Source organism: Oncorhynchus mykiss, chromosome 30 (assembly GCF_013265735.2).
Source record: "Oncorhynchus mykiss isolate Arlee chromosome 30, USDA_OmykA_1.1, whole genome shotgun sequence".
In the NCBI taxonomy this organism is placed as follows: Eukaryota; Metazoa; Chordata; class Actinopteri; order Salmoniformes; family Salmonidae; genus Oncorhynchus; species Oncorhynchus mykiss.
This window is the reverse complement of record NC_050570.1, coordinates 44,710,966-44,775,453: the sequence shown is the minus strand read 5'-3', so window position 1 is coordinate 44,775,453 and position 64,488 is coordinate 44,710,966. Positions and strand designations below refer to the sequence as shown.

Sequence of the window (64,488 nt, the reverse complement as noted above, 5' to 3'; positions counted from 1 at the left end):
TAGGCCTGGGGACATTTGACCCCTCAGAATGTCCTGAGACTGTCCAGATAAACCCAGGGTGAGTCTCTCTGGGTAGCAGCTGCCCTTAGGCACAGAACTAAGATCAGTCTACGTTCCCCAACTCCTAATATTAACCAGAGAAAAGTGGAAGAAAAGTCAAGACTGACTTTAGATCATGGTTACCTTAGTCTAGAAGCAACTTAATCCTATCCCTGTTTGGGGTTTGTGTGTGTGTTTGGGTGACACTTACTACAGGCCCCGCAGTGAAATAGTCACTTATGTTAACGCTCTTACAGAAAAAAACACATGAATTTCAGGTGATCACGAGTTAAACATGTTTAACGTGATCTTATGAGAAGTTAATGAGATAACGTGACAATATGTAAAAGAAACGTGGTAACATGAAACTACACGTGAAAACATGATCTCGTGAAATAAATGAGACAACATGGGGATACAACAATTCAACATGTGATACCATGAAACTGCGCGTGACATTTGAAAGTTTTTCACGTGAAAATACAATTCCAAATGTAAGAGTTCGATTTTCACAGGTCAAAGTTCTCTTTCAGTTGGTCAATCGATATAACAGCTGAAGAGTTCCATCAGTCACTCCTGGGCTACAATCACCTATCCAGACCCGTTTTACTGCCAACGCGGAGCCCCACCGGGCCTTCACAACTGGACTACCGACGTTATCTGCCCGAGGGAGTTATCCGGCTGGCTCCTCCGTCACGACGTTACCTGAACTGCTGTCTTAGCTGTCTTATCGGCTGCTATCTGAATAGACCTATCGGACAATTTTTTTATTTTATTTTTATTTCTTTTTTATTTTCTTGGGCCTCCATAACTATATCTATTGTTTGTTTTTTTGCGAATTGGATTGATCCCCTCTACCACACGGAACCCCACTAATCCTACCGACGGAAACGCACAAGGTGGCTAATAACAGACCTCCATCCTATGCTAGCTTGCTACCGATGGCCCGGCTAGCTGTCTGAATCGCCGTGACCCCAACCAACCTCACTACTCACTGGACCCTTTTGATCACTCCACTAAGCATGCCTCTCCTTAATGTCAATATGCCTTGTCCATTGCTGTTATGGTTAGAGTTTATTGGCTTATTTCACTGTAGAGCCTCTAGTCCTGCTCTCTAATACCTTATCCAACCTATCAGTTCCACCACCCACACATGCGATGACATCTCCTGGTTTCAATTATGTTTCTAGAGACAATATCTCTCTCATCATCACTCAACCTAGGTTTACCTCCACTGTATTCACATCCTACCATACCTTTGTCTGTACATTATACCTTGAAGCTATTTTATTGTCCCCAGAAACCTCATTTTACTCTCTGTTCCAGACGTTCTAGACGACCAATTCTTATTGCTTTTAGCCGTACCCTTATCCTACTCCTCCTCTGTTCTTCTGGCGATGTAGAGGTGAATCCAGGCCCTGCAGTGCCTAGCTCCACTCCTATTCCCCAGGCGCTCTCTTTTGATGACTTCTGTAACCATAATAGCCTTGGTTTCATGCATGTTAACATTATAAGCCTCCTCCCTAAGTTTGTTTTATTCACTGCTTTAGCACACTCTGCCAACTCGGATGTTCTAGCTGTGTCTGAATCCTGGCTTAAGAAGACCACCAAAAATTCTGAAATTTTCATCCCAAACTACAACATTTTCAGACAAAATAGAACTGCCAAAGGGGGCGGTGTTGCAATCTACTGCAAAGATAGCCTGCAGAGTTCTGTCCTACTATCCAGGTCTGTACCCAAACAATTTGAACTTCTACTTTTAAAAATCCACCTCTCAAAAAACAAGTCTCTCACCGTTGCCGCCTGCTAGACCACCCTCTGCCCCCAGCTGTGCTATGGACACCATATGTGAACGGATTGCCCCCCATCTATCTTCAGAGCTCGTGCTGCTAGGCGACCTAAACTGGAACATGCTTAACACCCCAGCCATCCTACAATCTAAGCTTGATGCCCTCAATCTCACACAAATTATCAATGAACCTACCAGGTACCTCCCCAATGCCTTAAACACGGGCACACTCATAGATATCATCCTAACCAACTTGCCCTCTGAATACACCTCTGCTGTCTTCAACCAAGATCTCAGCGATCACTGCCTCATTGCCTGCATCCGTAATGGGTCAGCGGTCAAACGACCTCCACTCATCACTGTCAAACGCTCCCTGAAACACTTCAGCGAGCAGGCCTTTCTAATCGACCTGGCCGGGGTATCCTGGAAGGATATTGATCTCATCCCGTCAGTAGAGGATGCCTGATTATTTTTTTTAAATGCCTTCCTATCCATCCTAAATAAGCATGCCCCATTCAAGAAATGTAGAACCAGGAACAGATATAGCCCTTGGTTAACCAACACAAAAACATCCTATGGCGTTCTGCATTAGCATCGAACAGCCCCCGTGATATGCAGCTGTTCAGGGAAGCTAGAAACTATTATACACAGGCAGTTAGAAAAGCCAAGGCTAGCATTTTCCAGCAGAAATTTGCTTCCTGCAACACTAACTCTAAAAAGTTCTGGGACACTGTAAAGTCCATGGAGAATAAGAACACCTCCTCCCAGCAGCCCACTGCACTGAAGATAGGAAACAGTGTCACCACTGATGAATCAACTATAATTGAGAATTTCAATAAGCATTTTTCTACGGCTGGCCATGCTTTCCACCTGGCTACCCCTACCACGGTCAACAGCACTGCATCCCCCACAGAAACTCGCCCAAGCCTTCCCCATTTCTCCTTCTCCCAAATCCAGTCAGCTGATGTTCTGAAATAGCTGCAAAATCTGGACCCCTACAAATCAGCCGGGCTAGACAATCTGGACCCTTTCTAAAATTATCTGCCGAAATTGTTGCCACCCCTATTTCTAGCCTGTTCAACCTCTCTTTCGTGTCGTCTGAGATTCCCAAAGATTGGAAAGCAGCTGCGGTCATCCCCCTCTTCAAAGGGGGGGACACTCTTGACCTAAACTGCTACAGACCTATATCTATCCTACCCTGCCTTTCTAAGGTCTTCGAAAGCCAAGACAACAAACAGATTAAAGATAATTTCGAAACTCACCACACCTTCTCTGCTATGCAATCTGGTTTCAGAGCTGGTCATGGGTGCACCGCAGCCACGCTCAAGGTCCTAAACGATATCTTAACCGCCATCGATAAGAAACATTACTGTGCAGCCGTATTCATTGATCTGGCCAAGGCTTTCGACTCTGTCAATCACCACATCCTCATCGGCAGACTCGACAGCCTTGGTTTCTCAAATGATTGCCTCGCCTGGTTCACCAACTACTTCTCTGATAGAGTTCAGTATGTCAAATCGGAGGGTCTGCTGTCCGGACCTCTGGCAGTCTCTATGGGGGTGCCACAGGGTTCAATTCTTGGACCGACTCTCTTCTCTGTATACATCAATGATGTCGCTCTTGCCGGTGGTGAGTCTCTGATCCACCTCTACGCAGACAACACCATTCTGTATACTCCTGGCCCTTCTTTGGACACTGTGTTAACAACCCTCCAGGCAAGCTTCAATGCCATACAACTCTCCTTCCGTGGCCTCCAATTGCTCTTAAATACAAGTAAAACTGAATGCATGCTCTTCAACCGATCGCTGCTTGCACCTGCCCGCCTGTCCAACATCACTACTCTGGACGGCTCTGACTTAGAATACGTGGACAACTACAAATACCTAGGTGTCTGGTTAGACTGTAAACTCTCCTTCCAGACCCACATCAAACATCTCCAATCCAAAGTGAAATCTAGAATTGGCTTCCTATTTTGCAACAAAGCATCCTTCACTCATGCTGCCAAACATGCCCTTGTAAAACTGACCATCCTACCAATCCTCGACTTCGGCGATGTCATTTACAAAATAGCCTCCAATACCCTACTCAACAAATTGGATGCAGTCTATCACAGTGCAATCCGTTTTGTCACCAAGGCCCCATATACTACCCACCATTGCGACCTGTACGCTCTCGTTGGCTGGCCCTCGCTTCATACTCATCGGCAAACCCACTGACGCCATGTCATCTACAAGACCCTGCTAGGTAAAGTCCCCCCTTATCTCAGCTCGCTGGTCACCATAGCATCACCCACCTGTAGCACGCGCTCCAGCAGGTATATCTCTCTGGTCACCCCCAAAACCAATTATTTCTTTGGCCGCCTCTCCTTCCAGTTCTCTGCTGCCAATGACTGGAACGAACTACAAAAATCTCTGAAACTGGAAACACTTATCTCCCTCACTAGCTTTAAGCACCAACTGTCAAGAGCAGCTCACAGATTACTGCACCTGTACATAGCCCACCTATAATTTAGCCCAAACAACTACCTCTTTCCCTACTGTATTTATTTATTTTGCTCCTTTGCACTCCATTATTTGTATTTCTACTTTGCACATTCTTCCACTGCAAATCTATCATTCCAGTGTTTTACTTGCTATATTGTATTTACTTTGTCACCATGGCCTTTTTTGCCTTTACCTCCCTTATCTCACCTCATTTGCTCACATCGTATATAGACTTGTTTATGCTGTATTATTGACTGTATGTTTGTTTTACTCCATGTGTAACTCTGTGTCGTTGTATGTGTCGAACTGCTTTGCTTTATCTTGGCCAGGTCGCAATTGTAAATGAGAACTTGTTCTCAACTTGCCTACCTGGTTAAATAAAGGTGAAATAAAAATAAATAAATACAAATTTGAGTGGGGGAGGCTGTGAAACTCTCCTGCCAATGTTGGGCTCAAGGGCTTTGAAACCTCACTTCCCACCTGTGCTAATTGATCTGATCTGTCCTAGCAAGCTTGGTAACCTTAACTTAGCATTCAGTCCTTATGAAGTGAAATATATAATTGTAATTATTTTTTTTTCTTGGCTTTAAAAGTAACTTCAGTCTAAACATTACTCACTCAGTTCCAGGTTGGATGGCGTTTTCAGGTTTCTTGTGCTTCATTCGCTGGTCGTTGGTTTGCTAGAGCATTTGCTGTATATACAGTGCCTTGCGAAAGTATTCGGCCCCCTTGAACTTTGCGACCTTTTGCCACATTTCAGGCTTCAAACATAAAGATATAAAACTGTATTTTTTTGTGAAGAATCAACAACAAGTGGGACACAATCATGAAGTGGAACGACATTTATTGGATATTTCAAACTTTTTTAACAAATCAAAAACTGGGCGTGCAAAATTATTCAGCCCCCTTAAATTAATACTTTGTAGCGCCACCTTTTGCTGCGATTACAGCTGTAAGTCGCTTGGGGTATGTCTCTATCAGTTTTGCACATCGAGAGACTGACATTTTTTCCCATTCCTCCTTGCAAAACAGCTCGAGCTCAGTGAGGTTGGATGGAGAGCATTTGTGAACAGCAGTTTTCAGTTCTTTCCACAGATTCTCGATTGGATTCAGGTCTGGACTTTGACTTGGCCATTCTAACACCTGGATATTTTTTTAACCATTCCATTGTAGATTTTGCTTTATGTTTTGGATCATTGTCTTGTTGGAAGACAAATCTCCGTCCCAGTCTCAGGTCTTTTGCAGACTCCATCAGGTTTTCTTCCAGAATGGTCCTGTATTTGGCTCCATCCATCTTCCCATCAATTTTAACCATCTTCCCTGTCCCTGCTGAAGAAAAGCAGGCCCAAACCATGATGCTGCCACCACCATGTTTGACAGTGGGGATGGTGTGTTCAGCTGTGTTGCTTTTACGCCAAACATAACGTTTTGCATTGTTGCCAAAAAGGTCCATTTTGGTTTCATCTGACCAGAGCACCTTCTTCCACATGTTTGGTGTGTCTCCCAGGTGGCTTGTGGCAAACTTTAAACGACACTTTTTATGGATATCTTTAAGAAATGGCTTTCTTCTTGCCACTCTTCCATAAAGGCCAGATTTGTGCAATATACGACTGATTGTTGTCCTATGGACAGAGTCTCCCACCTCAGCTGTAGATCTCTGCAGTTCATCCAGAGTGAGCATGGGCCTCTTGGCTGCATCTCTGATCAGTCTTCTCCTTGTATGAGCTGAAAGTTTATAGAGGGACGGCCAGGTCTTGGTAGATTTGCAGTGGTCTGATACTCCTTCCATTTCAATATTATCGCTTGCACAGTGCTCCTTGGGATGTTTAAAGCTTGGGAAATATTTTTGTATCCAAATCCGGCTTTAAACTTCTTCACAACAGTATCTCGGACCTGCCTGGTGTGTTCCTTGTTCTTCATGATGTTCTCTGCGCTTTTAACTGAGACTATCACAGTGCAGGTGCATTTATACGGAGACTTGATTACACACAGGTGGATTGTATTTATCATCATTAGTCATTTAGGTCAACATTGGATCATTCAGAGATCCTCACTGAACTTCTGGAGAGAGTTTGCTGCACTGAAAGTAAAGGGGCCGAATAATTTTGCACGCCCAATTTTTCAGTTTTTGATTTGTTAAAAAAGTTTGAAATATCCAATAAATGTCGTTCCACTTCATGATTTCGTCCCACTTGTTGATTCTTCACAAAAAAATACAGTTTTATCTTTATGTTTGAAGCCTGAAATGTGGCAAAAGGTCGCAAAGTTCAAGGGGGCCGAATACTTTCGCAAGGCACTGTACCTTGGAATTAAGAATATTTAGTAATAGGAATCCTTCCAGGTAATTTTGTCCAAAATTAGGTTGTAGGTTTGGATTTTTAATTTGGTTTGAAGGTTATGTAGTGGAGGGTAGAATCCTGTATATGTCCTTGCAGAAAAATCTAAATCTTTTTTTTGAAAAAACATGCTGAAAAATGCAGGAGCCCATCTGCTCATGATCTCACTCTCTCTCCAAAAGTATTGATTGCTCTGTGAATGTCCACATTATATATATATATATATATATATATATATAAAACAGTCACGCTGGACAAGTGTGCCTGCTAAATTACTAAGATGTTATCTAAAATCACCACACTTAATCATTTCATGCCTCTTGTAATATTGCAATTAGGACTTTGGTTGGGAACAACACTCAACAGTATATCATGTCTGGATATATAATTGAAGGTTAGTTCAAAAACATTGTATTTTTTTCCACTCCATGCTTCAACTGGCTAAATAAACAGAACTTGAAATGTCCAAACTATAGCCACTCCAGCAGATAAAGGAGATTGATACAAAAAGATTTTATTTTCACAATATCAAAAGTCAACAGTGAACCCTACAGAGATTTGTGGATCAATAGGCATCAACAAGGTACAGAAAGAAACAAAATGTGTGTAGTGATCCCATTTAACCAGTTACTTTATTTTTGTTTGAGTGTAGGTGCTGTTTAGGCTGAGTAGCAATCGAGAACAATGTTTTTGAAAACTGAGTTATAGAAAACAAGCAAACAGGACACTGAAATAGCAAACTGAAGAAAAATAAGTTTTGCAGTTCATCCTTTACACAACAGTTATACAAAAATCAAAGAAAAATGTGTAAGAAATTATGCATATGGAAAATTCAACCCAGAAATGGGTTAATTTCCTATATCTTCAGATTAAAATATTCTTTCATCTCCTTTCAAGTATCCTTCCATCTGTAGGACAATGTTCACATTTTCAAATGTAAAAATACTACAAGATTAGGGGGAAGGGCAAATACCAAACAACTCAATGGCGGCGAGAGGGGATAAGAGAAGTTAATAGGAGAGGAGGAAGAAAAAGAACTATGGCCATTGTAAAGAGTTGAAATGGGCACAGATTCATTCAGACCCAAAGCAGTCACAACTAGATACTTCATGATCTTCCAACCAAGGCCTGGACAGTATCAGCAGTATGGTAATAGCGCCACCTCATCCTCTGATAGGGTAGGTGGATAGAGGGCTAGGTGGAGTTTCTGCCATATTGCTCACACTGACACAGCTCTTTCATCTCTACAGTGGGGAATCAAGAAGTGTCTAGGGCAGGGGTAGGCAACCCTGGTCTTGGTGTGCAGAAGGCACTTCCTGTTTTTGATTAAACCAACCTGGAAGAATATTTTTTTTGAATTTAGGCAATCACTGAACTGATAAATAAGCTTAGTAGCTCAATGTGGTGCCTTGAGACAATTGTACAGTACCTGCAGCACTCCAGGAACAGGGTTGTATACCCCTGGTCTAGGGGTCAGTTTGAAACAGAACCAAAGAGGTTCAAGACACAAGAAACCATCCTAACATAAAGGGCGCGTTCCTCTGCCCAGGCATTGCTGACGCATGCCAGATCTTACAACCCCTGGATAGACATTTTAAGTATCAGCTAACCACATCAAGTTATAGCAATATAGCAGTCGACGACAGTCAATGATGTGGCACGCAACCATTGGTTGATGCATGCAACGTCTGAGCAGGGGAACACAGCCAAAGGCTCCATATTCCCTCCAGGGTGAGAGGTCACAGGAAGTAGTCTGCCACTGGCTTTTTGGAGGGAATGCCCCTGGTTTCCTGCGGGGCAGCTTCAAATATGATGAACTCCCTCTGCAGGTGCTCATCCAGCTCCAAGATGGCTGCCACATTACCACATCTGTGTTACAGGGGAGGGAGAGAGGGAGCAGAAGAGTTAGATGGTTGCTATGGCGACCTAAACATTGCTATAAGCTAACAATGCATACACAGCAGAGTTTGGCCATAAACTCAGCAGTCCAAATGCAGAATATATAGAAAAAAAATAAACGACAAGCAAGCAAGAAAAAGATGGAGACAGGACACAGACCTGTAGCAGTAGTTGGGTGCGGACCACACAGTTAGCACTGTCTCATTGAAGTGCCACTTGTAGCCCTCCATGACCAGCTGGTGGGCCCTGCAGATCATGTGGATGTCATTGGCCGCATTGAACTGGGCCACCACGTCACTGCCAAACAGGTAGCCCGCCCCCCTCGGGCTCACCCCCCACCCTGTGGTGTCTGTGAGAGAGAAAGTTAAATTGTCTCATTCCTTTTTGTTGGGGCATAAATGCTAAAATGTGTGAGACAGACTTGGTGTAATCTTCACCATCCTGCTTATAGCTACACGTTTTTGGGGTGGAAGGGTTATTTACCAGTATCTTACCTTCTGGGTCAGACCACAGCAGGTCACACATGGGGCCATCGTGAGGCACTTCCTGCTTCCTGTCGATAGTTCTGATCTGGTCCAGAGTTTGAATAGAGGGAGAAAGGCCACCATGCACACAGAATATCTACACAATGAGAGAAAGAGAGAGAGAAAAAATCTACATTGGACAAAAATATTAACACGTTTCATGAGCTAAAATATAAGAGCCCTGATATTTTTCATACGCACAAAAAGCTTATTTCTCTCAAATGTAGTACACACATTGTTTACATCCTTTTAGTGAGCATTTCTCCTTTGCCAAGATAATGCATCCACCTGACAGGTGTGGCATATCAAGAAGCTGATTAAACATCATGACCATTACACAGATGCACCTTGTGCTGGGGACAATAAAAGGCCACTATAATGTGCAGTTTTGTTACACACCACAATCCCACAGAAGTCTCAAGTTATGTGAGCGTGCAATTGACATGCTGACTGCAGGAACATCCACCAGAGCTGTTGCCAGAGGAATGAATGTTAATTTCTCTACCATAAGCCGCCTCCAACATCTAGAGAATTTGGCAGTAGGTCCAACCGGCCTCACAACCGCAGACCACGTGTAAGGCGTTGTGTGGTGCGCAGTTTGCTGATGTCAACGTTTTGAGTGCCCCATGGTGGCGGTAAGGTTATGGTATGGGCAGGCATAAGCTATGGATAACAAACACAATAGCATTTTTTATCGATGGCAATTTGAACGCACAGATATGCCGTGATGAGACCCTGAGGCCCATTGTCGTGCCATTCATCCGCAGCCATCACCTCATGTTTCAGCATGATAATCCACAGCTCCATGTCGCAAGGATCTGTACACAATTCCTGGAAGCTGAAAATATCCTAGTTCTTCCATGACCTGCATACACAGACATGTCACCCATTAAGCATGTTTGGGATGCTCTTGTAACAGTACAAATTTAAACCGTCCCCTCGCCCATACCCGGGCGCGAACCAGGGACCTTCTGCACACATCAACAGTCACCCTCGAAGCATACCCATCGCTCCACAAAAGCCGCGGCCCTTGCAGAGCAAGGGGAACTACTACTTCAAGGTCTCAGAGCAAGTGACGTCACTGATTGAAACGCTATTTAGCGCCCACGCTAACTAAGCTAGCCGTTTCACATCCGTTACACTCTGGATTGACGTGTACAACAGCGTGTTCTAGTTCCTGCCAATATCCAGCAACTCTGCAAAGCCATTTAAGAGTGGGACAACATTTCACAGGCCACAATCAACAGCCTGATCAACTCTATGCGAATTAGATGTTTCTCGTTGAATGAGGCAAATGGCGGTTACAGCAGACACTGACTGGTTCTGATCCACAGCCCCAAATATTTTTAAAGGTATCAGTGACCAACAGATCTGTATTCCCAGTCATGTGAAATCCATAGATTAAGGCCTAATGAATTTATTTCAATTGACTGATTTTCTTATATGAACTGGAACTCAGTAAAACCTTTCAAATCGTTGCATGTTGTGTTTATATTTTTGTTCAGTATAGTTAAGGCCTTACACAATCCAACTCAAGAAACAGGTTTCTTTAAAAACATTCTTCTCAATAAAGCAACAAAACATGTTTGAACCGATGGGTGCGATTGCGATCCAGAGTTACTTGCATTAATTACCAGAGGAACACCTGAGAAAGATATAAAGAGGGGAGATTGTCACGAGTCATGCTGTTTCAGTGAGACCTAGCTATTTCGCGAGACTAGCCATCTAACCATAACAATCTAGCCTGGTCCCAGATCTATTTGTGCTGTATTATCAACTCCTATGTTCATTGTCACGTCCCTCCTTGGTATGACCATAGGAGTTGGTAAGACGGCACAAATAACAATCAGAGAGAAGCAGAGAAATGTGACTGAAGGGGCCGGGGAGCGCACCTTGCCGTCGATGATGGCAGAGAGGGACAGGTAATCAAAGATCTCGGTGCAGTATCTCCACACGGTGACCGAGCCGTACTTGCGGAGGCACTCGTCATAGAAGCCGTAGACCTGTGTGATCTGCCGTGACTCGTGGTTCCCTCGGATCAGAGTGATCCTGTCTGGATACCGCACCTGTGGGGGGGGGGGAAGGGGTAAGTTACTTGTTAGAATGGGTCCTTCAATGGGATCCTACTGGCCAAAAAGCAAATGAGGGGTAGTAGGTCTGACTTTGTCCCATAGAGAGGTTAGTAGTGGGGCTAGACACAAAGCGCACACTTCGCACAGTACAATGAGAAAGTATAAAAAATGTCCAATCATTGCATTTCATGAATTTACATAAGTTTAAATTTAACTAACTCCAACCCTGCATAGCATTAGAAACACTACAACAGAGGGAGTGAAAGAGGGTCTGAAGAATGAAAACATCTAGAGAATCTACAGAATAATTGAATAGCTCCGATTTGGCTTCTCTCGAGTACCTTGAGTGCTAGGAGCAGCAGGAACGTCTCCACGCTGTAGAAGCCTCGGTCCACAAAGTCACCCATGAAGAGATAGTTTGTCTCCGGAACATCGCCCCCTACCTTGCACACACGCAATTGAAGTGTTAAATAATGACACGTCAAATATGGCACAGCAGAATATGATATGCATGTAAAATGACATGGAGTTTATGGCATAATGAAGCAAAATGGTGCATATGTTGAGTTTGGAACTGTGCGGACAAAGAGGCACTGAGAAATCATACAGATGAAATGCAGGAAATACAGACAGGAGACTGAACTTACTCTAAACAACTCCTTTAGGTCATAAAACTGTCCATGAATATCCCCACACACCTGTGATAGAAAATAAGAATTGTAGGGAATTAAAGGGCAACAATTCAGGAAGTAAGCTGAGCAAACATGTATTCAACCCACTAATACTAAACATGTGCTTCTAAAATAGAAAATCAATATTTTTTGTATTTTGACCTTGAACAACGTTTATTAGGAGGTATGGGTAGCGGCATCTTGAATTGCCATTGTAACAACTGACGCCAATGTGTCTTTGGTAGGAGTGAGCAAATTGTGAGTTTTGGCATTGAGACAAAGTGAATGCGGCCACTGGGAGGTGCCGTGCCTCTACTGGACCTAAAAGGTTTCTCAACTTTGACAGCTCTGTCATTGAGATCAGGACAACAATATTAAGGTATGAAACTGTACACAATTCGCTTTAATGTTGATAATTATATGTACATTTTAGAGTATTTTTTCCAATTGATGAGTCAGTGAAATTAAATGTTGACAAGCCGAGTAGACAATCAGCCAAAATGAGGCAACGTATCTAACTAGCCTGCCTACTTGATTTAGCTCGTCTCGTCTTTTTTATGTAAATGGTTTCATTGATAACTACAAGCTAAAATACTCCTATCGACAATTTGAAGAGCATGTCATTTTAGGTATGAGCGAGACCTAGCTAACACAAACTGGAAAATGATTAAGTTAGATATGAAGAAGTGTTGCATGGTATACCAGTACCACAGTAATGTCACGCTACCAAAACATCATGATACTTATGATACCAACAATAGTACCGTTTCATATGATACTATGACATTTTTCAGCCCTACTGATCTGAAGTACCCGCTGGCACCTGTTATAATTTTAAAAATAAATTCTGTAAAAAAAATGTAAGCAACAGCAACTAGTCTCTTGTTAGCACCGGTCCAATAATGTCCCCTTCACTTTCATGCGCATTTCACATTTCCGCCAGCCGCATCCCATTCCTGCTATCAATCACCAGCTTCTCTCCATCCGCATCTATTCCTCAGTTTTTTAAATATAATTTAGCCGTGATGGCGAGGGGGGATGCAGACACTGATCAGACTTCTGTTACATTTGTACATTTGATACATTGGAGCAGCGTGCAGAACGAGCAAAATTGATAGGTCTACATTCTATATAATTTCATCCCTGGTATATCCAAGAGCACAGGCCAGTCTGATAGGCTTTGCAAGTTCGCTGTCACACAGCAGTGCCAGAAGAAAAACAGCTCTGCGACAGTCATGCTTGCAGATTTACAGCAAAGAAAATGACTTGCCTCCAGCTCAAAGGGTTAAAAAAACATGACTCACATTACTGGAGCAACCTTATATTCTTCCTGCACAATTTCGCACGCATTTGATATAATTTCACAAAACATGTCGCTGGCTGGGCTGTTTTAAACTAATCCCGGGCCATTGTTCAGTCAAGTTACCTAGGTAGCTAACAACCTGGTAACTTGACAGGTCTAGGCATATTTGATTGGCATAGGAAGAAAGGAAAAGGGTCTACTACTCATGAGATCATGCTCATGATCATACTCATGCTTCAAAAGGTAGGATTCATATAGGCTTAATGTAAGACTAAACTAACAAAAATCTCTCTTTCTGGTGCTCCTTACATTCTGTTTGGTGCCTAACGTTTTTAAAGTTGGGAGCAGTGAGTGTGTGTTTATGGGGGAGACAGAGTGTGTGAGGGAGACAGTATGTGTGAGTCTTAACTGAAGAGTAAAAGTTTAATTAAGTGTTTTCCCCTTCCTGCCACAATGACATGCAGACCATTATGCATGAATATTCCATCATCCCATTCCTCCAGCCAAATCACAGGCAGGCCTTCGCAAATATGAGCAAATTAGTCATTCTATGCAGTATTCGATTATACAGTGAACAGTGTGAAGTTATATTAAATATGTTGTATTGCGTAGAAGTGTGAATATCAGTGACAGATTTTTTTGTATAGCGCATAGCGTTTAGAAAACGGGAAAAGGTGGGAGGAATGGGGTGAACAGGATGCTAATTCACTGACACCCCCCCGGCAGGGATGTGTTTTTTTGCTTGACGTATCATTTCAAAGGGCTGTTTCTCAGCTTCCAAAATATGTATCATGTTTTCATAAATGGTTTGACACCAGCAAAGTATGGCTCATTAATATATGCAGGGGTCATGATTAGGAGTGTGGCGGTCGCGAAATTTCGTCAGCCGGTGATTGCCAAGCAAATAACCGTCGGTCTCAAGGTAATTGACTGTTAATTAACAAACACAATTAGCATCTCCTGGTTCCCACACATAGCCTACAAGTCATTTTAAAAAGTCTAATAAATCCATGCAATATAGCCTACACCTTCACAATAAATCCATGATTTATTTTATACAGGTCTAAAGAAGCATGATATGAAGAAAATTGTCAATTTCAGAAGAATAGCATATTCTAAGTTGTCCTTATGTTAGGTCCTGATGTGGCTATGTCAAATGGATGTGGGCAACAATAGTTAATTTGCTTATAATTACGTGGCATTAATTTATATTATTTTATAGTATGAAGAATACAATTGAACAAAGCTGAATAAAATACAGTGCCTTGCGAAAGTATTCGGCACCCTTGAACTTTGCGACCTTTTGCCACATTTCAGGCTTCAAACAAAGATATAAAACTGTATTTTTTTGTGAAGAATCAACAACAAGTGGGACACAATCATGAAGTGGGACGACATTTATTGGATATTTCAAACTTTTTTTAAAAATCAAAAAATGAAAAATTGGGCGTGCAAAATTATTCAGCCCCTTTACTTTCAGTGCAGCAAACTCTCTCCAGAAGTTCAGTGAGGATCTCTGAATGACCCAATGTTGACCTAAATGACTAATGATGACAAATACAATCCACCTGTGTGTAATCAAGTCTCCGTATAAATGCACCTGCACTGTGATAGTCTCAGAGGTCCGTTAAAAGCGCAGAGAGCATCATGAAGAACAAGGAACACACCAGGCAGGTCCGAGATACTGTTGTGAAGAAGTTTAAAGCCGGATTTGGATACAAAAATATTTCCCAAGCTTTAAAACATCCCAAGGAGCACTGTGCAAGCGATAATATTGAAATGGAAGGAGTATCAGACCACTGCAAATCTACCAAGACCTGGCCGTCCCTCTAAACTTTCAGCTCATACAAGGAGAAGACTGATCAGAGATGCAGCCAAGAGGCCCATGATCACTCTGGATGAACTGCAGAGATCTACAGCTGAGGTGGGAGACTCTGTCCATAGGACAACAATCAGTCGTATATTGCACAAATCTGGCCTTTATGGAAGAGTGGCAAGAAGAAAGCCATTTCTTAAAGATATCCATAAAAAGTGTTGTTTAAAGTTTGCCACAAGCCACCTGGGAGACACACCAAACATGTGGAAGAAGGTGCTCTGGTCAGATGAAACCAAAATTGAACTTTTTGGCAACAATGCAAAACATTATGTTTGGTGTAAAAGCAACACACCATCCCCACTGTCAAACATGGTGGTGGCAGCATCATGGTTTGGGCCTGCTTTTCTTCAGCAGGGACAGGGAAGATGGTTAAAATTGATGGGAAGATGGATGGAGCCAAATACAGGACCATTCTGGAAGAAAACCTGATGGAGTCTGCAAAAGACCTGAGACTGAGACGGAGATTTGTCTTCCAACAAGACAATGATCCAAAACATAAAGCAAAATCTACAATGGAATGGTTCAAAAATAAACATATCCAGGTGTTAGAATGGCCAAGTCAAAGTCCAGACCTGAATCCAATCGAGAATCTGTGGAAAGAACTGATCTGTTCACAAATGCTCTCCATCCAACCTCACTGAGCTCGAGCTGTTTTGCAAGGAGGAATGGGAAAAAATGTCAGTCTCTCGATGTGCAAAACTGATAGAGACATACCCCAAGCGACTTACAGCTGTAATCGCAGCAAAAGGTGGCGCTACAAAGTATTAACTTAAGGGGCTGAATAATTTTGCACGCCCAATTTTTCAGTTTTTGATTTGTTAAAAAAGTTTGAAATATCCAATAAATGTCGTTCCACTTCATGATTGTGTCCCGCTTGTTGTTGATTCTTCACAAAAAAACTGTTTTATATCTTTATGTTTGAAGCCTGAAATGTGGCAAAAGGTCGCAAAGTTCAAGGGGGCCGAATACTTTCGCAAGGCACTGTAAATATTTTCTCCAAACGATTTGAGGGAGTGTGCACATGCGGCTATTCTGTGTTGAGCGGCTAACAAAGAAATAGTTACTCCTATATCCTTAATTTAGAGTTATTAATGTAACTTTAGTTGTTCTACAAACTTTGGGCTATATGTTTTGATGTTTAATACATTGTAAGGCTGCATGATGAGACACTAATGATGATTTGGAAAAAAAGTCGCTTGAAAAGGCATGAGGTCTACTTTGTTTTTTGAGCAGGCTGTACACACTCCAATAGTCTCTCACTCACAATTTGACAAGCACTAGAAAATAAATCCATGGGTTTTGCGGCCCGGAGTGCTGCATTTTGCCATTCTCCCTGAGGGTGCAGCGCAATCCGTCTCTCATTCACATGGCTCTCCTTCACGTGATCGGGTCTTTCTCACCTGCTACAAGTAAAGACGGACAAATCGGTGACGCAACTATGTGCGTCCTTATCCCATTTCGACATGCATATTGAAGATATTGGATGAACTGCGCACATTTACTCTGTCAGCCAACAAGATGAGTAGGCCTAACAAACAGCAAAGGCCTGTCAATCTACTATCCCCCATAGTACAAAAGTCAACCTATCAACCTAAATTAATACAACCAACTAGCATAAAAAACGTATGTAATGTGACGCAACAGATCATAACGTTTAGCTTACACTATTTCTTCACATTATAAGCTAAGAAATTAGCACATAAGCGCAATTGTTCCATTAGCAGAAAACACCATTATGAAAAGTGACCGCAAAGGCAATTATGCATGTAATGGTGAAATCTTGAAACTCACTCGCAGCTTATATATGCCAGTTAGGCTCTACACCCCTTGTAAAGCAGTTGCAAAAAAAAGTATTTGTTTCTTATGCTGGGCATCATTCACAAGTGATGGGCTAATATTATCACCCATCAAACTATTCTTGATTTAATATTGTCTTTACATATACTAAATAATATGTGTGACAATTTCTTTGATTTAAAATGGACCATTATCATGCACCTGTCTCGAAACAGGGGCACTGGGGAAAAATACATGTCATCTATGCACTTAAATGGAGGACGTTTTTCCCGGTGGTTTATTTCATGCCAGGTAGGCTGTACTCCTGTTGTAAATATAAGCAATGTGCTTAACCCTCCTGTTATGTTGCAGGTCAATTTGACCCATTTCCACTTTTGAGTTGTCTAAAATGCTAGTTAACCTCCCGTTTTCTCCATGGAATTAAAGGACTTTTCCTCATTTATGGTCATGAACCTAACTTCAAAATTTGGACACACTGATGTGTTGTGGAATGTCTGTGTAGATTTTGTATACAAACATGATGTTGTGGGTCCTTTTGACACAGAGGCTTTCATGTGTATAGATATTGGCACAGGTCGAAAATAAACAAGTGTCTTTGTATTTTGTTTTGACTGGTTCTGGTTGCACTTTTATAACTATGTTTGGGTGAAAAGGAGTTTCCCAATGTTATCCTTCTCAGTGTGAGAGCAGCAGATCTCTGACACAGACACTCAAAACTTATCTCCAAAAAATTTTCAGTCAATGAAGCCTTATCACAAATTCTGGACTGTGACAGTGAAATACAATAAGAGGTTTCAGAGACAGAGGACATTTCAGAGATAGAGGACAATGCTGTTGATGATCCAGATTGTGAATTTTTCTTTGGTGAAGAGGAGGAGTCTGCTATACCATCCCCTCCATCAGATGAGAGAGAGAGCACGCAACAACCATCATCCAGAGAAGAGAGGACATGGGAGGTCTAAAAAATGGTAATATAGAATGGTCACTGTCCCCACAACGAAGTCAAGGTAGGACTGTCAGCTTCCAATGTAATCAAAATTGTTCCAGGGCCCCCCTCACAAAGACAGTAAAACCAGCAGTGTAGAATGCAATAAATACATCTGCAGGAAGCACACGTACATTGTGTTCAACATTTAGAGAGAAAGACTGAAGGGATCATTTTGACCAATAGGGTCAAATCACACCTAATTGTTACTGGAAAATACAACAAAAAATGTACACTTGGGGAAACAGAAAATGCTTGCTGTGAGAAAGAAAATATGTCAAACAAATAGTTCTTAAATATAAAGTTTTTAAATCAACTGTTCTTGTATTTCTTCTTTCTGAAAGGTCTGACAAGACCAAATAAAGTTTGGGCTGTTTTAACTTGATTCTTTGACTGTCTTGAGCGTGTTTAAACTGTCCGGGTCTGACCCATACCACAATGAACGCAATTTATTTTCAACAAAGCACAAGGGTTAAAATTAGGAAAATTGAATAATAAATATAGTTGGCCTAGCCTATAGAAAGCTGATGGATCCTCTTTTTATTAGTGGTCATCAACATGATTTCTCCTGCAATTGCATAGCCTATATAAATGTTGCGCAACATGAGCTCATTGGCTCTCATTAAGTGTTAGATTAGATTCTCAAATACATTTGCATTGTCAGAGCGATTAGAGGGACAAGAGTGCTGAGTACCAGGCAGTTAGCAAGTTTAGTGGGCTACTAAATGACCCGCAGCATCAGAGCTTGAAGCCTAATTACCGTGACTAAGCGGTCATGTGGAATTTGACTGCCGGTGTGCCGGTAATGCGTTCCCCGCAAAGCCCTAGCCATGATCTCAGTAAATTCTGGAGTTTCAAAAGTCTCCTACTGATGATGCAACAATGCCAATATGGCGATTTACAATTAAGGCTGATTTACAGTCGGTCTATCTACATGTCTGTAGACAATCGTCTTAGGGACATCATGAACATTCTATTGTCATCCGACATCGAACTTTGTACTTATTGTACTTACAGAAAAGTAAACCCGCAACAATTATTTACAAGGTAATGGCGAGCTTACATAAAATAGCTTACTGCCACAGTGTGACGAAATAAAAGTAGGTCATTCTATCTGAGAATTTTAGAACTGCATCCTCTTGTCACAGGAGGATTTGGTCTGGTTGCTGTGACAGTACAGTAACCACGATAACGGACGTTGTGACAGTCGCAGAGAAGTAAACTTTTTAATGTCTGCACGACAAGGAAACTGACAGTCGCAGTGACGGACTAACAGACATTCCACCGAAGTATAAATTAAATGTTTTGACCAGCGACACTTGTCGCATAATTGCCTACAAACATGTTGTTAGACCAAGTATAAAATGGCCTTTACAGTTAGCTGGTGTTCTAAAGCCTAGCGTTTCCATTCCCCAAATGTATTCAATCATCCAACATTACACATGTAACAAGAGGGATCAGGTTGTGAAATGCAAATAATGGCAGTCTAGGCAGATCTACGAAGTAATCAAGATGTCTTCTATTCTGAAAATACTCACTGTAACTGGAGAGTCCACCCTCTGTACGTTACTCTCCTCTACCAGAATCTCCCTGTAACACAAACACAAGCAGACGACAGGCTTAGTGATGAAGATTGATTTTATCAGAAATGTTAAAGTAATATGGCCTGTGTGTGTGTTTAATTACCTGGCCTTGGCACACAGTGCTTTGACTTCATTTTCCTTGATGAGTTCACAGCGCCTAAGTTGTTCGATCTGTCTGTCCAGATCACTGATGTCCCCCATTGTCACACACATATGGAGCGAGAGGCTCACACACAATCCTCACTCTGGGGTCTGGAGTTGTCTCCTACAGAGCCTCGCAAACACAGGGTGTGTATACTTCACACAGTCACCCTGGTCCGAGAACACACAAACACTCTCTAGCTGTTCAGGCAGTTCTAGTCACAAAAAGAGAGCGGCAGATTGGTGCAATAGAGAGGGATCTATGAAAGATTAATATATGACATGTTTTAGAGCATGGCTACATTAACACATTGTTATATGTCCGTTCTGTTCAGTCTGAGGGCTTCAAAGAGTGGAAAGCCCAATAAACTAACTAGCTTATAGCTCGCTAACGTTACGAGCGAAGTTAGCGAGTTAGTTAGCATGAAGTGAGTTCAACATTAACATAACGTTAGTTAATTGGTAACGTTAGCTCAGTCGGTTAGTTGGCTGGTCTTTTCTTGGAGGTTGGTAATTATGGGTATATTTGCGTTAATATTTAATACCCAGATAGTTATTTTCTAGTTAGCATAAGCTAACTAGTTAGCTAACAATCTCGGCCCGTTCATCAAGTAGTACGAAATGCTAACGTTGCTTGTCTAGCTAATTTAGCATGCTAGCTATCTGTTACCTATGTTTTTTAGGCGAAAATGGCGTAATCCAAGCTAACACAAATACCTTTGAATATTGGAGAAGAAGAACTCGAAATACAGACATACAGCTGTTTTATTCCACGGTTATTTTCTTTTTTCACCGGTTCACATAACCACCGCCGGAAGAACTCTGTCTGCAACTTCCGCTGTCGGGGACGCGCAAATTGTAGTCATGAATCGGGAGGGGAATTTTCAGTTTTTAAGTAAATATCGTAGTTTGACATGGCTAATGCTGTCTTCTTATGCTCAAACGTTATAACAAATCAATGGGGGCCTGACTGTCTACATATCTTTTCTACAACAGCGCTATTGCGCAAAATAATATGCAGCATCATCTGGATATGTATATAACAAAAGTTCAACATTCAACTTCTGCTTTCATTTCTGTCAAGCCATCTACACATACCATTTCTGTCAAGCCGTCTACGCATACCATTTCTGTTAAGCCGTCTACGCATACAATATGACGCATAAGTTCGATAAAGTCAAGGTATGCACCACACCAAACACACTGCAACTGCCTCTGCAACGCAATGCTGAAAGGCAAACGAAGCGTTTCGTTGGAAACGTATGTAATTGTGTACCAAAATGCAATGATGCTGTCGAAGCGTTTACATTGAAAGCGTTTTTCCCACCCTGAAAATGTCAAATAATAACAATATTAATTTACTATGCACAAAAATGTTATCCCCATTGATGTACACAAACCCTAAATTGCTAATGCTATGTATTGGCCAATGAGAGGCTTTGAATTCATTTGCACTCCCCAGAAGGAGCAGTCCTCTATAAGATTAATGTAATTCTACAGTATTTCAATTTAATGTTTCAAGGACAATATTATATGTATTTAAGTATTTGTTGTTGTTGTAGCGGGGACACTAAAATTAGCACTTTAAAAAAATAAATATTTTTTCTCCCCAATTTCGTAGTATCCAATTGTTAGTAGTTACTGTCTTGTCTCATCGCTACAACTCCCGTACGGGCTCGGGATAGACGAAGGTCGAGAGTCATGTGTCCTCCGAAACACAACCCAACCAAGCCGCACTGCTTCTTAACACAGCGCGCATCCAACCCGGAAGCCAGCCGCACCAATGTGTCGAGGAAACACCGTGCACCTAGGAACCTGGTCAGCGTTCACTGCGCCCGGCCCGCTACAGGAGTCGCTAGTGCGCGATGAGACAAGGATACCCCTACCGGCCCAACCCTCCCTAATCCGGACAACGCTAGGCCAATTGTGCGTCACCCCATGGATCTCCTGGTCGCGGCCGGCTGTGACAGAGCCTGGGCTCGAACCCAGAGTCTTAGACCACTGCGCCACCCGTGAGGCAAAAAAAATAAAAATAATAATATATATATATATATATATATATATATATATATATATATATACTTTAAGGAAAATGTTTGCAATTATTTTTTTCATTTTTATGTTTAGCTCACATAATATACTGAATAAAAATATAAACGCAACATGCAACAATTTAATGGAATTGTTGCATGTTGCGTTTAAGGAAATCAGTCAATAAATAAATTAGGCCCTAATCTATGGACTTCACGACTGAGAATAGACATCTGTTAGTCACAGATACAGTTGAAGTCGGAAGTTTACATACACTTAGGTTGGAGTCATTAAAACTTGTTTTTCAACCACTCCACACATTTCTTGTTAACAAACAATAGTTTTGGAAAATCGGTTAGGAGATCTACTTTGTGGATGACACAAGTAATTTTTCCAACAATTGTTTACAGGCAGATTATTTCACTTATAATTCACTCTATCACAATTCCAGTGGGTCAGAAGTTTACATACACTAAGTTGACTGTGCCTTTAAACATCTTGGAAAATTCCAGAAAATTATGTCATGGCTTTAGAAGCTTCTGATAGGATAATTGACATAATTTGAGTCAATTGGATGTATTTCAAGGCCAACCTTCAAAGTCAGTGTCTCTTTGCTTGACATCATGGGAAAATCAAAATAAATCAGCCAAGACCTCAGAAAAAAGATTGTAGACCGCCACAAGTCTGGTTTATCCTTGGGAGCAATTTCCAAATGCCTGAAGGTACCACGTTCATCTGTACAAACAATAGTACTGTCAAGATCTGACCATGGTTCTTTTGTGTTTTCTTTGTTTTAGTGTTGGTCAGGACATAAGCTGAGTGGGCATTCTATGTTGTGTGTCTAGTTTTCCCGTTTCTATGTTTGGCCTAATATGTTTCTCAATCAGAGGCAGGTGTTAGTCACTGTCTCTGATTGGGAACCATATTTAGGTAGCCTGTTTTGTGGGTGGTTGTCTTCTGTCTTCGTGTGTCTGCACCAGACAGAACTGTTTATTTTTTTTATTTTTTATTTATTTATTATACATTTGTAGTTTTGTATTTTATAGTGTTCACGTTTATCGTCTTTATTAAACATGATGAACACTAACCACGCTGCGCTTTGGTCCTCTCCTTCGTCCACAGAAGAAAGCCATTACAAGTATGCGTGTATAAACACCATGGGACCACGCAGCCGTCATACCGCTCAGGAAGGAGATGCGTTCTGTCTCCTAGAGATGAACGTACTTTGGTGCGAAAAGTGCAAATTAATCCCAGAACAACAGCAAAGGACCTTGTGAAGATGCTGGAGGAAACAGGTACAAAAGTATCTATATCCACAGTAAAACGAGTCCTATATTGACACAATCTGAAAGGCCGCTCAGCAAGGAAGAAGCCACTGCTCCAAAACCACCATCAAAAAGCCAGACTACAGTTTGCAACTGCACATGGGGACACAGATTGTACTTTTTGGAGAAATGTCCCCTGGTCTGATGAAACAAAAATAGAACTGCTTGGCCATAATGATCATCGTTCTGTTTGGAGGGAAAAGGGGGAGGCTTGCAAGCCAAAGAACACCATCCCAACCGTGAAGAATGGGGGTGGCAGCATCATGTGTGGGGGTGCTTTGCTGCATGAGGGATTGGTGCACTTCACAAAATAGATGGCTTCATGATGGAGGACAATTATGTCGATATATTGAAGCAACATCTCAAGACATCAGTCAGGAAGTTAAAGCTTGGTCACAAATGGGTCTTCCAAATGGACAATGACCCCAAGCATACTTCCAAAGAGGTGGAAAAATGGCTTAAGGACAACAAAGTCAAGGTATTGGAGTGGCCATCACAAAGCCCTGACCTCAATCCTATAGAACATTTGTGGGCAGAACTGAAAAAGCATGTGCGAGCAAGGAGGCCTTACAAACCTGACTCAGTTACACCAGCTGTGTCAGGAGGAATGGGCCAAAATTCACCCAACCTTATTATGGGAAGCTTGTGGAAGGCTACCTGAAATGTTTGACCCAAGTTAAACAATTTAAAGGCAATGCTACCAAATACTAATTCAGAATGTAAACTTCAGACCCACTGGGAAAGTGATGAAAGAAATCATTCTCTCTACTATTATTCTGACATTTCACATTCTTAAAATAAAGTGGTGATCCTAACTGACCTAAGACAGGGGATTTTTACTAGGATTAAATGTCAGGAATTGTGAAAAAATGAGTTGAAATGTATTTGGCTAAGGTGTATGTAAGCTTCCGACTTCAACTGTACCTTAAAGTTGCCCTCCAGTGGCCCCCACCACTCCTCAAGCCACATCTGGAACACCAAGACAGACAGACAGGCTGGCAGACACACACAAACACACACACACAGTCCGAGAGCATAGCAAAATAGACAAATGTAAAACAAATGTTGTCATTCATAGGTTGCACCTCTGTCACTGTGTCACGTCATGCCATTGTTTTCAACATTCTCAGTGTCTAGTAAAGTTTGTCAAAAATAGCGAGCTAGCAATGCTAACGTTAGCTGGCTAAAATTCGGTGGTTTCCACGCAATCTCAAGTCAATCTGGTGATAACATAAGTATGACAAAAGTTTTCCTACTAATTATTTGCCTCCTTTTGCATTCTATTTCCAAGCCACTGTAATGCACTTTTAATGAAATCATTGACATGTCACGCCTGCTCCCGCTCCTCCTCTCTGGCGTTCGAGGGCACCTGGCTGCCCATCATTGCTGCCCATCATTACAGCTCATCAGGCTCACTTCCCACGTCATGCCTCAGCTGTTTCATCAGGCTCCCACGCCTCAGCGGGATCGTCAGGCTTTCACGCCTCAGCCGGATCGTCGGGCTCCCATGCCTCAGCAGGCTCATCGGGCTCCCATGCCTCAGCCAGCTCGTCAGGCTTTCACGCCTCAGCCGGATCGTCGGGCTCCCATGCCTCAGCAGGCTCATCGGGCTCCCATGCCTCAGCCAGCTCGTCAGGCTTCTACGCCTCAGCCGGCATGTCCAGCACCCATGCCTCAGCTGGCCCATCAGGCTCGCCCAGGTGGGAGTGGGGGGTACTGTCACTCCTGTTCCCGCTCCTCCTCTCTGGTGCACGAGGGCACCAGGCTGCCCATCATTACGCATACCTGTGATCCCTGTGTCAGCATTATTGTCGTTTTGTTTTCCCCTGTCCAGACACTGTCTGTATACTGTTCCTGTCCGTGTTTCATTAAATGTTCTCTCCCTGTACTTGCTTCCCGTCGCCAGCGTCTATCCTCACACATTGAGTAAAATTCTTGATCAGTCAGACATGCTTCTCAGATAGGGGCTTGCTTGCTACCTTAGTGATCCCCTCGAGAGTAGCTCATTTCAGTGCATCATTCATATAGCTTGCTAGTTGGCTGTGTTAGAAATGATATAATCATAATCATGTTCGCTAATTATTTCTATGCACATTCCAAATGTGAAATTCCAAGACAAAAAGGACACTTACCTAATCTTGTTCCCAGAGACTTTAGCACAAATGTGCACTCCATGGGGCTCTAAAATATGAAGTAAACACCTGACTGTTTTGGGTCACCAAATATCCCACTTGGATGCATTTAAGATGCATTAGTTTATATCCATAAAGCTGCCATGTCGCCCCAGTTGATCAAGAAGGTATAACGCTATGTCAAGGAGGTCCAATTTTTCCCCTGTCTGTAAGGCCTTAGAGAACTCATAATTCTCTGCAATGTACGTAAACTAATGACAACACCATCTATTTTGCTCAAGGATACAAACCGAGGAGAAAAGAAAAGTTGATCAACTCAAGCAAACTGGCCATAATGTCAACCTGTGCATTAGAGGAAGCCAAGCTTGCCAAGTAACCAGATTATTTTGTAAAAATAACGTCTTTCTCTTTATAACGTCATCTTTCTCATAATAACTAGATCTTTCTTGTTATAGCGTTATCTTTCTCGTAATAACGAGATCATGGATTATTGCTTTATAATGACTTTTTGAATTATTTCGTAATAACGTGACCTTCTCATAATAATTAAATAATAATATATTTATCTGAGTGGCAGCAGTACTTCACCTTAGTACTGAGTGTAGCCTACAGGTGATCAAATAAACACTTTAATTGTCTGCACATGTTTGTGAATCGTTGCATTATTCAATAGTGTTATATGTTTTAGAATAATAGTTTGTGCTTACTAGTTAGTGGCTACTGTGATATTTATGGTCAATTTGAGCTGCGGACCAAGAATGTTGAGTTGCCAGCCAAAAGGAAAGGTAAGGTAAGGATGTAATGTGAATTGAAAAGTATACATTTATTTCGTCACTCACACTCTACTTCATATCTTGTAGTGGGAATAAGGCTAATGACAGAGGTTCGGTTAAATTGCAGGCACAATATATTTTTTTGCTTTGAGATATGAGGTTTTTCATTTGATTTATTTTACTATTTTAATCACAATGAACTTTTTCTCAATGCAATGATTTAAACTAGCTCCACCTAAAAAAAAACACTATGCAGCGTGACATGGGGGAGGGTGGGCTGTCTCTACCTAACTTTAAGTTTTACTTTTATGCTTTTGTGCTACACCCCCTCTCAACATGGTTTGATCCAAATGCTTTAGTCTCCCGGAGACCTATAGAAGATAGTTTGGCATTACCACAAAGACTTCAGGATCTAGTCTATTCAGCATTATCATTAAAACGTGATAAGTTAAGTTGGACCACTAATTACATACTCACACCATGGCGCTTAGTAGAAAAGGAATCGATCACAATACAGAAGTGGCATGCTCAGTCACCAATTTTCCACAATCATTCCGTTCTTTCTGGAGGTATCCCCTTTTCATTCACTCAATGGGAGGATAAGGGGGATCATATTTTGGACGATTCTTTTAGAGATTAAGTTTTGCAAGCTTTTAATGATCTTAGGGCTAAATTTCAATGACCTGATAAGTCTTTTTTATTTTATCTACATTGAAGATCAGCATGCAGGCATATGGTGTCCCTTAGGGCTCATCCATCCCACAATATAAATGACAGAATATTAGATAGACAAGGTAACTCAAAGGGTTTGGTTACTAATTCGGGGAAGAATATTCATCTTAATGATGAATTCTATCTTGGTGAGAGTTTGAAGCTGTGACCATTTTGAGAGGTCTGCTTCTATTAATTTATTCCTTGGAAATTCTTTGGTCCTAAGCTTAATGACATTATAGCAGATTTTGTCCAGTTAATGTTGTATCCAGTTGGGTGCTAAAATTATCAAATATAGAGAGTATATTTGGTCATTGTAACGCTCTGGGCGTAGTGGGTGCGAAGTCAGGCGCAGGAAGCAGAGAGTACAGGGTAGTGCTTTTAATTGCACACACGGTGAACATAAGCCACCCCACAAAACACAAGGCGCACACAAAACAAATTCCCCAAACACGGGAACTCAAACAGTCCAGAGAAAAGCCCACGAACGAAAACACGTCAACCTCAAACGTACACAGTAGCAACACAAAACAATCCCGCACAAAGAGCAGGCGGGCCTACTGGCTAACATAGCCCGACTAATCAGCATACACACAAAACAGGTGAAACCAATAAACAGAAAGGGGAAAAGGGATCAGTGGCAGCTAGTAGGCCGGTGACGACGACCGCCGAGCGCCACCTGAACAGGAAGGGGAGCCACCTTCGGTAGGAGTCGTGACAGTCATGAAGAAACAACATTATCAGTGAACAAAAATATGTAATCTGCATATAAGGATATGTGATGGGATGTATCATTAAAACTTCAAGGATAAATATTAGGGTGCTTTCTGAGTTTCGGTGTTAGCGGTTCGATCGAAAGAACGAAGAGCAAAGGCGAGATGGGGCATCCTTGGCTATAGCCTCTGGATACGGGGAATTGCGTAGAGCAATTATCCCACTTGTGGTCACCATGGCAGAAGGATTTGGATATAAAACTTTAATCATGCCGATAAACTCCTCTCCTAAATTAAGGTGCTCTAATACTGAACATATAAAATCCCACTCTAACCTATCAAATGCCTACTCCATGGAGTTTTAATGCCATTAGTAGCATGATCAACATGTAATAAATGACACACATTATCTGAGGCTAGTCGAATTTTAACCCTTGTGTGGTGTTCGGGTCTGTGGGACCCAATTTCAATGTTTACTGAAAAAAAAAAAAAATTCAACCTGAGACTCATTGGCCTTGGCTCATTTTCTGTGAAGGAAGACATTTTCATTGACTGCACACTGTGCACCCCCTGTAACGTTGTGCGCTGAGAGTCGGGAAGCAAGTGAGTCAGGGAGTGAGTGTTTTAATAAATAAACGTAACATAATATAAAACACAAACAACGCACAGACATGACACAGAAACAATGACGCCTGGGGAAGGAACCAAATGGAGTGACATATATAGGGCAAGTAATCAAGGAGGTGATAGAGTCCAGGTGAGTGTCATAATGCGCTGATACGCGTAACGATGGTGACAGGTGTACGCCATAATGAGCAGCCTGGTGACCTAGAGGCCGGAGAGAGAGCACACATGACAGTACCCCCTCCCCGACGCACGGCTCCAGCGGCAGGACGCCGACCAAGATTACAATCCTGGGGATAAGGAGCGGACCGGTCACCTCTGCTAAGGCATGGGAACCTGTCAATCCAGCTGAGGCGCGGGAGCATGGCAACCTTGAGGGCTGGAGAGAGAGCATACGTGACAGTACCGCCTCCCCAGAGCATTTATGCTCCAGCCACAGGACGCCAACCACAGGGACGATCCCGGGGATCAGGAGCGGACCGGTCGCCTCCGCTGAGGCGCTTAAACCTGAACTTGCACAATTGGTGGCTGACTAATTACCTTTTTGCCCCACTGTATATTACATATGTGGTGTTCGGGTCCAGGGTAATACAAGTGTTGAAAAGTGTGTGTGTAGGTGAAAACAAGTAAAAATTAAACAAAAGGGTTTGCTGTGTGCCTTCACTCTGTCTTCCTCCTCCCTGGGCCTGCTGCTTCAACATAGCACCAAGAACCTGTCTGTCTCCCTGCCTGTCTGCCTGTCTCCCGCTTTTCTCACACTCTTTACCCTTTGTTATGTGTGAAACTACACAATGTCTTGCAGGAACCTCCACAATGTTATTACAATACATTATTTATTTTTTAAACGCAGTATTTTCCGAAACTCTACCGCAGCCAGGTGCAAATCTGGGGAGGGAAACAACAAATAAATAGCTTTGCATGTGTGGCTCCTTACCACAATCAATCAGTATGGCAAAAATAATCTCTGCTCAGAGGGCCTTAGAAATCATTTTTGCAGAGAGAGAAGCTAGTGTGGAAGGAGCATCTTGCACTTTGGAAGATGAAGAATTTTCTGAATATGAGGATAATTTCTCTGTCGATTCGGAGTCTGACAGTGAGTTGGAAGAAGAGGATAAGATTAATCCTCAGCATGCCCCAGGACCAGCCCATCAGTAGCAAGCCCCAGGACCAGCTCATCAGCAGCCAGCCCCAGGACCAGCTCATCAGCAGCCAGCCCCAGGACCAGCTCATCAGCTGCCAGCCCCAGGGCCAGCTCATCAGCTGCCAGCCCCAGGACCAGCTCATCAGCAGCCAGGACCAGCCCGTCAGCAGCCAGCCCCAGGACCAGCTCGTCAGCTGCCAGACCCAGGACCAGCTCGTCAGCTGCCAGCCCCAGGACCAGCTCATCAGCTGCCAGCCCCAGGACCAGCCCATCAGCAGCCAGCCCCAGAACCAGCTCATCAGCAGCCAGGATCAGCCCGTCAGCTGCCAGCCCCAGGACCAGCTCATCAGCTGCTAGCCCCAGGACCAGCTCATCAGCAGCCTGCTGGAGGAGAAATATGGATGTACATTTTTTTATTTATTGAATGGTCTTCTTGCCAAAGTAATGAGCCACCACGCATGGCTGCCAATGTGATAAGGATGCAACCAGGGCCAACGTGGATGGCGGTTACTCATGTGCAGGACACAAAGTCTTCTTTTGAACTGTTCATCCCAGACACCATCCAGAAAATCATACTGGACTGCACTAATTTGGAGGGAAGGCGTGTTTTTGGAAGGAGATGGACCAAACCCATTTACATACATACTTTGGGGTTCTTATCCTTGCTGGTGTTTTCAGATCCAATGGGGAATCCCTGTGGGATGCAGAAACGGGCAGAGAACTTTTCTGTGCAACGTCTCTGGAAAACTTCCACATTATTTCCAGGATTATCCGTTTCGATAACCAAGACACCGGACCAGCTCTGTGGCAGACAGACAAACCAGCTGTAATCAGGTCAATGTGGGACAAGTGGGTGGACCGCCTTCCCTTGTTTTACAACCCTGGGCCCAACGTTACTGTTGATGAGCAGCTTATGCCATATAGGGACCGCTGCCCTTTCAGGCAGTACATATTGTCTAAACCCACAAAATATGGAATCAAGATCTGAGCTGCCTGTAATGCTACTTCAACATACGCGTGGAACTTGCAAGTGTATACGGGGAAGCCAGATGGAGGCACCCCTGAAAAGAACTAAGGGATCCAGGATGTCCTGGATGTGGCCACAACGTCACATACTATAACCTTTTTACTTTGCACAAGCTGGGACAGGAGCTCCTCAAGAGGAAGGTGATGATGGTAGGAACAGTACAAAAAAAACAAGCCAGAGTTCTGTTAAGGGATTTTTATCAATGATGACTAAATTATGTATACATACATCAGGACTATGACTAAACAGAATACTATTATGTTATGGTATGGATGTATGATTCTTATTATAATCCTAGTACTGAATATAATGTGTGTAATTATAATCAAGAATTTGAACAAAGACTGTCTGTTCCTTGGTAGAAACGAATGAACTTATCTGTAACGGTTTTCTTCATCTGAAGGAGAGGCGGACCAAAGTGCAGCGTGGTGGTTATTCATGTTTTTAATAAAGACAACTATACATGAAATAACTAACAAAACAAGAAATGTGCAAACTCAATACAGGCCTATCTGGTGCAGAGACAGGAACAATCACCCACAAACACACAGTGAAACCCAGGCTACCTATGTATGATTCTCAATCAGAGACAACTAATGACACCTGCCTCTGATTGAGAACCATACTAGGCCGAAACATAGAAATAACCCAAAACATAGAAAAACAAACATAGACTGCCCACCCAACTCACGCCCTGACCATACTAAATAAATACAAAACAAAGGAAATACAGGTCAGAACGTGACATTATCGTCAGACTGGCTAGAATGCTTATCTACACAGGGAGAAGAAAGACCTTGGGCTGGTAGTAAATTATCTAAACCGGTGATGGACGATGTGGGAAGGCTTGTGAACTATACTGCCATTGTATCGGAGTGGAGGAGGGACAGTTTAAAACCTATGACGTCATTTTTAGTTTATAACCTGTTGTAAATTGTACCATGTTCAGTACTCTCGAGAATAAACGCTATTGATTGATTTTGAGACTGGTCTCTGTCCATTTTATGCAACTAAGTATCTTACAAATGGGAATGGGCAGAGTGATTACTTGAATTGGTTAATAAACATATAGGAATTAAGTTCCACTAACAAGTTCCCACCTCAGCTGTTGAATACACGGAACAGGCCTATCAATTCCTCTAAGTTTGTGTTTACGGCCGACAGGTCCCTAGTATCCTATGTGCCAAAGAAAGGCAAAAAGGTGGAATAGGGATGGGAGAATATGTGGCCAGGAACATCAGGCATTGGTAAGACCTCAAATCCAGAGGAGGAAACATATCCCAAGGACCCCAGCTTCTGCAGTCATTGTGAGGAGGATTTAGGAGGAGGATGCTGGTTCCCCATCCGCCCGACCCACAGAACCAACAACTCCAATACCGGAAGTAAGTGTGAGTGATGTTGTTACATGTGTGTGTGTTGCATGTGTGTGTGTCTGACTCTCCTACCTTGGCCTGCTGTAACTATCTATGTGAGTGAGTGAGTGAGTGAGTGAGTGAGATGTTAGTAAAATTCCTGAACTAAGTGTTTTCATCATTCTAGATTGCAGCCGGTAGCAACAGGAGGAAGCACTGCGATGTTTGTCCACCCATGTCTTGATTATAAGTGAGTTTTGTTTACAATTACAAGCAATGTGATCAAGCAGAGGTAAATGGCAAATATTAACCATGTATGCTGTCTATATTGCTTGTAATTGATATAAGTCAACATCTAAGTATCATGTATTTTCACATAAATTGTTATGGCTGTATTGTTTTAACAACCCAATAATGTTGTGGGTCCATCTGACCCACAAACATTTGGTGAATAACAAAACCATGAACACCACATATAAGGGTTAATAAACCCTGTCTGGTCGTGATGCACTAGTGTAGTCATATTAGATTCTAAACAGGCTAAGAGAACTTTAGCATACAATTTAACCTCAGAGCACAACAATGACAAAGGTCTACAGTTACCAGTTAGAGTGTGATCTTTATTGGGCTTCGGACGTACCACAATCATTGCAGAGTTTACATTATTATGAAACGATTCCTTTTCAACAGAAGTCCAAATCATATTATGTAAAAATTGGCCTAATTTATCCCAAAAGGGAAGGTAGAAATCTGGGGGAATCCCATCCAAACCAGAGGATATACCTTTTTTCATCTTTGTTAGTGCCTCTTTAAGTTTGTCCATTGAAATGCGTTTCCCAAGGGATTGTGATTCTTCATTGGAAAGGTAAGGACAAATTCAACTGAGGCATATTTATCCAAAGTAATATCAGATTTACATGGAGTAGAGTTAAAAGAACCAAACCGCATTGATTAGCAAAGAATTAGTTAACAATCATTTATGTGCTTTAATAGCTGTAATATTAGAGCATATCTCCCTGTTTCTGAGTCTCATTGCGAAAAGATAACTAGGTTTAGCTCCATTAAAATAATAGTTCTGTCTGATTCGATGAATTAAGAATTCTGCCCTATGTCTGAACAAAGAATGAAGTTCTAACTTGACTACATCTATCCATTTCTTTTTGTCATCAGAGTAAGAGTTTGGTTGTTCTCGTTCCTGATTATCCAAATATGTTTCTAGTTTGTTAATTGTTCTCATTCTGGTTTTATTAAGGTGAGATGTAAATGACACTGAGAAGTTCCTGATGAATTCCGTTATAGAGTTCCATTGTCAGGTATGCGTAAATGGCTGTAAGAGAGTCAGGTGCAGGAGAGCAGATATGGTGTAGCCAACGGAGCCTTTTATTTAGGCGAACCAAAAGCACACCAAAGTGAACACGAAATAACAATACGGGTTAACATAACCCAGCGCAACAGACTACCGTGCGCATAACATGAAACAGAATAAACAATACCACACAAAGACATGGGGGGAAACAGAGGGTTAAATACACAACACATGTTGAGGGAAATGAGAACCAGGTGTGTGGGAAAACAAGACAAGACAAATGAAAAATGGATCTGCGATGGCTAGAAGACCAGCGATGTCAACCGCCGAGCACCGCCCGAACAAGGAGAGGCATCGACTTCGGCCGATGGGAGAACCTTCCAGAAAGACATGCAGGTGACGCAACAGTGAAACAGGCTATATTACCAACAATGATGAGACAGCCTACAGGGAGGTAGTGAGGGCCCTGGTGGAGTGGTGCCAGGAAAATAACCTGTCCTTCAGCAAAACGAAGGAGCTGATCGTGGACTTCAGGAAACAGCAGAAAGAGCACTCCCCTACCCACATCGATGGGACAGCAGTGGAGAAGGTGGAAACCTTCAAGTTCCTCGGTGTACACATTTTTTTTTTACCTTTATTTAACTAGGCAAGTCAGTTAAGAACAAATTCTTATTTTCAATGACGGCCTAGGAACAGTGGGTTAACTACCTGTTCAGGGGCAGAACTTGCAACTTTCCAGTTACTAGTCCAACGCTCTAACCACTAGGCTACCCTGCCGCATCACTGACAATCTGAAATGGTCCACCCACACAGACATTGTGGCAAAGAAGGCACAATTTCCCCTCTTCAACCTCAGGAGGCTGAAGAAATTTGGCTTGTCACCTAAAACCATCACAAACTTTTACAGATGCACAATTAAGAGCATCCCGTCGGGCTGTATCACCACCTGATACGACAATTGCGCCACCCGCAACGGCAGGGCTATCTAGAGGGTGGTACGGTCTGCCCAACGCATCACCGAGGGCACACTGCCTTCCCTGCAGGACACCTACAGCACCCGATGTCACAGGAAGGCCAAAAAGATCATCAACGACATCAACCACCAGAACCACGGCCTGTTCACTCCGCTATCATCCAGAAGACAAACTTTCCGCTAGATTGTCAACTTGATTCAAAATGATGATTGCTAGCATACTAGCTAAGATTTTGAAAGTATGATGTTCACATGATCAGTCCAATCAAAGCTACGGTAGATATAACGTGATTTGACGTCATTTTATCTGTGGCCAATGACCTTGAGCCTTCTTGGACGGGCACTTTTAATGTACATCTATGTCGGCACCCAGGGGGCTTGAATTTTAGATCTCTACCCGTAGATCTTGCAGTGATGTAGCGTCCCCATAAGTGACAGAACACTGAGCCAATCACAGCGCAACTAGAGAACATTACCAACCCTTATGCTCTGTATTTTCCACTGGCTACCTCACCACCACAGAAACCACTAAGCTAGGCTGAAACACCTGCATTTTGGAGCTATGCTGCTTTATTAACTCAATGTTGTTGTTTTTTTACATAGTTTGCAAACTGATACAGTGGGGCAAAAAGTATTTAGTCAGCCACCAATTGTGCAAGTTCTCCCACTTAAGAAGATGAGAGAGGCCTGTAATTTTCATCATAAGTACACTTCAACTATGACAGACAAAATGAGAAAAAAAATCCAGAAAATCACATTGTAGGATTTTTATGAATTTATTTGCAAATTATGGTGGAAAATAAGTATTTGGTCACCTACAAACAAGCAAGATTTCTGGCTCTCACAGACCTGTAACAACTTCTTTAAGAGGCTCCTCTGTCCTCCACTCGTTACCTGTATTAATGGCACCTATTTGAACTTGTTATCAGTATAAAAGACACCTGTCCACAACCTCAAACAGTCACACTCCAAACTCCACTATGGCCAAGACCAAAGAGCTGTCAAAGGACACCAGAAACAAAATTGTAGACCTACACCAGGCTGGGAAGACTGAATCTGCAATAGGTAAGCAGCTTGGTTTGAAGAAATCAACTGTGGGAGCAATTATTAGGAAATGGAAGACATACAAGACCACTGATAATCTCCCTCGATCTGGGGCTCCACGCAAGATCTCACCCCATGGGGTCAAAATGATCACGAGCAAAAATCCCAGAACCACACGGGGGGACCTAGTGAATGACCTACAGAGAGCTGGGACCAAAGTAACAAAGCCTACCATCAGTAACACACTACGCCGCCAGGGACTCAAATCCTGCAGTGCCAGACGTGTCCCCCTGCTTAAGCCAGTACATGTCCAGGCCTGTCTGAAGTTTGCTAGAGAGCATTTGGATGCATTGGAAGATTGGGAGAATGTCATATGGTCAGATGAAACCAAAATAGAACTTTTTGGTAAAAACTCAACTCGTCGTGTTTGGAGGACAAAGAATGCTGAGTTGCATCCAAAGAACACCATACCTACTGTGAAGCATGTGGGTGGAAACATCATGCTTTGGGGCTGTTTTTCTGCAAAGGGACCAGGATGACTGATCCGTGTAAAGGAAAGAATGAATGGGGCCATGTATCGTGAGATTTTGAGTGAAAACCTCCTTCCATCAGCAAGGGCATTGAAGATGAAACGTGGCTGGGTCTTTCAACATGACAATGATCCCAAACACACCGCCTGGGCAACGAAGGAGTGGCTTCGTAAGAAGCATTTCAAGGTCCTGGAGTGGCCTAGCCAGTCCCCAGATCTCAACCCCATAGAAAATCTTTGGAGGGAGTTGAAAGTCTGTGTTGCCCAGCAACAGCCCCAAAACATCACTGCTCTAGAGGAGATCTGCATGGAGGAATGGGCCAAAATACCAGCAACACCTCTGTCATTGCCAACAAACGGTATATAACAAAGTATTGAGATAAACTTTTGTTATTGACCAAATACTTATTTTCCACCATAATTTGCAAATAAATTCATAAAAAATCATACAATGTGATTTTCTGGATTTTTTTTCTCATTTTGTCTGTCATAGTTGAAGTGTACCTATGATGCAAATTACAATTGGTGGCTGACTAAATACTTTTTTGCCCAGCTGTATGTGACATGTATCAATGTCAAAATAACATGCAAAACAGGCAACAACAACAGCTAAATACAGTTGAAGTTGGAAGTTTACATACATCTTACATCTTAGCCAATTACATTTAAACTCAGTTTTTCATAATTTCTGACAATTAATCCTCGTAAAAATTACCTGTCTTAGGTCAGTTAGGATCGCCACTTTATTTTAAGAATGTGAAATGTCAGAATAATAGTAGAGGTAATTATTTATTTCAGCTTTTATTTCTTTCATCACATTCCCAGTGAGTCAGAAGTTTACATGCACTCAATTAGCATTTGGTAGCATTGCCTTTAAATTGTTTAACTTGGGTCAAACATTTTGGGTAGCCATCCACAAGCTTCCCACAAGTTGGGTGCATTTTGGCCCATTCCTCCTGACAGAGCTGGTGTAACTGAGTCAGGTTTTGTAGGCCTCCTTGCTCACACACGATTTTTCAGTTCTGCCCACAAATGTTCTATAGGATTGAGGTCAGGGCTTTGTGATGGCCACTCCAATACCTTGATTTTGTTGTCCTTAAGCCTTTTTGCCACAACTTTGGAAGTATGCTTGGGGTCATTGTCCATTTGGAAGACCCATTTGTGACCAAGCTTTAACTTCCTGATGTCTTGAGATGTTGCTTCAATATATCCACATAATTTCCCTTCCTCATGATGCCCACAACATGATGCTGCCATCACCTTGCTTCACGGTTGGGACAGTGCTCTTTGGCTTGCAAGCGTTCCCCTTTTTCCTCCAAACATAAGGATGGTCATTATGGCCAAGCAGTTCAATTTCTGTTTCATCAGACCAGAGGACATTTCTCCAAAAAGTACGATCTTTGTCCCCATGTGCAGTTGAACATTGAACGTTCTATGAACGTTTGAACATCTTGGCCATGTACTGTTATAATCTCCACCCGGCACAGCCAGAAGAGGACTGGCCACCCCTCAGAGCCTGGTTCCTCTCTAGGTTTCTTTCTAGGTTCCTGCCGTTCTACAGAGTTTTTCCTAGCCATCTTGCTTCTACATCTGCATTGCTTGCTGTTTGGGGTTTTAGGCTGAGTTTCTGTATAGCACTTAGTGACATCGGCTGATGTAAAAAGGGCTTTATAAATACATTTGATTGATGTTCTATTAACATTATATTTCCATGGAAATACATGGGTAGCCATGAGAAAGACCCCCCCAATAGTGATCGAAGATCGCTATAGAGCGCAATTGGGCGATGTAGGCTTGTACACAATCTCCCAACCTTAACACACACACATTCTCTCTGTGTTGTTACAGTAGGCTAATGTATGTCAATGGTTTTAGGAACAGCAGTAACATTCGGCAGGATTTAGGCTACCAACTGCCTGGCCAGTTGTAGCTCAATCTTGGGTGCAATGATCACGTTCCCGCACTGACTGACTATGTGGAGGCTCATTGATTTAACGTTACGTTAGCCTACACGATACACCAGTAAAGTAATAAAATATGTAGCTGTCTGCTATATTAGCCACGACTTACCGTTCTTTGTGCAGCTTCAAATGTCGAACAAAGTTGAAAATTGTTACGCCTCCGTCTGTAATTTTCTTCCCGCATGTTTTGCAAGTTGCAATCCGTTTTTTGTTGATACAGCGTCGTCTTTATATCCGAAAATAATAATTTGGGGTATCATCTTTCCAAGGGCTCCATCTGAATTCACCTGTCGACGTTCCTCTGCACTGCCACGCACAACTTTTTCTCAGCTGGTACAATTTGATTGGCTGCTGTCCGGTTCAAAATGTAATCCGTTAAATGAAGAGTTGATGCGCTGCACACTTTTTTAATAGCATAATTTTTTATATTTGGGCTAGGGGAGGGTATCAAGTCAGGCCGAGTCATAAGGCTCAAGTCCAAGTCAAGTCACGAGTCATTGGTGTTAAAGTCAAAGTCGAGTCCAAGTCATGTGACTAGAGTCCACACCTCTGGTTCTTGGGCATAACAGGAGGTTGCTGATGGGAGGACGGCTCATAATAATGGCTGGAACAGAGCAAATGGAATGGAATCAAACAAATGTAAACCATGTGTTCAATGTATTTGATACCATTCCCCTTATTCCGCTCCAGCCATTACCACAAGCTTGTCCTCCCCAATTAAGGTGCCACCAACCGCCTGTGTTAGGCATTGTCTTGGGCCATTTGCTATGCAGCCAGACGTGACAGACACCCGCAGTTAATGCGTTTGCTACCCAATTGCTTTGTTTTTGGACCTTAAAAAACAAATAGCTGTTAGAGAACAAAGAGGCTTGTGCTATGTAACGCTCAGTTTCGTTATAATTTTTGCACAATGCTGAACTGAGAGCGTGTCTTAAGGCTCTTATACCATGGGCTGGAGGGCAATTTCAAACTTAGTTTACTGGAGCCTTTACACTCAGTCTCATTCTGTTTATGCACTTGACGAGTGATTCATTTCCTGGCATGTTGTTTATGGCGGCAGCTGTCATGTGACCAGATCTGCTAATCATCTTCATGCTGCTTTTTACTGGTCAACCCAAGGACAATTCTCACTAATACACGACGATCACTGTTTTGAAATAACCAACCTGGACATCTGACGAATCACATGTCCATTAACAGTTTAAAAAACACAACTATTAAAACAGTACCTTTTGGCCCAAGCCCAGTCCTCACAACTACCTCTCACAGCAGTACCCATCCCTATTTTTATAATTTTACTCTTCACTCTCTCTTCACGTCTTACCTTTCTGTTTGTTTTTCATCTAATATCTTGTTAATCGATTTTCTATATTCATTTTTTAATTTGATCTTGAGTTTATAATGTAACGTTTGATCTTTTTTATGTATGATGTTTTCTTTTTTATGTGCTAAATAAATAAACTAACTAAACTTTGTGAGTTTTAAGGCATTGCAATGTTTGTGCTTAGGAAGGCTTCCCTGGAGTCTACACTTGCATGGCCCACTACATGGACTTCATCCAACAGACAATTCACTCCAACACCCAGTCTCCTGCTGATCTCTAGGTCGCCCTGAAACTCTGTCTGTTTATCACAGCCTTCAAATAGGTTTCTGGATTTTCAACCGTCAATAATATATCATACGGATAGAAGGTTAACATACTCATACAATTCTTCAATAGAATTCCAGGTTAATGGTTTTTATGATAAATAAAACAAGAGGAGACAATGTACAGCCTTGCCTGGTTTGTCTGTATAGTGGATAAATACATTAACTATGGTTGTAAACTACCCTTAAGGAATAACCACATGCTTTTTTATGTGAAAAATCACGATTTCACATGTGAACTCGTGAAAAAATTGTCATTATGCTACCCACACACACAGTGCTTTTAACATAGTGTTTCCAAATGACATAGCTGACACATATACATGACTACATTGTGTATGTTTATTGATACAGTAATTATTATTCAACTTGTCCTCATCAGGGATTTGAACTCAGAACTTCATAGTTCATGGCATTCTGATATTTTTGCTACGCCATTATGTCTATGTCAATAACTGATTTCCATTGTTTTCCAACACTTTGGACTTCGAAGGTGAATCTCAGCATTGTTATAAATACAACAAAAAAAAGGGATTATATTTATCCTAGTTATTCAGGAGTAACATTGAAACAGAATAATATGCCCCACCAACATTAGACAACTATACAGAAAACCCTCAAATTACTGAAATAAGTAAATGGAATCAATGGTGAGAGAAGATTAACTGATGAGTAAAATAGCAGTGTAGATGGCACTCTTTTGATAAGTGCAGAGATGTATTACAGGTAATGAATGTGCAATGGAATGCACAGCAGAAAGCTCAGTGCACCTTAAATCCAGAGGTTGTGAGTTCTAATCCCGGGTTGGGTCATGTCAGCTTACCACTTACCTTAAAACCACCATACCATTTAATTACTTTACTTATAATGGTTTGGGACAATTTGGGACCATCACGTGACGTCCTGACGACTGGTAAAACAAATGTCTTCTAACATGGTCCTCACCGTTATGGAAAAAAACACAGATTTTACTTGATCATGTGTTTCACGTGATCTTATGTTGAAGTTAATGTGATAAACTGTAATAACATGAAACTACACGTGATCAAATGTAAGCGCATGTGAAAACATGATCTCATGTGAAGTGTTCCAAAAACATGTTTTCACATGTAAAATGTCATGTGTGATTTGTTCCAAAAACACATTGTCACATGTCAAATGTGAAGTGTTCCAAAAACACGTTTTACATGTGAAATATCATGTGAAGTTTTCCAAAAACACGTTTTCACAAGATTTCACATGTAAAATGTCAATGTGATGTGTTCCAAAACATTTACTTTTAGGTCAATGTGATTTTTCAGCCATTCCTGAACAGAAACTAAATGCATAGGGGCAATACAAGAATAAGTGATCTAATGATTCTGTCTCATCGCAGCAAAATCTGCAGAGCAGAGGGGGTTGGTTGTATGCCCCATCTACATAACATTCTGTTGGTTGCAAGAATTTTGTATAATCATTTAAATTAAAAAACAAGTTTTGAATTAAGCGTTGTTTTGTGTATCAGTTCATAAACCATGTTTTTTTTGCAACCTGTATGGCGCCGCTGTCAACATTTATATTATATTTGTCGATTTATAACAAAAATATTTTTTGTAAATGTTGGGCAGACAAATAAGTTCCCGATCTTCTTCCACTTGCCTCCTTCCATTTTCGCAGTAATGCTGCAATAAGTTGGTTGTAATTATTGATAGCACAAACATTTCCCATATATTTTTGTTAACTGCACGTGTGACATAACTCCACCATTCCTAATATCATTAACAAAGATAATTCCCTAAAATTAAAATAAATCCATAAAATAATGTTTTTTTAAAAATCTATTAGTATATTTGACTTTAATAATAATATTTGTGGTAGTATTTGTTCTGTCTTTTCTGGGGGACGAAACTGGAATTGCAACCTTTATGTTTTATAAAGGGCGATATTTTGAAAATGGTTCCATTTTCAATTAACCAAAAGTGAGAGGTTGTAATCTGGATAAAGGGAAAAAGGCAAGGGGTGAGCCATTCTTACTAATCTACTGGATAACCAGTTGATGTTATGCCCAGGTGCTGCTAGCTTTTCTTCATCCCCCTATTCTTGTTCTCCTCCCACTCTCTCTCCTTACTTTATCTTTTAACCCAATGTTTACCCCCTCTGTCCCCCTCTCTCGCTCTCTCGGTCACTCTCTCATGTTCTCCAGGACCGTTGCTTGCCGATAAGGTCCTGCAGCAGCTGAGAGTGCTCCTCATTAAGTAGTGTACTTGCCTGGAAGCGTATCCTGTTCTCACCTCCAACATGTATGCAGGGTTCTGGGAGGGTGGAAAGGATACCTGTCAGGTACTGCATCACTTTAAGGAAAACACACAGTCTTACTTGTGATTTATCTTGTCCACTTTTCAGGGGGACTCTGGTGGGCCTTTTGTATGTCTCTCTGCTGGTCAGTTTGTCCAGGTGGGAATCAGGAGTTTTGGGAAAAGCTGCGGTAGAGAAGTCTTCCCTGCAGTCTACACCCGGGTGGCCCACTACATGGTTTTCATCCAGTAGATTGTTAACTCCGACACCAAGCTTCTGCTGAGGCCTAGGTCAACCTGAATGTTTATAATAGGACAGTGGTCCATTCCTCTTTTATATTCTTCTTTATCTCAGCTGAACCAAAATCTCTGACCTTTGTTTAAAGGAATAGTTCACCCAAATTCACAAATACAAGTTGACATTACAAATTGACAATTGTTTCCTTACCCTGTACGCAGTGTATGGACAAGGTATGGCAGCAAGCCATGCTTTGTTTTTGTTTACCTTGTGTGGCTCAAAGAAGTTACTGAGTCATGATATCGGGACTATTGACTTGGATTTACAGTGCCAGGTTAACAAAACCAACACATGATCGCTGTCATACCATGTTCATAGACTGATTACACAGTAAGGAAACCAATATGTAATTTTGGAATTTAGGTGAACTATCCCTTTAAATCATGCATCAATGTCCTTTTAAAGGCAGCATATTGGTACTGATTGTGAGTGTGACTTCTTGACTGTGACTATTCATACTGCAATAATTATTGAGTCAACTCTGAAAGAATCAACCTGTGTGTGAGTCTGTTGTTTTAACTGTTGTCAGTGTGAGGCTGATATTTTGTGACTGTTCAAATGTGGCATTCATTGCCGGTCAGTTGGCATCTACAATATTACTGTATTCCTTAGACGAATGTGCATCGTTCTTTTTCATGTTTTTATGGCTTCAGCATGTCATGCTGTGAATCCACAAGCATTTTCTGACCCTGCTGTCACATATAATGGTAGTTACACCCCCACCTAGCAGTCTCTTTAGAGCAGGCAGTCTGCCCGAACCCAAAACAGGATATCACAAAAGTGCATTTAGTGAATATGATTCTTTATTTCTATTTCCAGTGTATAGAATATCAAACATTAATAATATACTCTAAAAAGTCTTCCTCTAGTGTTTTTTTCAGTCGAGAGAAGAAGGCACATGTACTTAGGAATCATCAAGATGACAACACTGAATCAGGAGGGGCAGTCTGGGGAGGAGGAGCATGTAAGCAGTGGAGGGGGGGACAAAGAGCTGGAACTCTCAAGCTCAGCAGTGAATGGGGAATGACTATGGGCAGAGGATCACAGATTCTTCTCGCGGGGGAGATGTTTGAGTGCTAAAATAAAAAAAAGTGACAAAACACACAACTTTCCTGAACTACACAATGACATAACAGTGACATCACAATCCCAAAGCAACAAAAAAAAAAAGTGGAAGAGGGGAAGAGTTTTGGGAAGAAAAGAGTAACAGGAATAGGCCCGAGAAGGGGGCGGGGTCGGGACAGAACTGTATCAGCTGAGTGGATAGTGTGGGTGTGGTTTGATATTGAAAGGGGTGGGTCCATACTTAATAGGCGTGGTTGGCCACATAGAGGGATTCTCCGCCGGCGGCACCCTTGTCTCCAGAGGAAACATACTTGCCCTGACAGGCCTTGCTGTTGTTCTGTAGAGAGAGAAAGAAGAAAGTAAGATGGAGAAAGAGATGGTGTGAGAGAGAAAGCGAAAGGGATAAAAGGCAACGATTAGTACAGACCCTCTGTCTCCCCACACATGGAGACTTAGCTCCACTTGCTCTTGCTATCTCATTGTTATAGGAACATCCGATACACACCACATGGCATTACTTTATTAGGATTATATGGTGTATGTAGTACTGTCTAGGACCTGTCACCTTATCCTAAAGACTGTAGTCCAGGGCTGTCCAGACTGTAGTCCAGAGTTTGCAAAAACAAATGACCACCAGATTTATAGGCTACAAACCATCATGATATCATTCTGTCAGGTAGGCCTACTTTGGAGTCAACATTTAATTGGGAAGGTTTTTGGGAAAGCCTTAAAAAATAACTATTTTGGCATTCTAAGTGGCTACACAACACACGGGCGCACACAAGCAGGCGTTACAAAAAAGGGGTTACTTCTTCAGAAAGTCGCAGGAAATACGAATCAGTGATGCATTCTTTTTATGAATTATGAAAAACGAGTTTAAATTGAACTACTCTACCGCTGTTGTTCTCCTGTAAGCTGCTTCATGGGACAACCAGTTGTTTGAGCTGCATGCTCTTGCTACCCGACAGATGACATTCTGCTCAATTTGAACACTGAGTGTAGGGAAATGGAGCATTTAGTTTGGGCTCAAATCAGAGGAGAAAATAACAATTTATTTTGAAAAGCAGTCATTTTTTCAATCATGTCATTAACTGTTTTATCCCTCACTTGTAGTACAACATTAAGTCCATTCAAGTGATTGAAAGTAGATCATGATGACTATGAAACAAGCGATGTTCGTGCGGTGGCACTGCCATCTCTTTGGCTATATGTTGGGGGATATTAATTGACAGCACTTACTGGGTGGGACTACAGGAAAACAGATTATCCTACTGGAAAATATCGACAGAGGGCTCATTTTGGCACTAAACGTCATATATTCTTTTGGATGTTTTAAATTAATGTTCAGAATTTATCAAAGGGGTGGCCTGAGGTGGTCTAGCGGTTAGGGCCACATATTTACTGTGTTGGCCCACGCCTTTGTGGCACAAACCTCTTTACAATCTTTCCTGTCTTTCTCTCACTGTCTCTAACCTCAATAAAGAAAAATACACAAGGAGTGGGAATGCCCCACTCCTTAAAAAAACATTCAAATAATTGATCAAAGGCTCATTATAAAAGTATAAACCGGCTGCTAGCTGAATAGCCTTGCTGTAGTTTGTTATCACATAGGGTCGCAATAATTATAAGAAGCTTGTGACGTAATGCCCATGTATTTCAGTTTGCATTCACTGCTACTGTTGAACTGTTGAACTATGCACAAGGTATCATCATCAGGCTTAACTATATAAATGCCTTCACCTGACTCTGAGAATGTTGACAGCTGTGCTGCATTAGGGTCACTTGATAGATTGGGAGTTATCATGGTTAAAAGTGAATCTAGGAACACTTTGATAGCTTGGTGCAATGGAACAAATGTAGTAATTCCGAAAGTACAAACCCCGGGCACTCACGGCAGGCAGGCTCAATGAAACGCTCAATCAAAGTATTTGAAAGAAAACAAATACTACTATTTGAACCCAGGTCTCAATGCCACCCATCGTATCTCCCTCCCTCCCTCATGTTCTTCTCTCTGTGTGGGTCATACCAGGGCTCTCTTGATGAACTCCTCCTGGCAGGCCTTGCCGTTCTCTGGCTTGCCTCCCCAGGCCTTGAGGGCGGAGGCCTGCAGGGCGCGGCCGTAGGAGAAGGTGATGGCCCAGGGCCGGTGAAGGGGACACTGGTTCATGGCATTCAGGTTGATGGAGGCCTCCTCCTCAGACTGGCCGCCAGACAGGAAGGTGATGCCTGGGGAAGGATGGAGGCAGGGAGACAGGGAGAGGAAGGGTAAGATAAGAGAGGGGGAGTGGATGTGTGTAGGGGAGGAGGGTTGTGTGTGTGTGTGCATGTGTGTGGAAAGTGGATTGAGTGAGTGCGTGTGTAAAGGACGTCATGCTGCTTGCTTAGTGAGTACCACTTCCTCCCGATTCGGCACATACCTGGCTCGAAACCAGGACCTCTGCTACACAAACACACGTGAGCGTCCTCCCTCAAGCATCTCTACGGGTTGCACCCCTCAAAAGCTAGCTGAGGAGGGAGGGAGATACACGTGTGTGCATGCATGTGTGTGTCCATATTTCTATACATTTCTCCTTCTCACCAGGCACAGCCGGGGGCACGGTGCGGCGCAGGGCGGTGACAGTTGCCATGGCTATCTCCTGGTTGCTGTACTTTTGGGAGCAGGAGTGTCCTGGGGTGACCATGTTGGGCTTCAGCAGGGTGCCCTCCAGGTATACATGGTGGTCAGACAAAGCCTTATACACTGCAGCCAGAACCTGGGGGGGAGGAGGGGGAGAGAGAAGGAGAACGTGAAAGAGGGAAAGACAGGGGACAGAGAGCGAGAGAGAGAGACAAGGAGACAGAGAGAGAAAGAGACAAAGAGACAAAGAAAGGAAATAGAAGAAATATTGATGAGACAGACAGAAATAGTTAGAGATGTTGAAATTGATTGATTGATTGAATGACTGATTGATCTAATGAGTGTTCCTATCCTACCTAGACTAAGTACGCTCTATTCCAACACCCACACTAGCACACTAAAGTTTCATATACACAGACAGCCCAATTCTGACATTTTTTTCACTAATTGGTCTTTTGACCAATCAGATCAGATCTGAACAAGATCTAATGTGAAAAGATCTGATGTGATTGGTCAAAAGACCCATTTGTGGTATAAAGATTCAAATTGGGCTGCCTTTGTAAACACAGCCTACTTAGAAGGAAGCAGACATGCATTTTAAGTGGCATGCTAGAATAGCCATTGGAAGGTAGCCATTGTTTTTCTGTTAGTCGGTGCGATCCCTCACCTTCTCAGTAACATACTGGCAGCGCTTCAGGTCATGGTCTCCGTCTGGCAGGATCTCGGGCTCCACGATGGGCACGATGCCATGCTAGGGAAGGGCACAGAAGCATGGCAACCAGCGTCATGACTACAGAACAGACAATAAAACTTTATTGGTCGGGGTGTCTGTGCCCAGCATATCAATGGCACCGGATTTGGCTACTAGGCACTCAAGCTAATATGGCTAAAATAACTACAACTCCTTGATAAGTCATTATAGTGGCGATATTGTTTTTTGAAGCAGAGATGTGAAACATTTATAATAAAAATAATACAATTGTGGAGATTGAGTGGGGAATGGCCAAGTGTGTGCAAACTAATTTTATGTGTGCCGATATGTTCCCACATGTTCAATGTATGTTTCTTGCTCTTTATGTATGTGTGTGTGTGTGTGTGTCTCACCATCTGGCAGATACTGGCGTAGCGGGCCAGCACGTTGGCATTCTCCTTGATGGCTAGCTCTGAGGGGGTGGTGTCAGTGATCTTCAGCACACAACGCCACTTAGCAAAGTCAGCTCCGTCCTTTTTGTACTGGGCACACCGTTCGTACAGCCCATCCAGACCTGAGGGAGAGAGACAGAGAGACATACAGAGAGAGCAAGAGACAGACAGGCAGAGAGAGAAAGAGGAGGGAAAGAGAGGGGATGGATATGTGTAATATTATGAAATAAACATGACTCGACACTTTGTTCCAGTTTCACTCTTCAAACCATCCCTGAATAAAATCTGCATACGTAGCAAAGTTGAGCTCAATACTAGAGGTCAAAGGTTACTTAGCCCCGGCCCACTGTTGTCTCTCACCCTGAGTGGTGGTCTCTCCGTTGGTCCCGGCCAGGGGGACGACACCTTTGTCCACCTTGATGCCCACCACCATGTCTCTCTCCTTGATGAGCTGAGGGAACAGCTTGCCGTCGTCTGTCTTCTGGTACAGGGTCTCATGGAAGAAGATGACTCCGCCGATGCATGGCTCTACGCGGTCGGCCGTGAAGAGGAGCTGGCGGTAAAGACGGCGGTTCTCCTCAGTGTTCTCAGCGTTGATGCTTTGGAAGCGCTTGGCCACGCTGCCTACAGGTGGGTTGGAATGGGGTTAAATAATAATATATATAAATGTAAAATATTTATATATTCAGACCCCTTCCCCTTTTCCACATTTTGTTACGTTACAGCCTTCTTCTAATATATATATTTTTTTAAATCATCATCAAACTACACACAATATTCCACAATGACAAAGCAAATCAGGTTTTTAGAAATACCTTATTTACATAAATAGACCCGTTGCTATGAGACTCGAAATTGAGCTCAGGTGCATCCAGTTTCCATTGATCATCCTTGAGATGTTTCTACAACTTGATTGGAGTCCACCGGTGGTAAATTCAATTGATTGGACATTATTTGGAAAGGCATGCAATCTTGCTTTCATTAAACCAGAGAATCTTGTATCTCATAGTTTGAGAATCCTTTATGTGCATTTTGGCAAAATCTAAGCGGGCTGTTATGTGCCTTATATTGAGGAGTGGCTTCTGTCTGGCCACTCTATCATAAAGGCCTGATTGGTGAAGTGCTGCAGAGATGGTTGTCCTTCTGGAAGGTTCTCCCATCTCCACAGAGGAACTCTGGAGCTCTGTCAGAGTGACCATCGGGTTTTTGGTCATCTCCCTGACCAAGGCCCTTCTCCCCCGATTGCTCAGTTTGGCCGGGCGGCCAGCTCTAGGAAGAGTCTTGGTGGTTCCAAACTTCTTGATGATGGAGGCCACTGTGTTCTTGGGGACCTTCAATGCTGCAGACATTTTTTGGTACCCTTCCCCAGATCTGTGCCGCGACCCAGTCCTGTCTCGGAGCTCTACGGGCAATTCCTGTTCGGCCCGCCTTTTCCTGTTGTCCACGATCAGCTCTTTTGTCTTCCTCACATTGAGGGAGAGGTTGTTGTCCTGGCACCACACTGCCAGGTCTCTGACCTCACTATAGGCTGTCTCATCATTGTTGGTGACCTGTTGTGTCGTCAGCAAACTTGATGGTGTTGGAGTCGTGTTCTGCCACGCAGTCGTGGGTGAACAGGGAATACTGTAGGGGACTAAGCACACACCCATGAGGGCCCCCAGTGTTGAGGATCAGCGTAGCAGACGTGTTGTTGTCTACCCTTAGTACCTGTGGTCAGGAAGTCCAGGGTCCAGTTGCAGAGGGAGGTGTTTAGTCCCAGGGTGCTGAGATTATGTATCTGTGGATCTGTTGGGGCGGTATGCGAATTGGAGTGGGTCTAAGGTATCCGGGAGGATGCTGTTGATGTATGCCATGACCAGACTTTCAAAACACTTCATGGCTACCGATGTGTGTGCTATGGGGCGGTAATCATTTCTTCAGGTTACCTTCGCTTCCTTGGGCACAGGGACTATGGTGGTCTGCTTGAAACACGTAGGTATTACAGATTTGGTCAGGGAGAGGTTGAACATTTCAGTGAAGACACTTGCCAGTTGGTCTGTGCATTCTTAGAGTCCACGTCCTGGTAATCCGTCTGGCCCCGCGGGTTTATGAATGTTGACCTGTTTAAAGGTCTTGTTCACATCAGCTACCGAGAGCGGTATCACAGTCGTCCATAACAGCTGATGCTCTCATGCATGCGTCAGTGTTGCTTGCCTCTTAGCGAGCATAAAACAACATTTAGCTCATCTGGTAGGCTCGTGTCAATGGACAGCTCGCGGCTGGGTTTCTCTTTTTAGTCCATAATAGTTTTCAAGCCCTTCCACATCCGACGAGCGTCAGAGCCGGTGTAGTAGGATTCAATCTTAATCCTGTAGATGCTTTGCTTGTTTGATGGTTCGTCGGAGGGCATAGCGGTATTTCTTATAAGCATCCGGATTAGTGTCCCGCTCCTTGAAAGCGGCAGCACTTATTGATGAAGCCGATGACCGAGGTGGTATACTCCTGAATGCCATTTGATAAATCCCGGAACATATTCCAGTCTGTGCTAGCAAAACAGTCATGTAGCATAGCATCCGCGTCATCTGACCACTTCCATATTGAGCGAGTCACTGGTACTTCCTGCTTTAGTTTTTGATTATAAGCAGGAATCAGGAGGATATAATTATGGTCAGATTTTCCAAATGGAGGGCGGGGGAGAGCTTTGCATGCATCTCTGTGTGTGGAGTAAAGGTGGTCTATAGTTTTATTTCCTCTGGGTTGTACATGTGACATGCTGGTAGAAATGAGGTAAAATGGATTTAAGTTTGCCTGCATTAAAGTCCCCGGCCACTAGGAGTGCCGCTTCTGGACGAGCATTTTCTTGTTTGCTTATGGCCTTATACAGCTGGTTGATTGCGGTCTTAGTGCCCGTATCGGTTTGTGGTGGTAAATAGACGGCTGTGAATAATGTAGATGAGAACCCTCTTGGTAGATAGTGTGGTCTACAGCTTATCATAAGGTACTCTACCTCAGGCAAGCAATACTTTGGGACTTCTTTAATATTAGACATCGCGCACCAGCTGTTATTGACAAATAGACACACACACCCCGCCCCTCGTCTTACCAGACGTAGCTTCTCTGTCCTGCCGGTCCATGGAAAATCCCGCCAGCTCTATATTATCCGTGTCGTCGCCACGACTCGGTGAAACATAAGATATTACAGTTTTAATGTGTTGTTGGTAGTATAATCTTGATCGTAGGTCATCCATTTTATTTTCCAATGATTGCACGTTGGCCAATAGAACGAATGGCAGTGTGAGTTTACTCACTCGCCTACGAATTCTCAGACGGCAGCCCGACCTGCGCTCCCTTTTCGTCCATCTTTTCTTCACGCAAATTTGGGCCCATTCCCGAGACAGCAGTATATCCTTCGCGTTGGGCTCTTCCAGTTCGAGTTGAGTAATCGCTGTTCTGAAGTTATTTTCGGTCCTAAGAGACGGTAGCAGCAACATTATGTACAAACAACGGGGAAAAACTAACAAAATAGCACAGTTGGTTAGGAGCATGTAAAACATCAGACATTCCCTCCGGCGCCATTCTACACGCCATATCTTTGATATGCCATGTATGAGTGTGTTTAGAGGGTGATCTGATCCGTGTGTGTGAACTCCTCGGCATTCCTCTACCTGTGGACTCATCGGCAGCAAGGATTCCTTTGCCGGGAGCGACGATCTTCTGAGCAATATCACTGAGCTCCTTCTTCTGCTCCGTAGAGAGGAATGGGAATGAGTGAGGCATTGTGTTACTGAGAGAGAGAGAGAGAGAGAGTGTGCAAAAGCGAGAGGGGAGTTGGGATTGAGGGGGAAGTGAAGGAGAGAGGGGGATGAATGAGGGAGACATGGAGGGAGAGAAATCATTGTTATAAATCATTCTGTTGAAAAGATTATAGATGCAGTGTTTGTAGCATGGACGGTTTGTTGCCACTGACTCAATCAACTGTCATAGCAGCATCATAAGGTATAGGCCTGGGCCTATGCTACTAAATTACCTATGTGTATTATGTTAAAAAAATAGATTAACATTGGTAATCATAACCATACTGACATTCTTGACAGCCCTCGCTAGCTTAGTGTCTATTCCAAGCGGTTATCATGTAGCATGGCAGCCACTAGTGCACTTTATAGATCTCCACTATCTTCTGAGCTTGACGTGCATAGTCGGTAATCACATGCGGAGCCAGAGGGGTGTCCGGGGTGGCACTGGACACCCCTGACATCTAATTGGCCACCCTGGGTGCCACCCCAAAATGTAACCAAAATGTAATTCGCTACTGGCAGTTTGATGCTGATTAACATATCATTTCACCTCTTGTTGAAAGAAGCATTTATTTGGACTTTTTCAAATCGAGGACGAGGAAGAGTGGATATTAACGTTGGTTGCGAGGTACAGAAGAATAAGAAGAAGAAGAACATACAGAAGAAGAAAGAATATATCCACAGCTCCACAAGCTTTTTTCGCAATTGGTGAAAGCATCATATTTGAAATAAGTTTTAAGGTTTAGCATCAGGTTTAGGTTTCCTGAACAACTTTTACGAAAGTTGAGTCGCTGTGTAAGTTAATGTTAGACCTTTGGCTCCATTAACAGACAGTTAATCAGATAAGAGAGATCGGTTCCCAATTTAGCCAAACATTATGTTTACATCTGTGCTAGTAATACACGCATATACAGTACAGTGTCGTAAATTACAGTATATGAATGTTTAGCTAATGTGGGATAACTAGTAGGCTACATCTGTCAGTGTTCAGCAAGTTAACATTCAGCAATTTGAAATCCATTAACTCAGATTTTCGTACTTGAACTCAAAATGAACAATTGTTATTATAAATATGTTAACGTTACTTAAAAGATCACCACCATTTGCAGATAGCCTGATTGCTATCGTAAAGGTGTACGAAATGATAGCTAGCTAAGTTACTTACTGCAGAGTAGGGCTAGCCATGATCTAACTGGTAACTTAGGCTGGTAGTTGATTTTAAGGTACAGTTATGATAATGGGGATTTGCAATTGAGATTGAGATTGGACTAAAATGTGGGTAATTGGATGCTTAGATTTAGACTGTCTTATTTTTGCATAGGGTCAATTAAACATGAAAAGAAAGGGAGAGATATCAGACTTATTTTCAAAGAAGCACAAACAGGCAGATCAGGTGCAAACAGACCCCAGCCCTTGCATCACCACCGGACCTCAGAGCAGCTCCCTACCTGAGGGTAGTCAGAGTCTGTGTGGTCAGACTTCACAAGGACCCAGTCTACCACCACCAAGTCAGAGCATCTACCAGTCACATGCCCAGTTCAGAACTTAAGTTAAGCTTCAGCTTGTAATAGATGATTTTGTCAGATTAAGCCTCACTTTAAAATGTTGGTTGTTGATTGATGTGTGTTCTTATTTTGATGGCTGTGGCATTTTTTTTTTTATTATACACTAATGGTTCTTGTGTTATTTTAATGTATTAGATGCATCAAGTAGAGGTCGACCTCTACTTGATACAGGTCTTCCATGAGCTATTTAGACTTTGTAAGATGTGTGTTGTTACACCAGTCAGTAGTGCTTCTTGCGAGAGAAGCTTCTCAGCTTTAAAACTGATTAAAACCCACCTTAGGACAACGATGGTTGATGACGGGTTAAGTCACCTCGGAATTCTCAGTGTTGAGTCAAGAATGGCACGCTCCCTCAAAATGGATTTGTTTGCTAGTTCTCACCAGAACTGCAGAATTATGCTGTTTTAAATATACCTAGGATAATTTGGTACTTAGGCGGTCCCTCTGGTCATGATTAAAACCTGCACCCAAATTATTTTTATTTTTCAAGTCCATTTCTGCTTGATACCTGGTACGTCAAATTGCAGTGTTTTTTTGTCAATTAAATGTTTTGTAAATAAACTGCAATGTATGTAACACACAAATGCTATCTTATCTCTTTGGTGCTTGAGCTTTATTTTCTGAAAATATTTTGGATGTTCAGACCCAGATTGTATATTCATGAAAACAGAGTGACCCAAGTCTCTCCAGTATGTGAGTATAGTGTGTGTGCGCGTGTGTGTGTGAGAGAGAGAAATAAATTGAGCTGCAGTTCCGAGGTAGAGACACCGACTATTCATAGTAAGTTAAAGAATTCTAGTGAAGTAACCTTTTTGGACCACACTATCTGCCACATTGAAGAACTCTGGGTGAAGTGAATTATCACTTCTACCTCTAATCAGCAATCATAGCAATCACAGCAATCATTCATGCTCTTTATATGCCAGGTTAGGGTTACACACACATTTTCTGTCATGGTCTATGGACCCCCTGAAGTAGCCTTGGCCACCCCCTGTATAAAGCCACTTCCGGTGAAACACTCCCCCTGCAACCGGTTCGTACATGGCTGAAAAGGCTTCAATTTCGTCCTTAACTAAATTTAATGGCGAGAAGGCGAAAAAAAGGTGAAATTGGCCTACTACGAACTTGTCGCCGAGGGAATTACCTACCCTAGACGATAGAGTAGATATAACCCACTAGCATCTGTCCAGGCTAGTTATCACGATGAGACTCCAATATAACCTTGGTCTGCCTATGTGCGCCATCGGAGGAGAGCGTATGATTTCTCAAACAAAAGCCTCTCAAATATGCTGGCGAGCATTTCAACCGTGAAAACCGACATGACACTCGTTTGAAATCTCATTATACATCCAAATCTTCCCTTATAGCCAGTGCGTTGCACTCTATAGATTTTTCACATGCCGTGCGTACGTGAGGGATTCGCTTTTGGCATCCGTTGACGTAGGCGTGTACACGATATTCTGATCGTCTTTTGGGGAGCGCTTGTGTGATATTTCTGGATTTATTTGCGCGCTATGAACAGTTTACATAATATGCGCGTTATTACATCCCATGTGAATTCGTGGCAAGCGTTACTTCCGCGTCTGTCCTTGCCATTGCATCCGTATGACCTTGTAATACATTGGGAGTTGCCGATAGGAAGTCACACGTTATTGTAATACTTAAACAACTACAGATATAAAATACGACATCATTCATACATCATATTTATACATACATACGTAAGTACGTATTTATTACATATTCAGCTTGAGGCTTATAAATACAATAATACAGTAATGTCTGCTGAAAATGACATCATCTATCATAACTAAGGATTAGTTCATGGAAAAAAAACTTACCAGTTTATCTGCGCGATAGATAATAGAGCAAAAGCTGTACGGGTCTGAGGAGGAAGCGATGCGTTCTGTTGCAATATCAGGCAATGAAGGAGGATGTCTAGTATTGTTAAACGTCAAGTGACAGGGGAAGGCCAGTGACGAAAAAGAGAGCCTTGCCTCAGACCACGTACAGAGACTGTCCAATCAAAATGCACTATGAAAGATTGACATATCGTTCTATCCATAGTCCGGAGGAAAAAAAGCGTTTTCTGGGACAGTGGTTGGCTCACATCATTTTGAGTACCGGAAAAGAAAGAAGGCGTGTTTTGGAAATAACGGGGTGGAAGGGTTTGTGATAATGTACGTGACGGATCTCACGTGCATAATGCATGCTCTATACGTGCCCCTTATATACAGCAGAAAGGCATTGCAGTGGTGCCGCAGTGAGTCACGACTGCACCATAGATGCGGAATTATCCTCAATCTAGACCTGCTATGAATGAATAAACCTATTCAATTGAAACCTCAGAGACTTTATCAACATCAACTGTTGCTGCAGATTTGGCGTGAGACTGTTCATGACGATGATAGTTGACATGGCATAAGAATAAACCTTGGTCATAATAATCAATTAAATTGAATTACTATACACCACTATATACAATAAATACAATATGATGGTGACAAGATGTACAGAATATTACTGGTAGCAAAGCTATTCAAAATGCATCCTATTATAGATTTACTGTAGCCTGTTCTAAACTCTCTGAATGCTCAATGTTGCATCATCATCATCACCATTCATTACTCCATTGTCTCCCTCTTTCGAATTTCGTTTCTAACTCTGCTCTCCTTTGCTCCCTTCACCCATGTCACCCATCCCTCCCTCCATGTTACTGGTGTGGAATATGATGTGCTGGTTTGGTTTGGCCATGTTGATGTCAGCCTAACATGCTGACCAGACCAGACGGTGCGCAAGCGTCGCAAAATAAATGTAGAAATCCATGTTATTCAATTATTGCACCCACACTGATCGTGCCCGCCAACGAGCATCTGCGTTGCCAAGGGCTAAAATAGAAGTCATTCCTATTTCTTACACAGATCACGCTGCAAGTCCTGCCTCTCCCATCTCCTCATTGGTTTATAGAAGCAGGTACCCACGTGCCATCTCCTCATTGGTTATACCCACATGGGTGATTAAAATATTAATTGTTTTGCCGGTCGTCGTGGTAATACTATAAAAGTGTAGATGCCAATCACCATATAAGTTCAAAGATGAAAAGGCCTGGAAGGAGGAAAGATGACTAGAAACGATTCAGTTGGCCGTTTTATGTGTGGATTAGTTGTCGGAGTTGAGGACCTTATGCATTTCAGGTAAAATAACAACTCAATGTTTATATCCCAGGACAAATTAGCTAGCAACAGCAAGCTAGCTAAATAGGACAAATTAGCTAGCAAGTGCAAGCTAACTAGCTAAATTGCCATGCACGTTTAATGCTTTTTGACCTGTCCCCAAATTAACGTAATTGGTTCAGAGTTTGTTTTGATATTTTAACCTGTGTGTCGTGATCGCGTTTGGTGTAGGGGGACAAAATAAATATGCACGTGTAACCGATGTGAAATGGCTAGCTAGTTAGCGGTGGTGCGCGCTAATAGCGTTTCAATCGGTGACATCACTCGCTCTGAGGGCTTCCGTGGCTTTTGTGGTGCGATGGGTAACAATGCTTCATGGGTGTCAGTTGTCAATGTGTGCAGAGAGTCCCTGGTTCGAGCCCAGGTAGGGGCGAGGAGAGGGACGGAAGCTATACAGTTACATTGATGCTGTTGACCCGGATCACTGGTTGCTGCGGAAAAGGAGGAGGTCAAAAGGGGGGTGAGTGTAACCGATGTGAAATGGTTAGCGGTGGTGCGCATTTCAATCGGTGACGTCACTCGCTCTGAGGCTTTGAAGTCGTTGTTCCCCTTTTGTGTAACGATGCTTCGTGGGTGTCAGTTGTTGATGTGTGCAGAGGGTCCCTGGGTCAGGGCGAGGGGACGGAAGTTATACTGTTACACACGATAGCGCACGATGGCGCACGCGCGCAGCCGGTTTGGGTTCCGTATTAGCCTCCATTGGTGCAACGACTTGGAACACAGCGAAGGGATCACATTCAGCACCATCATTACACATTGGAACAATGTTTCCTTAAATGTTCAGAAACTGCATTGGTAATATTGAATTCAGTCTGTGTGTGATGTGACCTTTGGCACAGTCAGACCACCATGTTACATAATACACCCTGGCTCTCTGTGCAACCCAGGGGACCACAGATGGACTGATTCTGGTTCCACAAGGGGACACATTCTTTTCAGGGCATTTCAATTAAGTTATTTTTGTAGCAGGTTAGGAGAGCATTTCCGCCTTCCCTAACTCTTTACCGTACCTTATCCTCAGTCTCCTAATCTTCTATGTTAATTCTTCTAACCCTGTTGTGTAAATTCTCCTAACCTGATACTAAAAAGTCACTTCGGAATCGAAGTGCTATGAAAAGAGTATTTCCTGTTTCCACAGAGGACGAAAGGTGGAGTGTGTCAAACACCAGAGGCCAGAATATAGCAGACTTAATGGGAGCATGGGAATCCTTGAATCCTACTAGTACATTCTACTGTTCCAATCGAAGGTCATGTGGTTTGTCAAATATCTGCTAGGTCTATAGGATAACACCATAAGCCTGATTAAACAACAGTACATTTAATTCCAAGCGGCATATGAAAGTTTTCCTGTCCCACATCAGGATGACTTTGTAACAGCAGGAACTTAATCTCATATCTATTAAATGGAGTTGCCTCATATTACTTGAAGTTGACCTAAATGCTGCATAGTAACCCGTTTGGGAGAAATATCTTAATTACATGTAAACAGCTAAAAGTTAATTAATGCTACCAAAGTACTTATAACATATTTAGTTAATAGTAACTACCGGTACATGTTTTTTTGCACAATTAAATGCAAAGAGTTGCTAAATATTGAAAAACAACATCCGGATAAGCAACATGGCAAATCAAATCAAATCGTATTAGTCAGATGCGCCGAACCTTACAGTGAAATGCTTACTTACAAGCCCCTAACCAACAATGTAGTTTAACAAATATGAATAAGAATAAGAAATAAAAGTAACAAGTAGTTAAAGAGCAGCAGTAAAACAAATGACGAGACTATATACAGGGGGTACCGGATACAGAGTCAATGTGCGGGGCACCAGTTAGTCGAGGTAATATGTACATATGTGTATGTGGAGTTATTAAAGTGACTCTGCATAGATAACAGAGAGTAGCAGCGGCGTAAAAGAGGGGTGGGGGCAATGCAAATAGTCTGGGTAGCCATTTGATTAGATGGCTTGGGGGTAGAAGCTGTTAAGAAGCCTCTTGCACCTAGACTTGGCGCTCCGGTCCCACTTACTGTGTGGTAGCAGAGAGAACAGTCTATGACTAGGGTGGCTGGAATCTTTGACAAATTTTAGGGCCTTCCTCTGACAACGCCTGGTATAAAGGTCCTGGATTGCAGGAAGCTTGGCCCCGGTGATGTACTGGGCCGTACGCACTACCCTCTGTAGTGCCTTGCGGTCAGAGGTCGAGCAGTTGCCATACCAGGCAGTGATGCAACCATGCTCTCGAGGGTGCAGCTGTAGAACCTTTTGAGGATCTGAGGATCCATGCCAAATCTTTTCAGTCTCCTGAGGGGGAATAGGTTTTGTCGTGCCCTCTTCACAACTGTCTTGGTGTGCTTGGACCATGTTAGTTTGTCGGTGATGTGGACACCAAGGAACTTGAAGCTCTCAACCTGCTCCACTACAGCCCCATCGATGAGAATGGGGGTGTGCTCTGTCCTCTTTTTCCTGTAGTTCACAATCATCTCATTTGTCTTGATCACGTGGAAGGAGAGGTTATTGTCCTGGCACCACACGGCTAGGTCTCGGACCTCCTCCTTATAGGCTGTCTCGTCGTTGTCGGTGATCAGGCCTATGACTGTTATGTCATAGGCAAACTTAGTGATGGTGTTGGAGTCATGCCTGGCCGTACAGTCATGAGTGAACAGGGAGTACAGGAGGGGAATAAGCACGCACCACTGAGGGACCCTCATGTTGAGGATAAGCGTGGAGGATATGTTGTTACCTACCCTTACCACCTGGGGGCGGCCTGTCAGGAAGTCCAGGATCCAGTTGCAGAGGGAGGTGTTCAGTCCCAGGGTCCTTAGCTTATTGATGAGCTTTGAGAGCAATATGGTGTTGAACGCTGAGCTGTAGCCAATGAATAGCATTCTCACATAGCTGTTCCTTTTGTCCAGGTGGGAAAGGGCAGTGTGGAGTGCAACAGAGATGGGTTTAGGGTTTCTGGTATAATGGTGTTGATGTGAGCCATGACCAGCCTTTCAAAGCACTTTATGGCTACAGACGTGAGTGCTACGGGTCGGTAGTTGTTTAGGCAGGTTACCTTAGTGTTCTTGGGCACAGGCACTATGGTGGTCTGCTTAAAACATGTTTGTATTACAGACTCGGACAGGGAGAGGTTGAAAATGTCAGTGAAGACACTTGACAGTTGGTCAGCGCATGCTCACAGTACACGTCCTGGTAATACGTCTGTTGACCTGTTTAAAGGTCTTACTCACATCGGCTGCGGAGAGCGTGATCACACAGTCGTCCGGAACAGCTGGTGCTCTCATGCATGTTTCAGTATTTTTTGCCTCGAAGCGAGCATTGAACTTTAGCTCATCTGGTAGGCTCGTGTCACTGGGCCGCTCTCGGTTGTGCTTCCCATTGTAGTCTGTAATAGTTTGCAAGCCCTGCCACATCCAACGAGCATCAGAGCGAGTGTAGTATGATTAGATCTTAGTCCTGTACTGACGCTTGCCTGTTTGATGGTTTGTCGGAGGGCATAGCAGGATTTCTTATAAGCTTCCGGGTTAGAGTCCCGCTCCTTGAAAGCGGCAGCTCTTGCCTTTAGCTCAGTGCGAATATTGCCTGTAATCCATGGCTTCTGGTTTGGGGTATGTACATCAAATCAAATCAAATTTTATTTGTCACATACACATGGTTAGCAGATGTTAATGCGAGTGTAGCGAAATGCTTGTGCTTCTAGTTCCGACAATGCAGTAATAACCAACAAGTAATCTAACTAACAATTCCAAAACTACTGTCTTGTACACAGTGTAAGGGGATAAAGAATATGTACATAAGGATATATGAATGAGTGATGGTACAGAGCAGCATAGGCAAGATACAGTAGATGGTATCGAGTACAGTATGTACAAATGAGATGAGTATGTAAACAAAGTGGCATAGTTTAAAGTGGCTAGTGATACATGTATTACATAAGGATACAGTCGATGATATAGAGTACAGTATATACGTATGCATATGAGATGAATAATGTAGGGTAAGTAACATTATATAAGGTAGCATTGTTTAAAGTGGCTAGTGATATATTTACATCATTTCCCATCAATTCCCATTATTAAAGTGGCTGGAGTTGAGTCAGTGTCAGTGTGTTGGCAGCAGCCACTCAATGTTAGTGGTGGCTGTTTAACAGTCTGATGGCCTTGAGATAGAAGCTGTTTTTCAGTCTCTCGGTCCCAGCTTTGATGCACCTGTACTGACCTCGCCTTCTGGATGATAGCGGGGTGAACAGGCAGTGGCTCGGGTGGTTGATGTCCTTGATGATCTTTATGGCCTTCCTGTGACATCGGGTGGTGTAGGTGTCCTGGAGGGCAGGTAGTTTGCCCCCGGTGATGCGTTGTGCAGACCTCACCACCCACTGTGGGGACGACGTCATCGATGCACTTATTGATGAAGCCAATGGCTGATGTGGTGTACTCCTCAATGCCAATGATATTTTGGAGATTATTGCAATTATTTTGTTTAAAAAAAAAAAAACGAAAGTAAGTGATTGTAATCTGAATCAAGAACAAATAATATTTGTAAAGGCCAAGACATTTATTTCTGTTTTTAGAGGGAGAGAAACGCTGGGCCAATTGTGTGCCGCCCTATGGGACTCCCAATCACGGTCGGATGTGATACATAATAATAATAATAATAATAATACATTGTCCCCTTCCACATGTTAAAAGTTACAATTGATAAATGTTTTTATCAATTAGGATATTTGAGTTTAACCACAATATTTGTTGTATTATTTATTCTGTCTTTTCTGCTGGATTAAACCAAAATTGCTTACAATAGGCCATAAGTGTCATGTACTGTCATGTTGTGTCTTGTTTCTGTCCTTTCCCTTCACCCTGTCTCCCTCTGCTGGTCGTTGTTAGGTTACCTTTTCTCCCCCTCTTTTCCCCAGCTGTGCCTTGTCTCCTCCTAACTACCTCGTCACCCCTTTTCCCACCTGTTCCCTTTTTCCCTCTGATTAGGTCTCTATATCTCTCTCTGTTCCTGCTCCTGTCCTTGTCGGATTCTTGTTTGTGTTGTTCATGCCTGAACCAGACTATCGTCATGTTTGCTGCAACCTTGTCCTGTCCTGTCGGAACCTGCCGGTCCATCTGAGCCTACGTTTTGTTTTGTTATTAAAGAAGCTCTGTTTACGTTAATTCGCTTTTGGGTCCTCATTCACGCACCGTAACAGAAGAATCCGACCAAGAATGGACCCAGCGACTTCGGATCCTCTCCACTCAGCCGTCGAGATCCAGGGAGCGATGCTAGGCAGACACAAGCAGGAATTGTCTGCTGCTCGGCATGCCGTTGAGACCCTGGCCACCCAAGTCTCCAACCTCACAGAACAGGTTCACCATCTCCGCCTCGATCCACCGGCCACTTCCAGGGCTTTCGAATCTCCGGAGCCCAGAATCAATAACCCGCCGTGTTACTCTGGGGAGCCCACTGAATGCCGCTCGTTCCTCACCCAGTGTGATATTGTGTTTTCTCTCCAGCCCAACACTTACTCCAGGAGCACTGCTCGTGTCGCCTACGTCATATCTCTCCTTACTGGACGGGCTCGTGAGTGGGGCACGGCAATCTGGGAGGCAAGGGCTGAGTGTACTAACCAGTATCAGGACTTTAAGGAGGAGATGATACGGGTTTTTGATCGATCTGTTTTTGGGGAGGAGGCTTCCAGGGCCCTGTCTTCCCTATGTCAGGGTAATCGATCCATAACAGACTACTCTATTGAGTTTCGCACTCTTGCTGCCTCCAGTGGCTGGAACGAGCCGGCTTTGCTCGCTCGTTTTCTGGAGGGTCTCCGCGCAGAGGTAAAGGATGAGATTCTCTCCCGGGAGGTTCCTTCCAGCGTGGATTCCTTGATTGAACTCGCTATTCGCATTGAGCGACGGGTTGATCTTCGTCACCGAGCTCGTGGAGAGGAGCTCGCGTTCTCCGTTGCCCCCCTCTCCGCATCACTACCATCTTCCTCTGCCGGCTCGGGTGCTGAGCCTATGCAGCTGGGAGGTATCCGCATCTCGACTAAGGAGAGGGAACGGAGAATCACCAACCGCCTCTGTCTCTATTGCGGTTCTGCTGGTCATTTTGTCACTTCATGTCCAGTAAAAGCCAGAGCTCATCAGTAAGCGGAGGGCTACTGGTGAGCGCTACTACTCCTGTCTCTCCTTCAAGATCCTGCACTACCTTGTCGGTCCATCTACGCTGGACCGGTTCGTCAGCTTCCTGCAGTGCCTTAATAGACTCTGGGGCGGAGGGCTGTTTTATGGACGAGACCTGGGCTCGGGAACATGACATTCCTCTCAGACAGTTAAGGGAGTCCACGGCCTTGTTCGCCCTGGATGGTAGTCCTCTCCCCAGGATTCAGCGTGAGACGTTACCTTTAACCCTCACTGTTTCTGGTAATCATAGCGAAACCATTTCTTTTTTAATTTTTCGTTCACCTTTTACACCTGTTGTTTTGGGCCATCCCTGGCTAGTTTGTCATAATCCTTCCATTAATTGGTCTAGTAATTCTATCCTCTCCTGGAACGTCTCTTGTCATGTGAAATGTTTAATGTCTGCTATCCCTCCTGTTTCCTCTGTCTCTTCTTCACAGGAGGAGCCTGGTGATTTGACAGGGGTGCCGGAGGAATATCACGATCTGCGCACGGTGTTCAGTCGGTCCAGGGCCACCTCTCTTCCTCCACACCGGTCGTATGATTGTAGTATTGATCTCCTTCCGGGAACCACTCCCCCCCGGGGTAGACTATACTCTCTGTCGGCTCCCGAACGTAAGGCTCTCGAAGATTATTTGTCTGTAGCTCTTGCCGCCGGTACCATAGTCCCCTCCTCCTCTCCCGCCGGAGCGGGGGTTTTTTTTGTTAAGAAGAAGGACGGGTCCCTGCGCCCCTGCATAGATTATCGAGGGCTGAATGACATAACAGTGAAGAATCGTTATCCGCTTCCTCTTATGTCTTCAGCCTTCGAGATCCTGCAGGGAGCCAGGTTTTTCACTAAGTTGGACCTTCGTAACGCTTACCATCTCGTGCGCATCAGGGAGGGGGACGAGTGGAAGACGGCGTTTAACACTCCGTTAGGGCACTTTGAATACCGGGTTCTTCCTTTCGGCCTCGCTAACGCTCCAGCTGTCTTTCAGGCATTAGTCAATGATGTCCTGAGAGACATGCTGAACATCTTTGTTTTCGTTTACCTTGACGATATCCAGATTTTTTCACCGTCACTCCAGATTCATGTTCAGCACGTTCGACGTGTCCTCCAGCGCCTTTTAGAGAATTGTCTTTTTGTGAAGGCTGAGAAGTGCTCTTTTCATGCCTCCTCCGTCACATTTCTCGGTTCTGTTATTTCCGCTGAAGGCATTAAGATGGATCCTGCTAAGGTCCAAGCTGTCATTGATTGGCCCGTCCCTAAGTCACGCGTTGAGTTGCAGCGCTTTCTCGGCTTCGCAAACTTCTATCGTCGTTTCATCCGTAATTTCGGTCAGGTGGCAGCCCCTCTCACAGCCCTTACTTCTGTCAAGACGTGCTTTAAGTGGTCCGTTTCCGCCCAGGGAGCTTTTGATCTCCTCAAGAATCGTTTTACATCCGCACCTATCCTTGTTACACCTGACGTCTCTAGACAGTTCATTGTCGAGGTTGACGCGTCAGAGGTGGGCGTGGGAGCCATTCTTTCTCAGCGCTCCTTCTCTGACGACAAGGTCCATCCTTGCGCGTATTTTTCTCATCGCCTGTCGCCGTCGGAACGTAACTATGATGTGGGAAACCGCGAACTGCTCGCCATCCGCTTAGCCCTAGGCGAATGGCGACAGTGGTTGGAGGGGGCGACCGTTCCTTTTGTCGTTTGGACTGACCATAGGAACCTTGAGTACATCCGTTCTGCCAAACGACTTAATGCGCGTCAGGCGCGCTGGGCGCTGTTTTTCGCTCGTTTCGAGTTCGTGATTTCTTATCGTCCGGGCTCTAAGAACACCAAGCCTGATGCTTTATCTCGTCTCTTCAGTTCTTCAGTAGCCTCCACTGACCCCGAGGGGATTCTCCCTGAGGGGCGTGTTGTCGGGTTGACTGTCTGGGGAATTGAGAGGCAGGTAAAGCAAGCACTCACTCAAACTCCGTCGCCGCGCGCTTGTCCCAGGAACCTTCTTTTCGTTCCCGTTCCTACTCGTCTGGCCGTTCTTCAGTGGGCTCACTCTGCCAAGTTAGCCGGCCACCCTGGCGTTCGGGGTACGCTTGCTTCCATTCGCCAGCGCTTTTGGTGGCCCACCCGGGAGCATGACACGCGTCGCTTCGTGGCTGCTTGTTCGGTCTGCGCGCAGACTAAGTCCGGTAACTCTCCTCCTGCCGGCCGTCTCAGGCCGCTTCCCATTCCCTCTCGACCGTGGTCTCACATCGCCTTAGATTTTGTCACCGGACTGCCTTCGTTAGCGGGGAAGACTGTTATTCTTACGGTTGTCGACAGGTTCTCTAAGGCGGCTCATTTTATTCCCCTTGCTAAGCTTCCTTCTGCTAAAGAGACGGCACAAATCATCATCGAGAATGTTTTCAGAATTCATGGCCTTCCGTCAGACGTCGTTTCGGACAGAGGTCCGCAATTCACGTCTCAATTTTGGAGGGAGTTTTGCCGTTTGATTGGGGCTTCCGTCAGTCTCTCTTCCGGCTTTCACCCCCAGTCTAACGGTCAAGCAGAACGGGCCAATCAGACTATTGGTCGCATCTTACGCAGTCTTTCTTTTCGCAACCCTGCGTCTTGGTCAGAACAGCTCCCCTGGGCAGAATACGCCCACAACTCGCTTCCTTCGTCTGCGACCGGGCTATCTCCTTTTCAGAGTAGCCTCGGGTACCAGCCTCCGCTGTTCTCATCTCAGTTCGCCGAGTCCAGCTCATTTCTGGAAGAGGGTCAGGTCTGCACTTTGCCGTTATAGGGCGCAGACTGTGAGGGCTGCTAATAAGCGTAGAACTAAGAGTCCTAGATATTGTCGCGGTCAGAGAGTTTGGCTCTCCACTCAGAACCTTCCCCTTAAGACCACTTCTCGCAAGTTGACCCCGCGGTTCATTGGTCCGTTCCGTATTTCTCAGGTCATTAATCCTGTCGCAGTTCGACTTCTTCTTCCGCGATACCTTCGTCGCGTCCACCCGGTCTTCCATGTCTCCTGTATCAAGCCCGTTCTTCGCGCCCCCGCTCGTCCCCTCCGCTCAGGCTTTTGTCCAACGTTGCGAGCGCACCTGGAAGAGGGTCAGGTCTGCACTTTGCCGTTATAGGGCGCAGACTGTGAGGGCTGCTAATAAGCGTAGAACTAAGAGTCCTAGATATTGTCGCGGTCAGAGAGTTTGGCTCTCCACTCAGAACCTTCCCCTTAAGACCACTTCTCGCAAGTTGACCCCGCGGTTCATTGGTCCGTTCCGTATTTCTCAGGTCATTAATCCTGTCGCAGTTCGACTTCTTCTTCCGCGATACCTTCGTCGCGTCCACCCGGTCTTCCATGTCTCCTGTATCAAGCCCGTTCTTCGCGCCCCCGCTCGTCCCCTCCGCTCAGGCTTTTGTCCAACGTTGCGAGCGCACCTGGAAGAGGGTCAGGTCTGCACTTTGCCGTTATAGGGCGCAGACTGTGAGGGCTGCTAATAAGCGTAGAACTAAGAGTCCTAGATATTGTCGCGGTCAGAGAGTTTGGCTCTCCACTCAGAACCTTCCCCTTAAGACCACTTCTCGCAAGTTGACCCCGCGGTTCATTGGTCC

General features: G+C 43.4%; 2 protein-coding genes across 5 annotated transcripts; both read right to left on the bottom strand.

Moving 5' to 3' along the window:
• Positions 1–7,136: 7,136 nt before the first annotated feature.
• LOC110521905 (serine/threonine-protein phosphatase 4 catalytic subunit B) lies at positions 7,137–37,265 on the bottom strand. 4 transcript variants are annotated; one of them, XM_036968820.1, is made up of 9 exons: positions 37,250–37,265; positions 19,461–19,669; positions 19,313–19,364; positions 11,790–11,840; positions 11,484–11,585; positions 10,963–11,136; positions 9,041–9,167; positions 8,706–8,895; positions 7,137–8,516 (listed from the first exon to the last, which is right to left on the bottom strand). In XM_036968820.1, exons 2-9 carry the CDS (start codon positions 19,568–19,570, stop codon positions 8,387–8,389), a joined length of 936 nt encoding a protein of 311 aa, XP_036824715.1. In that variant the 5' UTR covers positions 19,571–19,669; positions 37,250–37,265; the 3' UTR covers positions 7,137–8,386. The 4 variants fall into 4 exon arrangements, with proteins under 4 accessions (XP_036824715.1, XP_036824712.1, XP_036824713.1 ...); XM_036968817.1 differs by lacking the exon at positions 37,250–37,265 and adding an exon at positions 20,216–20,367; XM_036968818.1 differs by lacking the exon at positions 37,250–37,265 and adding an exon at positions 20,216–20,361 and having other exon boundaries at positions 19,461–19,758.
• A 4,878-nt stretch (positions 37,266–42,143) lies between these two features.
• On the bottom strand, positions 42,144–53,517 carry LOC110521904 (fructose-bisphosphate aldolase A). The gene is made up of 8 exons (XM_021599850.2): positions 53,363–53,517; positions 49,828–49,946; positions 46,544–46,807; positions 46,145–46,305; positions 45,708–45,791; positions 45,002–45,176; positions 44,450–44,649; positions 42,144–42,760 (listed from the first exon to the last, which is right to left on the bottom strand). Exons 2-8 carry the CDS (start codon positions 49,937–49,939, stop codon positions 42,665–42,667), a joined length of 1,092 nt encoding a protein of 363 aa, XP_021455525.1. The 5' UTR covers positions 49,940–49,946; positions 53,363–53,517; the 3' UTR covers positions 42,144–42,664.
• Positions 53,518–64,488: the final 10,971 nt, after the last annotated feature.

Coding starts and splice junctions, on each gene's coding strand:
- LOC110521905 (XM_036968820.1), bottom strand. CDS start 19,570: ATGTGTGTGACAATGGGGGACATCAGTGATCTGGACAGACAGATCGAA. Junction 19,365..19,460: donor GCACTGTGTGCCAAGGCCAG/GTAATTAAACAC, acceptor TTTGTGTTACAG/GGAGATTCTGGTAGAGGAGA. Junction 9,168..10,962: donor CTGCCATCATCGACGGCAAG/GTGCGCTCCCCG, acceptor CTCATTGTGTAG/ATATTCTGTGTGCATGGTGG.
- LOC110521904 (XM_021599850.2), bottom strand. CDS start 49,939: ATGCCTCACTCATTCCCATTCCTCTCTACGGAGCAGAAGAAGGAGCTC. Junction 45,177..45,707: donor GCCAGTATGTTACTGAGAAG/GTGAGGGATCGC, acceptor CCTCCCCCCCAG/GTTCTGGCTGCAGTGTATAA. Junction 44,650..45,001: donor CGTGCCCCCGGCTGTGCCTG/GTGAGAAGGAGA, acceptor ATCCTTCCCCAG/GCATCACCTTCCTGTCTGGC.